We start from the raw sequence: 72,089 nt of genomic DNA on the forward strand, positions 1-72,089 counted from the left end.
ATTCTTCTCACATCCCACACTCATACACTTGAAAGTTAATTTCCTTTGTCTCTTCACCTCGTTATACATATTTACTATATGGAAGTTTTTCACATGATCAACTTCTCTCTTCATTGGATATAAATACCATACTGCAGCCGTTATATTTACATGGGTATTTAACTGAATTATCATTTATATTATTACATTTATCTGTCCCTTCCATACAGGATACTGCTTTCCGTCTACATTTTCTCTTACGATTTGAAACTTGTTTGATTGGTTTTGGTATTTCCTCTGCCTGTCCTACATGCTTGTACAAATACCTTTGAAAAGGGTCTCCCTTTTCATTTTCATCGTAAACCATGTCTTTGTTTATCATATCAAAATCATTCACAGCCTCATCATCAATATCACTTGCGAATTTTCTATTTTTCTTCTTTGGTATTTCAGGCAATTCCCATTGATCACTTTCCCTGTTATGAACAGATTTTTCTGCATCGGTCAAAGTATTAACAATACTTCTTTTCTTGGCAGATTGTGAACCATCACTCACTTCATCATTAGTTTGTTTGAAGTGCTTAATGTTATCAATTTTTTTAACGTGTTCATTTGAATCACCTTCATTCTTTTTTATTGTAGCAGTCTTTGCATGATCAACAATTTCATGAGACCTCAATGGACCTTTACTACTGAATACTCTATGGCAATCAGCTATGCTGCATACATACTTATGGTGTTTATGAACTTTAAGATCATGTTTAATCATATACGACGTATCAATAAATATATACTTGCAATCTTTACGACGACACATCTTTACTGTTCTTCCCAAGTCATGCCAAATTGCTTGTTCAAAATACCTTTTCAATTCTTCAAATTTACTGCGTAAAAATTCAGCTCTGTAAATTCTATTCATTCCATTAAGATGTTTCACTTGTACATGTTGTATATATGATATTTTGTCCTCGACTGGGAAAATCTTTTTACAATAAAAACAAGGTAATGTGAATTCCTCGACTTCAACTGTTTCTTCCCCTACAGAAGAGTTTTGAATAAGTAACTGAGGTAACGGTTGGCTGTATTGCATGCTGTTGCTAACGGCACTGTTGTTGCTAACTGCAATGTTGTTGCTAACGGCAGTAGGAGAATATGTTGTTGGCGACTGCAAACTATTGTTGCCTATCGCAACATTATTGTCATCATGCAGAGGCAAAATCTGAGTATATGCGATGTTATCTCTAATGTTATCAGGCTGCTCCATCCTCAAGATGTTGTCATCATCACCATCGACCTTAAAATGGAAGTGTAAATAATTTCATTGGAGAAATTTTAATAATTCATCAACAATCATTACCATGCCTACATGTAAAGACATTGTATTCAAATATATACATACTATATGTATCTTTAATGTCTACATTTCTTATAAACAAAAATATGAAAGAAAGTCTTTATCAAAGTGTAACAAGTATGTTGTATGCAAAGAACTGAACATTGTAATGTTAATGTTCATCGCATCTCAACAGTACTTTGCAGTCCTGATAATTTAATATGTTTTTTATGAAAAAAAAAACTCTATGTAATTCCTGATAATTAAATAAGTTTTATGAACCAACCTCTGTTTCAACAGTTGGTACTGTTTCATTTTTCATCTCAGTTTCATCAATATTGAAGTTTGAATAACAAGAAGTGTCACCTGTTTCATCCCTTTCTACCTTTACTTGTATATCTTGGTTCTTTCCTAGGAAACACAAAAGTCTGTGGTCTAAATATTGCAAATAATTGGTAAAAGTAAGTCCACAAATTTGACACTTTGAATTTTCCAGTTCATTACACCTCTCTAATACTTCTTCCTTTACAGATCCTAAGATTCCTGCAAGTTCCTCTTGCTTCATATAAGGTAGATCACTAGTTGGTTGAATGACATCGTCTTCAGTTTTAACAATCACCATTTTATCAGAGTCACTAACTTTGGACAGGCATAATTCAATCTGTTGTTTGTCACTTACAATACTTTTCTCAGTATTCACATGTGTAAGACATTCTGATTTGTCCACTTCTAATTTAACTTCATTGTGAGCTATAAATACTTGTTTAGAGAATGTTCCATCACTTACAACTACCTGGTCATTATCATTCAACTCATTATTACTGTTATCATCATCATTATCATCAGCCTTAACGACCATATATTCCTCAATGTCCTCTAGGTTTTCTTTAAATGAAAGATCTTGATTGTACTTTTTATAATAATATATATTTTTTGATTAATATACCCTTTGCTTGTTTAGTAGTTTTTTCTTCCACTTTTTAACTCCTTCCCCCGGGGTTTCAAGTCAAACATAAACATTGTCATCAGCCCCCATTTTTGTATACCCCCCTAAACATCTCTACATGTAGGTTTTCTTCAAATATATTACCTTTATTGTCCTTTTTATAATGAGATATATGTTTGTTTATCATATTCTCCATTTGTTCAGATTCTCCACTCAGTTCCATTTTCAGATTTTATTAATTCAGGAAATGCCTAAATAAAGGTTAATATGTGCTCATTGTTTTCCCCATTTTATAAGCAATACTTAAAAAATTGTTGTGTGTTTTTGCACAACAATTTTTGTATCCATTATCTTGAGTATATCATTCAAATGAAAACTGGTATTTTGCTGATCTTTGCGGCTGTTCACAATGTCTTGGTATACCGGTAATAGTTTGCAGGTCCTGCACACAGCTGTATCTTCATGATAAATTGTCATGTAACCTAAAAAGGTAAAAATAAATGATATTATTATTTGTGCTGACAAGATATGGAAACAAGGGGATCGCAAAGGCTGAGCAATATATGCCTGATTAAAAATTAGTTTGAGTAACTTAAAAATAAACTTTATATCAGGGCAGTGACCTGTTTACTTGTCTGAAAAATATGTCATCTTAGTTATCCTTCTGATGGTAAATGACCCTAGGGAGAGGGTATTATTATCCCTTAGTGCATGATTGATCAAATATTTGTAGAGGTCCACGAGGCAATGCTACATGCCATAAAGTATCTAAGCTATGGGCATTATAGTAACATAATAATAATTCATACATAATGACTAAGTGTGACCTTGACTTGAGCAAGGTAAAATCTACACCCTGCACCTCGTCTCCTACACTTCTGTCAAGTAGTTTCAATTTTCTTTCATCAGTTCAAAAGATACAGAAAGACACAAATTTGCTAACAGAAAGACTGCCCATAGAAATGGAATTAGAAGCTATTTATTTTGTTATTTGGGCTTTATCTATTTCAGTTGTGCAGACAGACCAGGTGCTTAACAATATATACCAAAATTTGTTAAGGCATAATGGCATATAAAAAAGTCTAAATTGGGAATTGGACTTGACCCACCTTGTTAACAGTTAACACTGTCAGTTAAATTCTTTTAACATTTTAACAAAAATAGGGCTTCTGTCATAGGTTTTGTTTAAACCATTTCCAGGTCCAACTAATTGGACTGTGCAACGAGATATTGTGGTATTGTGTGTTTGGGCAATATCTCGCCTCTAGAATCGAGATTCTGACCCATTACGACAATATCTCATAATCTAGCTTTGGTACCGTGTGGTTCGATTGGCACCTGTGGTTCAAGCAAAGGGATAGATTCTGACCCCCCCCCCCCCGCACCAAGTGTCTTGTGACTCGTAGGACAGTTTAAATGTTTGACAAAATTGACAGAGGTAAGGCCCTCTTATAAATTGGACTTAACAGTGCTAAAAGCACACAAAAAAAGTAGACTTCTACCTCTACATGGAAAAGAGTCAACTCGGCCCTATACCAACTTGGCACGGGTCAACTCGGCACGGGTCAACTCGGCCCACTTTACAAAAATATATAGGCCTATAACGTATTTACTTTGCTTTGCATGTTGTTAAGGTAAATGAATAATAAGAAATATCTTATATTATTATTATATAATCCCGTGATTGCAAGCCTACTGTAATACATACACAAAGTACTTCTTATTATTGTATATTTTGAATGTAGAATCTCTCAAAAAGTAAATAACTTTTAAATTAAATGTCTTTCATTATTATAATAGTTACATTAAATACCGGATTGCAAGAATTTAATGTAACTATTATAATAATGAAAGAAAAAGAAATACTTACAGTCACGTCATCTTGCTATGTAATTAGTTATTTACTTAAGCATACATGTTATTGTATATATTATGAATGCTTGTACATGACTCTTTTGAGAGTTAATTGGCAAAATAAAGATTCTTCTTCTTCTTCTATAATTATACATTGTACCTCTGATGAAATAAAGTATATTCAGAAAAAAAATTATTTATTTGTCTTGCAGATTCGATACAATTAATGTAGACACAGGCACGATTATCGAACCTGGGAAGAAAAAATATGAACAAATTGATAAAATAACTTCATATTTTTTTTCCCAGGTCCGTGAATATAGATATAATAAAAATGTGTTTCCTGAGATGCGTTTTGTTTGAAAAGAAATTTTCAAAAATACGAAACAAGACCGTGTTTACTTAATAGCATAAGCTTCTAATTAATTGCAGGTGGTCACTAATCAAATTTGAATGAATGAGTCAATCATAATTATCACCTAATTAATCGGTATCTTTAACATACACATTGACTGATAGTAATAGCCCGTGATAATAGGAGTCCCTTGATGTCCTTTACCCATTTTTAAAAGTGGGCCGAGTTGACCCGTGCCGAGTTGGAATAGGGCCGAGCTGACTCGGGGGCCGAGTATGTTTTAGGGCCGAGCTGACCCGGATTCCCTCTACATCATACTGCTTTAAATTCGTTTACGGTCACTCTTAGCACTGACTATGTCAGATCTCAGTGAAATTCAGTTCAATATTGAGCAAACTAAACGGGAAAACTTACCTAGGCTAATGTTTCGATTCAGGCCTACACATCTTGTGCAAATGGGGTCTTTAAATAAAAGGGAAATAACTCTAGAATAGAGAAATAGATTCACGAAAAAAACATTTTAAAACGAAACGAACGAACTGATACATTTTCGAACAGTACATAAATAAGATAAGATATGTCCTCATTTATTTGCTTATCATTGTGCTTTTTTGTTGTTGTTTTTTTGTTTTTGTTAGTATTTTTGCAAATAACTAATTTATTGAGACTTTTTGCAATCAGATATGCCTGTAGAATGATACTGGGATGATACAAGGGCTAAGCGCTTTCGATTATCCTCTTGAATTTTGAATTTGTTTTCTTGCAATCCGGTATTTAATGTAACTATAATAACTACATACATATTATGTACCAAGATTTAATTAATCTAATACAAATGTTCTCTTGTGATTTTTTTGTTTATGTTCCGAAGTCTAAGATATGTCCTATTTATGATAATACTACATAATATGAGCCGCGTCATGACAAAACCAGCATAATGGGTTTGCGACCAGCATAGATCCAGACCAGCCTGTGCATCCGCGCAGTCTGATCAGGATCCATGCTGTTCGCTTACCAACTCTATTACAAGTGGAGAAACTGACAGCGAACAGTATGGATCCTGATCAGACTGCGCTGATGCGCAGGCTGGTCTGGATCCATGCTGGTCGCAAACCCACTATGTTGGTTTTGTCGTGACGCGGCTCATATGGTGAAATCTATTGTAGTGATCGTTGTGTATATGGTTTCTGGCGTTCTGCGGAATTTAAATTTCATACAATTAAACCAAAAAAAGTATATACAAGTATATGTGCACGCCATTGTAATACTGTTTTCATTTTTGAAAACGCCAATTTGCAACATGATTTATTTAAAACCTATCTTAATATTTTTTATCAATGAGCCGTGTCACGACAAAACCAACATAATGGGTTTGCGACCAGCATGGATCCAGACCAGCCTGCGCATCCGCGCTTACGTAGAGAAACTGATAGCGAACAGCATGGATCCTGATCAGACTGCGCGGTTGCGCAGGCTGGTCTGGATCCATGCTGGTCGCAAACCCATTATGTTGGTTTTGTCATGACGCGGCTCAAATATTTTTAACCACTTTAACACTTTCATACAGTGCCAAATTTAATTTTCAGGTCTTATTCGTGGCCAAAATCATATCTATCTATGAAGAATGCTTCAAGTCTCAAAAGAGTATAGATCTACCTATAAGGGTTCGTGAAAAATATACTTAGTATATAAAATAGCTAACAGACTGGAAGGGTGTGGAAAAATAAAAGATCAAGGGCCTATACAAAGTAAAATATAAAGAAAAAAGTTAAAAAACTGCTGGGAACTAGGAAAGTTGTGCAACTGTTCGCTGAATGAGTTATTATAATAGCGCAGGTTATCGGCATGGGACCAAGCCCTACCATCCCCAAGGGACCCACCCTCAGGACCCTCTGTACTAGCAAAATGTCCTTCAGCCTCCAAAACACACATTATTTTGAATGAAAACCTGTGATCACTAGCAGACAAAGTTTCAACTTGTTCTAAAAAACTGTTCCAAAAGTTTGCGGTATATGGAAAAAAAGAATTAATGTATTTGAAGAAGTCTGATCTGTCATGAGGCTGATTTCTACATTAAGATAACCAGCGTGTTTCTTTTTTGTGTGTTTTTTTGTTGTTTTTTTTTTCACGGGAAATGTTTGATTATGTAGTTTGTATGGTAGTTATTCAGGATTTTAACGGCAACAGATATGGAGGATTTGGCGTATTTATAGCCCCCTCCCTTGGGTTTAAGTTCCTTACATAAAATCATATTAAAGAGTTTGACAACCACCGGCTGGACTAAAGTGACTGTAATGTACATAACAGTATATTCTGCAAAATAAATTGTATATTGGAAGTGGTTGATTTTGGGAAGTTATTACTGTAAAGATGTATAGGAGGAAAAGAAAAGAGCCAAGGACCGACCTATGCAGTGCCCTGATGTGACTAGAATTTGGTTTGAAGAATAGCAATTTGACACAACACATTGACCTTTGCCAATGAAGAAGGACCTGACTCAGGACACACCGTGCTCAGAGATGCAATGATTTTGGAATGTGCATTAGAGATAAATCCAAAACATTTGTCTTTGTTTAAATATCTACCCTGTGAGTAAGATTCATTACCTTTAACGGTACCATAGTGTATACTGAAACAATGGGCGGTACTATAATTAAATCGACATTCTAAATGAAAAAAAAATGTTTGTCACAACCTTTACCAGAGTTATCTTCCTTGCTTTGGGTTACTAAGTATCCAATGTTTAAGATAAAAAAAACTACCTAAAAGGGTAAGGATAAAAACAGAGATAAAAAAATAAGTTTACCGTAGTTGAAAATCGAAAAAGGGGACACAATTTTGTCACATTTCTTGACAGAGTTACATGCTACCAATATTTATAACGTTTACCAATTTATTTTCAGTGTGGAATTTGCTTAATCCGGTGCTAGACGACCTAGAAATTGAAATGAAATAAAAAATTCTAAGGGGAGCATTTTCCTTGTGACATAATTCAATGAGAACTGATACCACTGACTTTACCTTATTACTTCCCATCGGTTGTTAATTGTCTGCTTTATTCAATCATTAGAAGAGTATATTAGAATAATTATGTCAAGTCCTATAAATAGAATTCGAAGGCATGCCTTTATAAATCCTATATAAACTATAAACGTTTAACTCTTACTGTTATATTATTAGTTATAAAGATTTTTGACAGGTTATATGGCCCTTTAAAACGGCTGTTTGGAAATAAAACCCGAGTCGCTAAGCGAGGGTTATATTGCAAACAACCGTTTATATACGGTCAATATAACCTGTCAGGAATATGTCAGAGGGTGAGAAAAATGTGCAGTCTGACCGGACCATCGTAATACCGTACCGACTGAGCTATCCGGCCGCTTATACATTTTGTGAAATGAACAAATAGTGAACAGGTCTGAATCGTGACATACTCCCCCGCTGGATTGAAATTCGTCCTCGAATGTGAAATTGGACTCGGAGCTTATACCATCACGGTCCCCCGTTGGGCGCCAAATGTCACAGGGTGAGAAAAATGTGCTGCTTGACCGGGACTCAAACCCGGAACCCTCAGATTGAGCTATCCGTCCGCTTACACATTATCTCTCCCAAATAGTGAACAGTTTTGAACCGTGACAAATATTTACAACGAATTTATAATTCAGCAAACTTCCTTTTTTTTTAGAAAAAAAAAGAGATTTCTTAGAAAATTGACAGCAGTCGTACATATAACTTTATAATACTGCACGTTTGTAACGTCGCTTTTCATTGGATAATCGTGACACGTCTTCTGTCGATCCATGAAGAAATCTTACTTTTTTCTAAATAATGATGCTTGCTGTATTATAAATTCGTTATAAAGATTGTTGACCGGTTATTTTTCCCTTAGTATATAAACGTCTGTTTGCAATATAACCCTCGCCTAACGTCTCGGGTTATATTTACAAATAGCCGTTTATATAGGGCCATATAACCTGTCAACAATCTTTATAACTAATAATATAAACGTTACGATTGTCCAATGAAAATTTGCGTTTTAAAAGTGCAGTATTTTAAGAAAAACTATATAAACGTCACTATTATGCAATGAAAAGCGACGTTACAAATAGAAGTATTATTTAATTCGTATGCAGAGATCATTACTTTGACATAAATCTGAAGAAGCAGTTCTTTAACGAGTTCAGTCATAATGCGGCATGGATTTTATTGAACTGTTGAAAATGATTCAAGAAAGCTAGGCTAGCTATGTTTCATAATTTAAGCTTAGCCAAACTTGAGGACTAGCCCAACATCGTTTCAATAAACATTACTTTATGTCAAAGACTATTATTTTTTTAATTCAACTTCCTATGAAAATAAAATGGTAGGCCCTTTCTTTAATCCGCAATGTGTGAATGTTCATTTGTATTGCTTGACACTAAAAGAGTCATAACAAAGGAGTCATAAACTAAGCATTTTCTTTGCATTCCAAAATTGTGTCATTTTTTGAAAAACTGAATTCAGACTTAGGACTTTCTATGAAACGCAACCCTGCTTAATACCAGCCGAGTCCTAAATAAACCGTTAAACAAATAGAAAAAAACGGCTAGTAGATTTACCAGACTGCCTTTCAAAAAAAAAAAAAAAAAAAAAAAGACAAGAGCAAGAAATGTTATTTTTTATCTATTTTTATTTTTTTAATGAAACAGAAAATGGCAAGTATAATATTTTATAAAATACATAACAAAGTTGACATGTACATATATTGCAATTAGAAAAAAAGAGCAAGAATACACATTCTTCATAGATGGAATCGTAACTTGCACGTGCAATTAAAAAAAAATCAAGGGAAACAACCTATGTATCCACAAACATAATTTTATATGAGTTATCTCCCTGCGCATTAGTTTTAGGGTAGGGAGCAAATACCTCTAATGGCTTCCTACATCTATAGCTTAATAGAACTACGCTGAGCAGCACGGTGGTAAATTAACCCTTAAAGCTGCTGATTTTTTTGTAATGGATTTGCCCTGCTTTGAATTTGGATCAGTCCATTTTTAATAAGAAGAAAATATGCTACCAACAGTGTAAACACGAACGCACAAACTGGGCTTGCTCATTACTGATAGCAACGACTTCTCACTTCCGGTTCCATCTGTAGAGAATGTAGAGAAGGGATTTGTAATTGAGACTAAACCGGACGTCTACATTTTGCCCAATTTAAGAATTAAATAATAACCACCTTCAAAAACTTTGAAGTGATGTTATTATTATAATAAAATCTTACACACTATCACAGAAAAATATGAAAATTAAAGAAACAAAAACAAATTTGTACATAATGGTAATATTTCGTTTATGATTAACTTACAATATAAAATCTAGAAAAAAAAGTCAATGGATTTCTTGAACTGTATTAGCTAAACATATGTAGAAAAATTTAATGTCCACTTAATTTGCATTATGTATATATCTACTTCTTTTAGAAACACCTGATTGCTGTATGTTAAAGGCATATTGTCCCTCAGAAACAAATAATATTTTACTTCCTTTAGAAAAGGTAAAAACAATAGTTTTATAACATTTAAATAATGGTTTTATGTCTGTAAGATGCTTATCATCTGAAGAAAGTAGAGCTGAATGTAACAATATTTGTTATAAAAGTAGCAAAATGTAAACAAAGTAGTAGATCTCTATTTTGACTTCTATACAAAACACTTAATCTCATTGCTAGAAAGAAACAGACATTAAAGATGGTACAGGTATTTGGCCAATTAGTATCATTTTGGAATCTTTTACAGGATACAAAAAAAATAAAAAAAATATTTCGCACCATAAAAGCATTTCTAGGGCATAATGGGCCTTTAATTACCCCATGGCATGTTATGTATTATCCTATTATAATTTTTTTTGGAACGATTTTTATCATCGGACACTAAACAAATTGTATATATTTATCGAGAAGTAAAACTGTGTTCGTAATAAACAAGAATTCGCTTTAACAGTGTTCGAATTAACAAAGTTTGATACAGACAGTAGAATCTATAAATAGATTCACTGCATAGTTACGAACAGACGAGTATGACATCTACTGTGGTCATTTTAACAAGGCATACTTCATTTCTACTATTAACAGTTTAATACCTGAAAGACATAAGTGGATACAACTTTAAAAAAACTAGACACAGTTTAAGAAAACTATCTGAGTAGCTCGCCCAAATTCGTCAAACGATTTCACGAGATCCATGGATTTCAGAAAAGTGTTTAATTATGCACTGTTGTACATGTATATATATATATACATGCTAAATAAAAAATAGAATGATAATCTCCAACTTGTTATTTGAGTTGATTAATCATGTAGAAAATAACAAAATGAGCAATATTATAAAGTCATGATAAATGAGATTAAACAATCATAACGGCGTTCATCAAACATTTTTGTCTCCTCTGACGTCATTAGTTCAGCGCCATCAGCGTCAAACATAAAACATGAAAGAACATTTTTCATTAAATGAAAAAGCACTTCTTAATATCTACACTTCACTATCACAATCACTTTGACAGTACTAAACATCCGGCATTTTTCTTAACTTTGACCGGAAGTTAATTACGTCACATTTCTATAAATAGATCATTAAAATCCAACATGGCAGATCATGCCTTCTTTTTGTATAAAAAGATTCGGAGTTCAATCAATGCCGAGCCAGTCACAATATAACATAGAGATCTACAGATATCATGTTGATTTTATCAACATAATAAAAATATGAAGGCCTTTAGTGTAGTCACACAACATGATTTTGTTGTTGTTGTTTGACCAAAAGTTGTGTTCTCCCCTCTGTGGAGTCTAAATATAGTATCCGCGCGGCGTCCTCGCGCCCAATGTTACGTAAGCACTGTAAAAGATGGCTGACTATAGCAATATCTCTGCGCTCCCAGTCATGTAGCATGTGTTTAAAACTACTGTTTGTGTCATTTTTCTTTTTAGATTCAAACTGTTCCATTCTTTTGTTACTGTAACCTGAATGAAAGGAAAAATATATGAGGAAAATGTATTAAATTTACACAATCGATAGTAAATTCACCAATATATAACGAATATGTGTTGTCTTCTCTTAAGGACGATAGTTTTTAGCTGCAGCCATAAATATAAACATACCACGACTTTTAAAGACATACTATGCTCATTCTTAAGGAAAATATTTTAATCACAGTTATTTATTAAAATCTATGACATTCTTTCGCAATATGTCTAATCTAAATAAAAGAATGAATAAACTATGTATGGGAAGCTGCGTTCCCTATTACGGGACAAGTAAAGAGTTGGTCATTTCATTAAAAAAAGTGCCAGTATTGTTATCACATTGTGTGTAGTATTTTAAACATAACATATCTACTTTGTGTGAAGTCAAAACATGTTTATTTTATACTTACAAAGAGGCTGTGTAGCAATTATCAATAATTTTTAATATCAAATCTGAGCATAGTATATCTTTCAATTTTGAAAAAAAAACAATTCGGAAGTAGGATTAAAAAGTTAAGAAACTATCATTTTCTCTCATATACAAATGGTTCCACGAGATAAAAATATCAGTATATTGATGAAAAGGGCATTTGTGAAACGTTATAATATCAAAATACTAATGTAATTATACTGAGCAGACAACAATTTGGGCACAGTAGCGTTGGCTGGCTTGCCATTAGAAATCATGTGGAACAACTTGTACAGGAATAACGTAACGCAAGTACACGAATTATTTCCCTTCATATTAAATACCTCATGGAGCTTTATGGTTTCCTTTAAAATTTTATATGTTTATAATTTCTAACATTATCAGGAAATATGTCAAGATATTGGTCTATCAAACAAGTCATCTGCTACTATTTTCATTTTTATGTTAAATATAAAAAAATCTTGTGTTTCCAGGTTAAAGGGACTCCACTGAAGTTTAAAAGCCTAAAACATAACATTTGAATGTCTTACATAAATGAGATGGGGCACTTTAAACATAAATATATGCAAAGATAGTAAAGAAATAAACTTTGAAATAAATTAAAAATCGTATTTCTATGCTTTTCTTAGCCCGATTTGAGTGAAAAGCGTTTAAACGCTTTTCATTTTGGGTCATTTTTTACAATTTGAATAATTATTTTGGAAAAACGAAGTGCGCGAATGATATTTGAATTTGCACAAAGATAAGTGGTCTAAACCTTTATCAAAAATGGTACATTTATCTGGAAAACAATATTTTCAGTCCCAGCATGTCAAAAAACCCTCAGTAGAGTCCCTTTAATATTTTGCAGTATTTTGCAGTTCCTACATACACATATCTCTTAATCTTTACTTACCAAGTTCTTTAGCCAGCATTTTCCAACTATCTGACTGTGGTGAAGATAGAATCTTTTCAAGCTCTGTTCGTTTAGATATTGGAAGATCTCGGACACGTGATGTAAGGCAATCTGCAAAGAGAGGGAGAGGGAGCGTCAAAATTTATAATTATATTTTTTTTAAATATGAAAAATGATTTTTTTAAAAAGTTATTACTGATGTTATCGTATTTCTGTCTAGAGTTGTCTAGAGTTGTCTTCTTTTTCGTCCGGTTATAAACATACGACAGATTGCCCGTATCTGTTAGACGATAAAAACAATCAAGATTTCGGGATATATCGGCTGGGAATGGTGAAGCAGGTTGGAGATGTAAAGACGAAGGTTCCCGCATGGTGTTTCATTACCAAATAATTACTAGATATGATTGATCTGTGATCGATTAGGTATGAGATCAATTAAAACGATTGAGAAAAAGTAAATAAGCTGTATACTTTTCTCTACACAGATAGCAAGATTTAATGATAAATTCACTGACAAAAAATATATGTATTGATGGTTGGTCACCCATATATGAATCATATGTGAATCTTCACATTGTAAGTGGTTATCTTTTTAATGCGTTCGTCAATATACATTAAAATGATATATCTCACAATTACCGAGGCCATTTTAAAGATAAAACACTAATATAAAGTCTAATAATGTTAAATTGGTTGCCCGTCCCTTTTCACGATTTTGTGTCAGTTTTTTCATTTTCTTTCATTTTCTTTTTCCCTTTTAATTATCTTTGGGTCAGTGGTTTTAACTTTCGTACACCTTTTAGTGGTGGTGGCCTTTTTTCATCAAATTGATCTATAAAAAATGTTGTGTTTGTGGTCAAGGAGTATTTATGGTTGATGTTAAATGACTTTTATATTGGCGCCTACGTCGTAAATCTGACACAAAATGAAATGACTTTGGGCAAAAAGTCTAAAATCGTATAAACTAAATTTAAATTAAAAAAAGTGACTAGAAAGTTGACATAAAAGGCAACTGCATACAGATTTTTTTTTCACAATTTCATGTGTATATTTAATTATGTGAATAGAACACGGAAGGCTTAATTTTGAAAAAAAAGATGAAATTAAAATATATGCGCAAGGGCATTTAATGGCAAAAGCCTATAATCAAATGTCACTTCAATACTTCCCATATTCTGCTTAAAATACATTATCTCTTAAATAAACGGACTTTTGTGTCGGTTTTCTGCCCCATGCAGACCACAAAATGTCACATGATATAGGCACCTTGTTTATCTTCTTAAACAGAGAAGGAACTAAAAATTAAAGGGACTCGTCCGCAGTTTTTCATTTTAAATGCCGGGACTACAAATAATTTTTCGACATAAATGCGACGCTTTTCTCTCAAATCGGGCTAAGAATAACACAAAAATAGGTTTTCAATTCATTTCTGAATATTTTTATGAATTATCTGTTGCATATCTTTCTGTTTTAAGTGCCCAGGTTGAGCTATGTAAGAAATTCAAATTTTATGTTTTTAGACTTTTGGACCTCAACGGAGTCCCTTTAATTTATCAGTTGATTTGCGCATTATTTCAGCCTCACAACTTTCCTTCATCTTAAATTGCGATTTAATTTCGTGAATACAAAGAAATGAAAGACGGTGTATGTCTTTGAACATACGAGGACTTAATTAGGCAAACGAGTCTTCTTTTCCCGAAAAAATTACATTTATGAAATTATGGATGGATCGTTGCGTATATCTTTATTCAACCAGAAACTAGTAATAAAGTTTATGTTTTCCTTTAGTAAATGAGGCATTACTAACTTGTAAGTAAATACTTAAATTGTGTGGAGTCATGTTGAAAGAGAATTAATAAATGAAAATTCTCGTAAAGCGACTTAATTTGAAAAAATTAAGTTCGCTTAATATATCCTTTTATGTTTCAAACGCTCCTTCCCTTTTTTCAATTACCCTGCCCATTTATTTTAAATATTATAATTTTCGGTATTTACGACAATCTAAAATATCAGTTCAGTCCTTTGAACACAGTGAGAACATTGCAAAATCGAAAGGGAAAAAAATCAATTTTACAAAAAAAGATATTGTCATGGCTTACTTGGATATATATTACACATTACCCGAACGGAACCGGAAATGATAAACATTTGCCGCCAATATAGAGCCAGTCTATTCTGCACGTACAGTCTGACCGGGATTTATAAATATCATGGTTATAAACTGGAATTTGTATTTTTATATTGAAAGCCCTTAAAAATTAAAAAAAGACTGTTCCAACTTCAAAGCAGGGCAAATCAATTATACAAATTAAGCAGTTGCAAGGATCTAATTACGTATATATGTGGCTTGAGTTTAGTAAACGTTGCTCATGATACGTCTGCATCTTTTAATTTTGCTAGTGATTAGCAGTGAGATATATGCTATATTTCTCACTTCATTTTACTCACATCGCTTTCGATTCATTTGATATTTCCATTTCGCTATTGTCTCATTACAATTTCAATGAGATATATTGCGTATTTTCACTCTTAGTAAACAAATATCAATCGATATCACTTGCAAGCATATGGCGTTTTCATTGCTTTTAATTATATTTCTTTCAGAAATAGACCCATTCAACGAAAAAAAAAGTTTAACTTCCATGTGTTACTATGTATACGAATGATAAAAGGAAAAAAACTATTTCTATGAGTTTGAAATCACAAAAATATCTTGCATTATCTACTTTGTTTTTTTCTTCCTGAAATTACCGTTTAACTCAGATGAAAATTATCTATTCTTGTCCCAGATGGATATCATATATTTTGTCGGAATTTTCGGGCCGGATATTTTCGAGTACGCATTCTGTAAAAATAATTACTAGGTTCATTAAACAGTATTTTATGATAGTCATATTCCCTTACGTTTACACGAATATCGAAGACTTATCAGAAAGAGGCTACATGTATAATTCAAATAATCAATGTCAAAAGGAACAGCCTATTTTCGAACGTGAATCACATTCAATAGTATCACAGGGGTTTGAATCTAACCCCGTCCTCCTCCAACATCCCCCACACACGCATACACACAGTCCCTTGACTTTTTTTACGAGTTAACTTATTAACTTAAAATTTATTTTGTTTAATATATTAAAGGATTTATGTATAATTTCAATTAATTTGATCATTTTTTTATTTTGCTGACTCAACAATTTTAGTTTTTATAGAGCACTTAATGGTATTCTAATACTCATTTATGTACTAGTATTATTTACATATAAGAAATGCAACACTATGAGAGGTAAAAAGGTTGAAGCTTTCTTATTTTCTTCAACAATTTACTACCTGGCATGGTCAGTTAAAGCCGCATGCCTCCAAATGAACAAAATACTATAAAACATTCAGACTTAAGAAAAATGTAATAAGATTTTAAGAAAAGTAAAGATTCAGGTAATAATTAAGTGTTAATTTGCGATATATGACTGGTTATGCAGTATTTATCACAATATTTCTACCAGGCATGCTGCTTTAAATCCAGTTAGCTCACCGCCATACTCTATGTCAACCCTATTTAAAATTCGCATTATTTCAAGAAAATATAAGTAATTAATGAAATAATTTGTCATAAATCAAAGGATTGTACGTAAATAATAACATCACAATTAAAACGTCATTCAATTTCCTACTTGATTTACTAGTTACTACTTTTTAAATACATTGTACTTTTATTATGCAAATATTGAAAAAACATGTATTTCCTATACAGAAAAGTATAGAAATTCTGCAAAAGGATATTCTTTAATTTATTCTTAAAGACGCATTATGCCTCAGAAAGGAATTTATTTTTCGAAAGCCCTTTTTGGGGGTGGGGGTGTCCTATTATAGTTTTAAAAAAGTAACTCATTGGCAAATTACCCCAACCACCTTTTACTTCTATTGCTCTTTGGCAATATCAATTGACACACTTAAAGTGGTTTAGTATGGAAGTCAATATACAACTTCGTTTAACATTTTGTTACTTTTATAACAAATAATTTCACAATCCGCGCTACTTTTTTTTTTATAAGATAAACATCTAACATGCTCTTAAACTATTATTTTCTCGCTGTAAAACCCATGTTTGTCTTTTCTAAAGAATGAAAAATCATTCGTTTCTAAAACTTAATGTGCCTTTAATGGTATTACAGCTGGGCGACATGAAGACATCAATGTCCATTTAGCGACTCTTGCACGTTATTTGCGTGCAGTCGATATAAATCAGTCAGATTTTGTTGACCTATGGAAGTTATAAATACTATTTATACAAAGGATCGATTTCTTATCCATTAATTAATGTTCTTTTGGTTTGAAATTAAAGCTATGACTGGTAATACTTTTTTCACGGTTACATTTCTTTCAAACAAGCAAGCTCGTACGAATACAAAGAATTAGACCTCTTGTTGATTAAATGGATAATTATAAGGTAGACTATGATATAAGCTACTGTAATGTTATCTTATTTATTTTATTCACAAAGAATATCTCAAACAAGATCATAAACAATATTTTCAAAGAAAATTACTGTGCACTCTTTTCTTTTCGTGCGCATTAACGCAGGTGCACGTGCGGTAAGTGCACCGACTTTCGTCAATATTAACCCCTCAGATAAAAAGAAGCAATGCAACGAAGCAAAGAGCACGCGAATTATTGCAGGAATAAAAATCCTAATTAATTGCGTATATATGCATGTATAAATGCTTAAATAATTTACTACCTTTTTGCCATGTATATATGCATGTACAGTATAAAATTCTTTTTGTTGGCCTCCATAGAAAATTTATCAATCTAGAGTTGTTGCTTTTTGTTACTATCGAGAAAGAATAACAATTTTGGCATTCATACAGAGTTGTCGGTTCTTGTCGATTACAATCTAAGTTAATGTGTTTTATTGTTTTATTATATTAATATTCAGGTGCTAAAATTAATGTGAAACGGGCAGATTTATTCAGAGGATACTTGTTATTTCATTTATGCAACATTTTTTTACATTTATTTAGTGATTCTTTCACTCATGTAATAAAACCATTCTTTTCCGTTCGTTTACGTTTTTCCTTTTTGCTTTCGGCGTCCCCGTCCTCATACGGAAATACATTTATTCCTATAACGTACGTAGAACGCCGAAAACTGACCGGAAAATACCGAGTACACACTTGGAAGTCACCACTGCAGTTACTTCCCCTGTCTAGTTCAGTTAAAGAAACGTAATCGTGCAAGCAGACTATGCACGTGTAAATCAATTTATTAAAAGGGATATATTAAGCATTACTTGTGTCAAGTGTCTAAAGTGTACTTACACGAATAATTTTTTGGCGACTCGTTATCTACAAATATACCGCTGTCACCACCAGATGCCTTGGAGTATTCTACGTCCTCGTGACTGCACGGTGCTTTGTGGCGTCGTTTCGCACGCATTCTTCGCCAGTGTTTGATGACTACGTAACAAAGGAGACCAACCACGACTAAGCCAAGGACGGAACAATAAATTGGAATGACGTCACCATCGTCGTCATCGTCGTGCGTGTAAACAATCGGCGTGGAGCTGTTGTACCTTGGTTCAACTCCCCCTGCATGCATACCTGAAAATATTTTTAGAATTTACAAAAAAATATTCTTGACGTGGCCCTTGAATAAATTGTAAAATACGACTTAAATTCGAAACAGATTTATCCCCCTTGTGATTCTAGTGAGATTTTCAGCCGATAACCTATCTTTGAATAGTATTTTTATTTGATTTTATCGGAAATTTTACGAAAAGGATCGAAAAATTGCTATTTGAGGTACATTTATTGAACACGGACAAGTCTCTTGTCACCCAGCTCTAAAATTTATCGATTATTTTTAGCAGACACCTTAATTAAATGAAGGATTCAGACTGAACGTGTGCTGCTACCTTAAAACACCGAAACCGTGCCTCGGGACTATACGATAGTGTGTAACAGGCATACACCTGTCTCCTTGTATACGGGGAAAAATCAAGGTTTATAATTAATCTATTTTTCTGTCTATCAAGCGAGGAAAACATGTTTTGAATATTACAAAGTAAACTGCAAAAACCGACAATTAATTCATACATCAGCGCGATAATCTGTAAAACTCATCTGAAAATACGCGCTAATCATCCTTGTTGAAAGGTGAACATATCAGCGGCTAACGCGCTTCTCTGATCTATAGATGAACAATTATTTTCTCAAAATATTATATGATAAAAAAAGTTTTGAATATATCTCTCTCTCTCCGTAGTTACCAACAAATGAATCATCATAAATAAATTACCTACATGTATTGTATAACTTTTTTTTACTTTTTACATTCATTTACTAATATGTGAAAGTAACGTCGGAAGTAGTTTACCTTATGCCTATTTACATACATGTAGCTGTAATCAAAGTTGCTTTCACATATACAGTGAATATATGGGAACCAGGGAGGGGAATTTTAGCCCATTTATATTAAAACTTTACATTTACATGCGACGAAACGTTTTTTTAGCTTTACGTACAGGCTTTCATACGCAAATAAAGAACATTAATCACGTGACCCTCTTGAATTAAGACATCAATAACGTCATGTAATGGCTTCTAATATAAGCTAAAGGAACGCTCACGTGAAATCTATGACGTTTATTCTTAGTTGCCGGTTGAAAATTATTCCGAAACTGTTCATAATGCTAGTACAACTGGTTCAGAAAAGAAATATTCCATTCCCAACTGGTTTCTTTAAGCATGGAAGGAGTACAACAACGGTAAACGGGACCTCGGTTTGTTAATATAGGTCACTTCGTCAAAAAAACGTTTAGTTATTTAAGCTAGATTTGCGGGGATCGAACACGTAATTTTCGAAACGCTCACGTGTTCCATTAATAAATAAGTACGGATCAATTGACAAAATACACAGTTTGAAAAATAGTATCAATACACGGATTTGAAAAACATTATAACTACATAATAATCAGACTGGCTAATAAAATTGAAAATAAATGGTAATAATGTGAAATAAAAAAAAAGGTTTGATATGGCAAAACATTCGTGACGCACGAGCTTTTGAAGTTGTAGGAAACCCGTGCATACTTGTACAATATGTGACCAACAAGATTTTTTTACATCTCTATGCACGAGCTTTTGAAGTTGTAGGAAACACGTGCATATATTTATACAATATGTGACCAACAAGATTTTTTTACATCTCTATGCACGAGCTTTTGAAGTTGTAGGAAACCCGTGCATACTTGTACAATATGTGACCAACAAGATGTTTTACATCTCTATGCACGAGCTTTTGAAGTTGTAGGAAACCCGTGCATACTTGTACAATATGTGACCAACAAGATGTTTTACATCTCTATGCACGAGCTTTTGAAGTTGTAGGAAACCCGTGCATACTTGTACAATATGTGACCAACAAGATTTTTTACATCTCTATGCACGAGCTTTTAAAGTTTTAGGAAACCCGTGCATATATTTATACAATATGTGACCAACAAGATTTTTTTACATCTCTATGCACGAGCTTTTGAAGTTGTAGGAAACCCGTGCATACTTGTACAATATGTGACCAACAAGATTTTTTTACATCTCTATGATCCGCGCTTGTATTATTTCTGGGCGTAAGAAAAAAAAATAAAAAAAATTAATAATTCATATATTACACAGCAATAGCTTCTAACGGAATACATGATGAGGCCTCGCTTTGATTTGTAATGTGTTTTCCAGATCCAAGCGTCCTTTGAAGTCAAAATTTGCGCTGAAGGAATTTTTCAGGATATTAAGAAAACCTAGGTAACTGTGTAATCGAGGATGTGTTTTGATACAGTACACTTAGGTGTTAATTGGTTCAGGATTATATAACATATTAATCTGCCTCAGCTTAATTGTTGTTGTTGTTGTTGTTGTTGTTGCATGTTGCTGCTGCTGCTGTAAATGCTGCTGTTGTTTCCAAAGCCAAATATGTTGTTTTCGTTGTTGTTGTTATTTTTGTTGTTCTTGTTGTTGTTGTTATTTTTGTTGTTCTTGTTGTTGTTGTTAATAATAATAATATTATTGTTGTTTCCTCAGCTTAATTGTTGTTGCTGCTGCTTTTGTTGTTGTTAATTTTGTTGTGGTTGTTACTTCCGAATATTGTAGAAAATATTAAGAGAAGGTCTTTTCCGCTTTGCCACAAAAATACATGTAAAGTACTTATATGGATTATTTGGTCATTACATTCAATGTTTTATATAACCTTGCATGTGTTACATCTTAAAACAAAGACTATATCCTTTATTGTACATTAAAGGGGGGAAAATCGATCTCTATTTGATATATGTCTGTGTACTGAACAATATTAATTGCGCAGCTAAAATACGATTGATTGCATAGGCCCTTTGATCTGTAGCTGTTAATCAAACAAAATTAAATTCTAATACAGATTTCTTTCTTCTTTAAATTACAGGGGAAAAATACGCCAAGTTTCATTTTTTTCTGTGAATAACTACAATGAAGACACGCATCAATTGCATATAAAAATAATATGTTGTTGTTGTTGTTTTGTTGTTGTTGTTGTGATATTGTCATATTGTCGTAATGGCGGCCCTCTTATGGTTCGAAAATGGTAAGGACGACCATCCTTGCATGACATGTGCGGACCTCTTTGTATAACCAATGACCTTTCAAAAAACTAACATCACAGATGTCTTAAAGAATTCAAATACAACAAGCAAAGGTGAACTACTCTGAAGTTCTATAGGATCAGTATGTTTCCGAATAGACCGATTAAGGAATAGACTAATTATATTGTTGACGTCATCTTAAAAGTCTATCTTTTTAACCTTAAAATTTGAAGAAAATTACATTTTAAAAATATGGCAAGCAAAATTGAGACTCTATATCAGACAGCTTTAATACACATATAGCGGATTACTTTGGAAATTCCAAACACGGAGAATAAGTCATAGACGCAAATAATACGTTAATGACTTACAAGCTTAATTAAAATCGTAAAAGTCTATAAGCATGCTAAGTAAATGACATTCAAAATGAACACGAAAAGATAAGATTAAACGTTTGTTCCATATAGGAAACAGCGTTGTCACGTCTGCGACGGACTTCCGGTGAAATCACGTGACTTACGGAAAATGGCGGTTAAAACGCATCGAATGATAAATTTACTGTCGTGAATAATGTACGTCCATTTCTAATAAGCCAAAGGAATTGCTCAGATTGCGTCCGTGTCCGTGACATGCTATATATCTTTATATCAGAATGAAATCTCTGTTTACTTAATTCTCCTTTCTCTTCGGCGGCGACAGTAGTTCCTTTGATCTTCAATTTACATGTTCTTTGAATGCAGGAAAGCAATTAAGGCAGCTTTCATCAAAGAAAGTGCCGGCGTGGTTTTATCGATAGTCTTTCGCAATTGGAACTGTTAACTGGTCTCCTTTTCTATAAATTATACGGAATGGAGAACGAACCTTTAGAACTAAATATGTTTTTTCCTCGATATTTAAAGACAATAGAGAGGTATTTATAAAACGACGACACCATTTAACAGGTTGATTATATATAATAAATCAATACCGCAATGCACCGTATGTAAGGTCTCCGTAACAGTAACCTTTCGCACGTAGAAAGATCTATTTAAATTAAATAAAAAAAGTTGAAATGGTTTACAGATTTTCTCACACTTTACACATATCTTCAAGAAGCAATTATACCTGTATAGATTTTAAAAATGTATGATTGTCAGTTGCGCAACTGAGCATCAATATTCGAGCACTTATGGTTAAAACAAATCAATGGGTGATTAGAATGGATAAATATTGTTTCTTAAATTTGCTTTAATTAATATCAAACGTTTACCGCTTCCATATGACAGAGGGTAAGTGGACAGACCAGTATACGTACGTACAAACATACATAAAATTATTCATAGAAAAAAGACAATAGTTTTTCATGATTCAAACTAAATAGATGAAAATTGAAAAAAATGATGTAATGAGTATAAAAATGATGGGATGTACCCACCCCCCCCCCCCCATCCCCAAAGTATGTATACTAATTTCTTTATTCGTTTATAACTCATAATAAAATATAATAAATTCTGTTTATTTTTGTTCGTATCCTATATATTAAATGATATATTTCCTTTCTTATTTTTTTATCAATTTATTATCATCTAGTGGCGCGCCGCTCTAAAGAATATGGCCTTTATGTCGACGAAAAGCAAAGAACTGTTACATAATCTATAAAGAATAAAAACAGATGAAAAAAAAAGAAGAAAAAAGGAAACAAAAATAAACTTTACATGAATTTGTTCGAGACAGACACACTGTTTCATGTTATTTTTACGTCTTTTCATTCTTTCATGGTAAGAGAAGCACAGATGTTGAGTCTTGCAGAATATATTTACACAAAAGCTGCATTACTCTGAAACACGCGAGCGATTGCTTTCATTCCTTGCCTAACAAATAAATACAAAAGCCAGGTTGTTTAAAACGGTTACTTTGAAGCTGTTTTTGTGGCTTTTTCGACGAGGAATCAATATACAATACGGTTATTGTCTCAATTCCATGAGAGGATTTTATAGAAAGTAAATAAATCGATCCAGTGTGAAAACGAAAACCTAAGATAATTAGTTGCACGTTATTCAAAGCGGTTAGTTTCAAGTCGCGTAAATATAATGTATAAATATACATGTATAGTTTTAAGGAAAGTATCAATCTTCCCTATCAATGTGATATATTGAAATCTTCTGTAAAATGTTACATGATTCAATATCCCCCTCTCCCCCCACCCCCTCCAAGGTAACTAAAGGTGTTAGAGATTTTTTTATTTCTTTTTTACAAGCTAAAGGTCACCTCAGTGCCTTAGAATAAGTTAATAGAACAAACTGTTTGTACGCTTGACAACATTATTTTATATTTATTTTTAAGAAATTTATTTCATTTTTCATCAAAATTGGGACAGAATATAACCCAGATTAAAATTTACACAAATAAGGATGTATGGTCCTTTAAAACTTTCGTCACCAGCAAACTCTTATGGATAGAGGTTATAAAGAACGTTCTTCAATATTTGAGCCGCGTCACGACAAAACCAACATAATGGGTTTGCGACCAGCATGGATCCAGACCAGCCTGCGCATCCGCGCAGTCTGATCAGGATCCATGCCGTTCGCTTACAAACCCTATAACAAGTAGAGAAACTGATAGCGAACAACATGGATCCTGATCAGACTGCGCGGATGCCATAATGTTGGTTTTGTCATGACGCGGCTCATTTAGAGTTAAAGGCATATTTCACCTCAAACGCTAAAATATTCAAAATATTTTTCGTTCTTTATTAATTAAGGGCAAATATGAGTTTTAAAAACGTTTAAATAACGGTTTAAGAGCATGTTAGATGCTTATTACGTGAAGAAAATAGCACTGAATGTGAAATAAATTGTCATAAACAGAAGCAAAATGTAAATAATATAGTATTTTGACTTCCATAGACAAATAGATGGGAGATTTACAATTACTTGCTAATGAAGATTTCCCCCTCTATAAAGTCTATTCGGTAAACTTGAGTCTATAAGTGTTTAATTTATTTATAGATCTGAATTTTTTAAATATTAATTAATGAAGTACCGTGTAATAAGTAAATGATGAGACTTCAAAGCGATTTGATTCCATATTTATTTTTGTACTGAAACCCTGTGCAGTACAGTTATTTATTAATAGTTAAAACAGAATACAAAAATTAAAGCTACATGCCTCCAGATGAGTCAAAATATATCAAGGAAATCATCCTTGAGAAAAATGAGAAGAAATAATTTACATGTATTCATTATGCAATGAATGACTGATTTTGCAGTATTTATCACAATATTTCTACCACGTGACTAACGCATATGCAGTAATGGCTATTTTTGTATATTCTGACCTACGTTTGGTAATTTCGTAGATCTTCAGTGTCTTTTGCAATAGGTAACTTACTTTTTTTGTTCATTGACAATATGGTACTGTCTAATACATCTAAAACATTTGAGCCGCGTCACGACAAAACCAACATAATGGGTTTGCGACCAGCATGGATCCAGACCAGCCTGCGAATCAGCGCAGTCTGATCAGGATCCATGCTGTTCGCTTACAAACCCTATAGCAAGTAAAGGAACTGATAGCGAACAGCATGGATCCTGATCAGACTGCGCGGATGCGCAGGCTGGTCTGGATCCGTGCTGGTCGCAAACGCATTACGTTGGTTTTGTCGTGACGCGGCTCATTTCATGAAATTTAACATGAATCTGGAGGCACGCTGCTTTAAATGCGTCAGTTTGAACTATACATTATTGAATATAAAGCACCCAGACCTTAAAATGACTTGATTTAAACGTGTTTGTAACAGTTACTTAATATAGTTATTTATATGTAGCAGAAAATGCACGTTGTTCAGCCGTATGCAAGTGACTTTCAACACGTGTTGCGCGATTCGGGTCAATTCTATATAGAGACTGACCAATATTCTACATGTGTGATTATTTCTTGAGTAAATTTACCAATTTATGTCAAAGGTATCAACAAAATTATTACAAGCAGCCCAATTAAATACATTAAAAATCTGTGTCTCACTGTACTAGGGGAAACTTATGTAATTTTATTATAACCCCAGGTTACAAATATTTAATTTTCATATGACACCATAGCATTAAACCAATATTATTGAAATCGTGCAATAAAATTTGGGTGCGAATCGTTCAAAGCTGGAACTATTTTGTTCCTTTAATGCCCGGAGATCCTTCCGCGGTAATAAAATTCGTGTTATTCCTATTATGTGCGACCATTTTATTAGCCATTAATTCTTTAATACACGAAAATAAAAGCCTATTAAAATCCTTTGCGTGTTAAAAGGTTACCTAATACGTATTCATGCATACTTAAGGCAGAGTGGCAATTTTTGCGCATAAAAACCTTATGTTCATGAAACAAAGAGAAATACCAACAGTGAAGCAGTTTTAAAAGCGCGCTGACCTTTTTTATGTCCGATTTTAATGCAAGTTAATATGCCAGCCTTTGAAATGCCGGAGGTTGCGATTCAAATTTCATTGTTCAAAGGAATATCTTTTGACAAGTCATAGCGCATCGAGGTTTGGTATTTTACAATGGATATATCCGGAAATACCCGAAATTTAACGATAATATTTTTTTCGTGAAATAAAAGAAAAGATAAAAGGACGATATCTTATTAACATCTAACCTTACCCATCGTCTGATGTTAACTTTCAAAACGATTTTATTCGAAGATAAAAACTTAACATGCTCTTTGAGATACTGAACAGTTTCGATTCGGTAGACAAACAGACGATTTGCCAAATTTAAAACGTTCCTCCTTGTTTATTTTCATTTTAGCGTAAACACGCATATTATTTTAACTTTAAAAACATAAGAAGGATAAATAAATAAGCCCTTCAAAATATTTGGCTTTCCTTCTTACAGAGTTGCTTCAAACAATAGTGGATCGTCTTCACGTCCTTGCTCATTTTATTGATCTTTTAGGGTTTTGTTTTAAATGTAACTGTGGAGTCGAATATTTAAATTAGGTTGCGGATGTATTTTTTAAACTGCGTCAAATAGCAGCACTTATTACGTAGCAACTTACATTGAGACATTTTACTACGAATTATTGTATAAAATTGTACTTGCAATTAGATGTATGATGCAATACTTGGATCTGAACTTAAGTAAGCTGCTCGTTTGAGTCTAAGTGGACAATCTAAACCTGACGGCCACCGCTTATTGTCTTATATGTATAAAAAGTATCATAACGAAAAATGAAATAACCTGGATATAGGCTCATTTTGTGTACCCTAGAAATTATTTGATAGCATTTTTTATACTTACTAAAACATATTCTGTCTTCCGACGGAGTGCACTCTTTCAGAGCCACTTCGGTTTCCTTACATATGGTACACGGCGTGCATTTGGAAAACGAATCCAGCTTGTTTGAGTAAGTGCCATTACCGCATTCTCCGCAAACTGTGTTATTTGTAGAACCACATTTGGTCACAGCACCTCTTCCAGGATGACACAGGAAGCAATATTTACATTGGTCTGAGACAGGGTCATAATATGACCCGTCCGGACACACACATATTGTGTTTTGTGTTTCGTTGCATGGGTGAAGAATAAAATGAGAGTTGTTTCCACATGTTGAACACTGTTTACAAGGTTCTTCAAAAGAATTACTATCAGAATACGTTTTTCCTGGAATACATTTTTGGCATTGAGTATTTTCACTTGGTGAACATTGTACGCTAACACCGGTTCCGGTTTTGCACGTGTCGCAACATTTCGTGACGGTTTCGTTAAAACCAACCTCGATCTGATTGTCGGAGCACTGACTGTAACATACTGCCATCTGAAGAAAAAGTAAAGTACATTTAAATATCAGTAAGCATGTATAATGTGCAAATTCAAAATAAAATACCTTAGTAGCACTTGTTTTAGCTTTGTTTCACAATGTGTTTCCGGTGTATATCTTTTAATGGTCTAAGACTAGTTGCATAACAGTCAAACGTAACACAGAAGTACATTAGAAAAGCTGGCCGATTAAGTATTATGGCGGTTTCACTATACATGTATATTTTATCATTATGGTGAATTTACACGTGTATACGTGTAAATAAGCACTACATGTGGGAAAAGAACGTATATTTATATCCTGTGGAATTCCGATTAAAAAGAAATATTTAAATTAACAAAGAGCATGTCTAAGTCCAAAACAGAACAGGCCCACCGAGATGTAATTGGCTTATAAAACAATGTAATTTTGGTACCAGCATAATATCGTGCCCTAATTATTCATGCAAAATTCGTGGCAACTCCTATACTGCAATGATTGTGAATGGGCATGAATTTTTAAAGAAATCCCAAATCGATAAACAACAAAAAAATGGATACACATTTGCACATACATAAAAGTGAACATGTACTCGCCGCGGAATCATTAATAGGTTTTTAGGAATTCCAATTAATAAAGAATTTATACAAACCCAATCTGATTAATTAAGCGGTCTTGAAATTACATCTGATAGTTTAACAGACGACTGCACATTTAACAATATCAAAGGAAATAAAACACACAAGCGCGTACTAACGATGAACGTTGGAGGAAAATGAAAGGCAACGCTATTCAGCCTCCTTAATGTTTGCGTAGAATTGGTGTAAATACAGAAAAAAAAACACTGCCTTAGCAATTACCGATGAAAATTTAATAACGGCAACAAATAATTTGCAAAAACTTTATGAATGAAAAATAAATTATTACGTCATAAAGAAGCAATGTCATAGTTATAACGTAGATATATTGACGTGATGTGGTGCGTTAAATTTAATGTATAAAGTGTTTTAAGCGATGACTGATGAATGTACGTAGCGATGACCTTAAAGTGTGACTTAATGAACGTAACGTATAAAGTGTGAAGTAATGAATGTAACGTATAAAGTGTGAAGTAATGAATATAACGTATAATGTGTGAAGTGATGGTTCTAACGTATAAAGTGTGAAGTAATAAATATAACGTATTAAAGTGTGAAGTAATGACTGTAACGTACAACGTGTGATGTGAAGTAATGAATGTAACGTATAAAGTGTGAAGTAATTAATGTAACGTATAGAGTGTGAAGTGACAATTGTAACGTATAAAGTGTGAAGTAATTATTGTAATATATAAAGTGTGTATTTAATGTTGTAATTTAAATAATATGTGTACAGTAAAGTGATGGTGAGAAGAATAGTTGTCATGTATCAAGGGTAAATTGTAGTCCTAAAATGGCGGTTGTACTTTTTTTCCTTTTTAGTTGAAAAATACTAATAAATAAACAAATGTCTGTATCTGAGGCAACAGCCGCTACGCCATTGCAAATCCATAACAACATCCTAAGTAACGTTTTACATGCACAAAAATATAAATGTGGCCATTTCATCGCAGACCTGCCTTTCTAATTACTCGATTAATGAAACGGCGTTTGTGGAGAGGAAAAGAACTTTGTTCTGACATTACATTCCTAGTTTAGAGGCATTTTGATACAACTTCATTTAAAAATCTCTTTGAAACGTTGTCCCCAGAGACAGGCTGGTTCGATCCACGGGAAAACAAAAATACAAAGCGCTCAAGATAAAAGGGTTTACGTATCATTAGCTATTTCAATTCGAATGCATTTGATATTGTTTGTGAAGAAAATTAATGGAAGGAGAAAAAAACAGTAACACCGTTCGTTAGATCATCATGCGGATAGTCTCTAATGATTACGTAAATTAAAAACAGAGATCACTAAAAATGTATAATACGCATTACATCTTTATGTCGTGTTTACAGAATCTTAGTAATTGTCTTCTTCTTTTGAAATGTTAATGAAAATGAGGTTGTCAATATTTGCGCTAAGAATGACCCAGTAAAATTTAGAGACTATTCAAAAATGTTATGATTTTCCTTGCACTGCTGATTAAATACCCATCTATGAATTATTAAAGGCCGAGTCCCTTGTGTAAAAATAAGAACAACAAAAGTGGCATCTAGATGGAAGACAATTTCTGAAAGGTTTTTAACCTAATCGTATGTTATTGGGTATTTCCGACATATGTTGATATTGGACCGGAAATTGAAAATCGACGATGTTTTAAAATGGATACGGCCCGTTCTTATGTACATGTACTTCCATTTTGTCACTAGGACTGATTCGCTTCATGAAAACTTGATCACTTGGCTACAGGCATTCCTGGATTTGATAGTTTAGGTAGTTATTTATGTGGTAAAGGCGGAATATGTAAATATGAGTGTAAAATGAGTTATGCAAAGAAAACAGAGTTACAGACATAAAACTTAAACAATTGAGTGAATCTACATTCAAACTCGATATTTTACACAAATTAAGTAAATAAAATGACGTACAGACTCATAAAATGTTACATTTTCTCAAATGTGTTAACCAGTGAGTCATATAACTGTAGCCATAAAAGGGTTATTTCTATTCTTTTTATGCTGCTATTTCCCCGTTACAAGAAAATACTAAAAAGCAAAAAACAAACAAAAGCAGAACAAACACCAAAAAGAACAGATATGAAAGCAAAGGCAAGAAAAGCGGACTCTGAAAGTTCCATTTGTATACAGAGAGAAACGCCCCGGGCGTCTGCAATTAGAAATGCGTGATAACTATGCAGTAATCAATGAAAAATACTTCTTTATTTTTCCCAGTCATTTTATTGCTTACAATGAAAGCGATTCTTACTTTGAACTTCGACGAGAAACTAGTGTATTAGTAATCAAACAGACCCCGGCTCACGTGAGGAATAAAAAACACAAAGTAGTGGTGAGTATGGTAACCTCGCATTAACAACGTCGGCTTATGTAAGAGTCTTCAATCGGCGTTGCAATTAGTCTTTTAAAGGTACCAATATTGCTTTGAAAGTTACAGCTCTTTTTGTTGTTTCATTCAATCGCTTTTTTATTTGAATTAATTGAACCATAGGCAAAAAAACTCACATTTAATTGCCCGACTGTAATCTTATAATGATTCTAGTATACAGAACTCTAGTTGTGTTTGTTTGGTTTTGTTTTTGTTTATTTGTTTTTATCCTCCGCCATTCCAGACAGTAATACAGAACGAATGCCTGTCTTGTTACCGGTTATGCCCTTAGATATCAATAGTGAAATAGTTTTGTTATCTTAACCTACTTGTTTTAAAATGTCTTATATTTAATTTTGTGGCACTTTTGGTAAGTCATTGAGAAGACTGTTCAGTAGTAATATAATATTAAAGTGTATATTGCTTATAATAATTGTGACCATGTACTTTTTTTCTTTGGACAAATGTGTTGGGTTGTATAGCATGTAAGAATTAAAGTAAACATATTGCATACTGTTACACAAAATGTACAAGAATTGTGCTGTTTTGCCCCAAAGGCTCTTCACTAACTAACGAAGCTGCTTGCCAAATATACGAAAACTTGATCAACTTGTTAATAAATTGGCGCTCTTTTATTCTGCCCGTTTTTCACGTGCTCTATGTAATATAAGCGTTCGTGAGATGCTATATAGAACTGCGTTGCCTACAATAATTTCAAGTGCAAAAACACTATGAAGAGATATAACGTGTAACTTACAACCGATTCCATGTAATTAAAGGATCTTTTGATACCGGAGAACAAAGTTTCTTTTGTTTTTATACTGTTTGTGATCTACAAACACTGTGTTTATTTTATAGACAGAGCTAGCCTATCGGCTTCCCCTTTGAAAACCTCGTAAATAAAGAAGAAGAAAAAAAAAGGCTCGTGTTGTATGAATGTGCCCGAGAAAGCACGGAGTTGTTTGTTCAAAGTTTACATAGTCGGTTCAAAGACAGTTACATTTCCGCAGAATTTCTGGGCGGGGGTAGAAGCGGAGCCTTTAAATAGCGCTTTTTACTTTGCAGGTAACTGATCTTTAAAAAAAAAAAGAAGACGAAATAAAGTTGCAGCTTATGTAATTGACTTAGAATTAATTCATTCATTTTGACGTGCAGTCAGCAACAGGTGATTGCCGTGCAGCTTAAAACCCTTCCAAAAATCTGAAAACACTGGATTTGTGATTCATTTTTTGTTACAGATCAGCATCGTTTTGGTTTTTTTTATATTTTGAACGCCTCATAATTATCTTTTAGAACAGAACAGAACAGTACAGAAATTTTATTACTCGGTTTAAGCAAAACGAGCTCATCAACATTTACAACATATGATACATAAGTGGCACATGGCATGATCACCAATAACTAAGAAATAATGGATAATGAAATGTGAGAACGTTGCATGTTTGTCATATGTATAGGGAAAAAGTTTACGCTACATCCCCTGTCTATAACGACCAAACCGAGTATTTAGAAATTAAAAAAGAGTTTTAATATTTTTAATACTGGTATCTGTTAAGTAACTTACATTATAATTCAAGCCTTTTTGAAACGACTAAACATTAACAAAGGGCAATCGAATATAGTTTAAAACCTCTATTAACAAACCAATCCTTGGAAGTTTAAACGTCTTTATCTTTGATAAGACCTTATTTTGACGGTCATTTATTAGGAAAAATACAATGAGTTTTCAAAAACCGATTTTAAAACTTTCAACAGAAACAAATCGAGTTTAGTAAAATTCTTTAAATGTTGAATTATAATTTTAATGTAATATTTAAAACAAGGAATTCTTCATATATGATGGTTTTCTTATTAAAAACTCGCATCTAGATAGGTACTTTAGACATTTTCTAGCTAGCTTACGAAAGAGCGGTCAGTGTTTGTTCAGTTCTGTTCTGTTATGATCTACTGTGAGTACATGTATTACTAAGATATTTTAGATGTTCCCTGTATTTCAATTAATTTAAATATGAACCATTATCACTTAATTTTAAACTTTTTTGTTCATTTTGTACATTACATTGTTAAACATGTCAACTAGTGTTAAGTGATCACAAGTCGGAGAAATTACCCGTTTTTGAAAAAAAAGTTAACAGAGAGACCATAAATAAACACATAATCAAGAAAGATGGCTAAAATGGCGTGAAGAGCGTGTTTTTGGTAAAATTACTTCAAATTACCAAGTCATTGTAGATAATTTATATCATAAACCCTCAGAGCTATGTGTTCAAAAGAAAACTGACGAATTTAGTTGTGCGTAAAACAAACGCAGCCACCCGTATATAATAAGCGGAGTCCCCCGACTGCGATATCACTTTAAGGACATCCTCAAAAGGATTCCGAATTAATTATTTTCCAGCTTTGATCTCGCAATTTCGCGTTTTGTTTCGGCAACCGGAAAGAAATATTAAATTCTTTCCTGCCTATATCAAAGGAAATGCATCATTGTTTTGGTAAATTAGAAATCGTAAAATATGTTGTTGTTTTTTTTTATTTCGTATGTTGAAAGTATAGTAAGACACTTCACCTGAAGTCAGCCACTTTTGTGACAACAACAAAGAGAATTTCTAACCAATTACTTAAATTTATTGTGCAGAACTTTGACAGCTTTTTTAAAAAAAAATCTCTCGCTGAATGTAAAATTTAGTATGTACATGTTAACGAGTGGTGTACATTTTATATGTCGCATCACGAATGCATTTGTTATGGGACAAAACAGAACAGAGCAGAGCGGATACTTTGACATTAAAGTAGCAAAATGTAAAGATAGGTATTTTGACTTCCCCTACCAAATACTAAATCACTGTAACTGTACTAAGTGTCAAATATACAAAATAAGCAAAAGTTGGCTCTGTCAACAAGTACCAGATTGCAAACTGTAGCAGAACACCCTAAAAAAGTTTTTTTTTCAGAAATAATAAAATACCATTGTGGTGGCTAAATTGATAAGTTAAGCACGTACAAATTGAAATGAAATGATATTCGTCTTCTATATCACAAACAAACACTTACGTTCACTCCTAACAACTATATACGACTTTGAAAATTGTGATCCGATAAAACAAGAAGCAACAATATATAGATCTTAAATCATGTTAATGTGAATAATATACACATAAAATCATTATAAAATTTAGATTGTTGATGAATACAACATAAATTCTGGTAACAATAAAATGATGGTTAAATGTTAATATAAAAAGGGAACCAGACAAGTAGTTATCCTGATAAAGCCACATTTCATTTACAGAAGAAGAAAAAGATTCATGATGTTACCACTTTAAACAAATAATGTATATGTATGTTATTTTATGTTCACGTGCACCGTTTTGTTACTAACTGTGCATCATACTGTGATTTTATTTAGCACCCGCCGTGTCTACTTGACTATTACAAACAAGCCACTTCAAAGGTCTCCGTTTAGATCTTTAATAAATATATCTTGAGTGGACTCAATGAACCCCGTTTTATGTAGTTTTGTTGACATATAATATCATATGTGATAAAAATACTTCAATTAAATATGTTGCTATAACACACATAAAAATATCTATGCGAGTTCGGCTGCATGCTCGCGTTTAAGGTAGGCCGACAATTCATATGAAAAGAGTAGGTTTGAGAGAACTAGTGACTTAATAATGTATAGAGCTATTTTAAATAGTAACGTTTATAATGGTCCAAGTAAAATCGTTTACCGGACCGATAACTTTCCGATATATCGGCCTGTGAGGATGGTACACTGTATCATTACGGTACCAAACTGTTACCATTTTAAATCGAAGGGTTGTATCGATAAGTGATATTGTTTTATGTCATCGTACAAACATATCGAATCGATATACTTCGATACATCGGACACTATGCTCTTACTGTCAAAGCTGTTCAAACCGATATGGTTTTAAATAAAAACGTATGTATCGATATATTGATATTGATTGTATTATCGATTATCATTTTCGTCAATTCCGGTTTTATACTGGTCATTATAGGCCAAGGCTTTCTTATAACATGGATGTCATCACTAATATTTGCCATACTTTTGTATACAAATACGATGCTTATACCTTTATTTCACGTGCATACAGAACAAGATTCTCGTGCTTCACAACAATGTTTTAGTGTCGAGCCACATTTCTGCACTTGAGATGCGTTTTTTTCTCCAACGGTGTGCAATTACCTTAACACGATATGCTCTCTTTTCGCTGATTTATATCACAACTTTATATGATTGTTAACTGATAAAATGTAAGGCATCCAATACCTTCATACATTTGGGAATAAAGAGGCAGTTGTTGCAAGCAATCGAATAAAAAGCAAGTAAAAACCCTGTGATCTGTAAATTTCTTAAGGCCAGTCGTAAAATTAGGTGTGCATATTGCGAAAACATTTGCGTGTCTTGTGTGTGTGTGTATGTTTGTGTGTTATACAATTTGGGTTTTCATAAAGTATTCCTTTAATCTTTCAGAATTTCATTAACCCACCAGTAGCAATTACTTGTATTAGAATATAGGCCCGATATCGTTCTGTCTATGAGTATATGGATAAAAAATACCGGGATCTGCTAATAAGTAGCGATTTCTGCTTCATTGTACGAGTTCAATAAAAGAAATTCAAAGTAATTCATCTCGATGCAATATTTGCTCGAATTCCTCGTCACTATAGAATAAACAATTTACAGGATAATTGAGAATCAAAGTAAACTTCCATTCCAGGCACAAAATCAGCCCTTGGACCCACTACCTGGCCCATCCCTGCCAAGCCCGTCCCCATAACTTAATCAGTTGCAAGTTTAACATCTCCTCATCAACCTCTATTAACTCGCTCTAACTAGCGCACAATTTAATCGAAATATTTCTCTCCGTATTTAATTGAACCATTAAGTATTGCTGAGTCAATTATTTCATAATTTGTGACAGTCGAGATCTGAACATCTCAATTTTTTACATGCCATTTCGCACTCGGGCTTACAAATGTAAACGTTTTAAAGGTTTAATTTGAACAAGCTGTAAAGGAATGAGACATCAATATAAACATTATACTGCATGCTTCATAGTAAAGATATGAGCCGCGTCACGACAAAACCACCAACATAATGGGTTTGCGACCAGCATGGATCCAGACCAGCCTGCGCATCCGCGCAGTCTGATCAGGATCCATGCTGTTCGCTATCACTTTCTATACTTGTAATAGAGTTGGTAAGCGAACAGCATGGATCCTGATCAGACTGCGCGGATGCGCAGGCTGGTCTGGATCCATGCTGGTCGCACACGCACTATGTTGGTTTTGTCGTGACACGGCTCAAATAGTAAAGATATAACTTATTGAACGTTCCGCAGACGTCTACTCTCATTACATTTATATAAATCGCTTTATTGAATTATATTAAGTTTAGGCTAGATTGGGGCTTGATAAAAACAAAATTATTCGATTCGAGGGATCTATTTTCTTGCTTCAGCTATTGGCTGGGGTTCATTATAAAAGTAATGTATTGATGTAAAAAACATATAAATAACATTAAACTGGAAATGCATTCCAAGGGTAAAATTAATATATCGCTGTGTTGAGGTGTTAATAAAGATTCAAATGACAACGCTTTAACATTGTTAATCTGGAAAAAAACCCTGCTTTTTAATAACGTTACGAACGCTTTATGTTAAACCACGCAAGATTTGATTTATTGGCAGATTTTAACTGATGTAACAAAGTGATTAACTTCCGGTATCAGTCCTTTACGATTTAGTTTCAACGATAACTCTGTCTAAAAGTTCACCCGTAACCTGCTCAAAGCGACCACAATAGTTTTTGCAACACAAATTACCGGCCGGTCTCGCGAAAATCGAAAAAAAAAATTAAACAGCAAGCAGACGACAATATAGCAGACGACATTTTAGCAGACGACAATTATCACAGCATGCAAATGGTAAATATTGTTGAGAGCCGCACATATCAAAAAAGAAATTCCGTTTTATTGTATTAATAAAAATCAAAAGGAACCGTAGAAAATTTAATAATTTACACATTCAATAAACCACTAACGACTGGAGCATGTCAGCAAGGGCCACTGCAGGCACGTGCAGGCACGACATATTGTAATTAATGACACAGATAACGAAGAAAAAAACCTGACGAAATCTGCCACTGTTGTTTATCACCACGATATGATTTTGTAGAGAAAACACCATTAGATGATAGGAGACCGTGAGATGCAACCCGACACTAAATGGTAAAAGATCCACACTGGCGATTAAAATTTTAAAATTCACCTCCGTTTTTACTAGAGAACATGTGTTCGATATCATTTTTTGCTGATAGCGCAATGATATGTCCATGCAAAACAAAATAGTCCGATACGTTGATAAAACTAGTATCTATTCATCTACTTATACCAGTATATTAGTTCAAAAGTAGACTACTTAATTGCGAGCGCGCATATTTCCTGTATAATTATATGATGCTAATTTTCATGAAAAATTAGAAATTGTATTAAAAAATAATTCATAAAATAAACAAAGAAAGTAATTTACACATTGCAAACAACACGTTCATTTCACGTAGAAATACGGGGACAATACTGCAAAAGCAGTCATTCATTGCATATAATAATTATGTAAATGATCACTTGAATTTTTTTTTAAACTTTGTTCATTTTTTCTCAAAACTGAAAACGTATACATGTGTCACAGACACTACGGAAAGCGTCACTTGCAAAATCAGTAAGATAACTCATATACCAGTATATGAAGATGAATTGATACTAACATTAATTTGAGGCGAAAATGAGGAAGCATGCGCCTATTTCGTATATGATACCAAAAAGAACCAATAGCCCTTACCTAATGTCAGGCAAATAGGAACAGTACATATTTATGCCCGTTTTTTTGTTTGCGATTTTTCAACTGATATAGGACCGATATTGGGCTGGGTCCTAATAGTATTTGCGATTTCTAAGTCCTTATAACACCAATATTAGAATTGGCAATAAAATAATTGTACATTTGATGTATTGACGATTTTCATATCTAAACAGGGCTGATATTGACTGGAATATTATATATTTGCTATTTTTATATATTCACGTTTTTGTAATTTTGAAAACCCATATTGAACCAAAATTTACATCAACATTATACATGTCGATCAGTCAATGATACCAGCATGCTGGTGATTTATGGTGTTTGTGTGTACACGGTGGAGCATGAGCACAAGTTTACGCCATGTTCATCAAACCGATCGGCGACAAATTTTATTGCAGTTCAAATATTAATTAAATACTGTTGATAGTTGACAACTCTAAGTTGATCAGTGCTCGTAATTTGAGCCGCGCCACGACAAAACCAACATAATGGGTTTGCGACTAGCATGGATCCAGACGAGTCTGCGCATCCGCACAGTCTGATCAGGATCAATGCTGTTCGCTTACAAACCCTATAGAAACCCTATAGAAACTGATAGCGAACAGCATGGATCCTGATCTGGATCCATGGCTGGTCTGGATCCATGCTGGTCGCAAACTCATTATGTTGGTTTTGTCGTGACGCGGCTCAAGTTTTGTTTCATGCAGTCTCAACGTGTTACGTATGATGATATTTTAATATCCTGGGTTTATTATGAATAGACTAACTTGATAATTACCCAGCTTATTTATTTATATTAGCTGTGAATCAACCGTAATGCTGTACAATTAATCAAACATCCTTACTACATGTATATTAATATTATGTTGTTTTTGCTTCTGTTGTTGTTATTTTGTCCTGTTGTGTGTGCGTGTTGTTTGTTTTGTTATTATCTTTATAATTGTGTTGCTTTTTTGCAGTTTTGTTTGTTTGTTTGTGTGTTTGTTTGTTTGTTTATTCAATGTTACATTTGGGTGCCCAGGAAACACATTACTTTTAACCCTCTGCCACCCCCTCACTCCCTATATTGTTGAAAAAAATTGCATCGGATATAAGTTCTTATACATCGACTAGATGACCACTTTTATTCAGTAATGAATTTATAAAACAACGTAGTTTGTAGTGATATTTTTCGTCTGCTTAAAGGGTAATTGTTACTTCTCGGACCTTTCCGTTATGCTTAATGATAATTGTCGAGGTGTCCCAATTGACTAAACGCACTGAGGGGTTCCAAATGTTCATTCCAAATGTACATGCAGATTTATACCTCACGGTCGTATGAAAGTAATGTAAAATAGCTATAATAATGATATTTAATTGTGTTTTCTATAGATATAATAGTGAATTTTCTTCTACAATTGATACATCAGTCGAGAAATTTGAAAAAAAGAAGATTGTTTTTTTGTTGTTGTTGTTTTTTGGGGTTTCTGGTGGTGTTTTAGGCATGGGTTTAAAATACATGTATCTTTTTTTTGCTATTTGAAAATGATGTTAACTAATTTTGTTCCCTAGATGAGGCGGACAACTACAAGAGCTCGTATTATGATAGGCCTATTGTGGCTACTTTGTAACTATCGCTTACCTGACCAAGTAGGATAAGAAGTCCGAGATGAACGACATTGACACTTCTACCTAGTACATCTGTATGACGCATCTCCATCTTTAATTACTGAAATAGATAAATAATAACATAATTGCAAAAAGTGATCTTTTACTGCTAAATTTACTTGGCAAAAGGGCAAATCATCGATATTTTATTTAGCACAATCGTTTATCGAACAAACAGTATCATGATGTTGTTTTTGTTTCGTTTGTTTGTTGTAAACTTTGTTGTTTTATCAATATCATTTTTTGTGCAGATCACATAGAAGCAATATCACTTCCGGATCTACCATAAAATAACAAAAGTAATACAAAAGTGTTGTTGTTGTTGTCCCAGGGTATACGCTTTAAAAGAAAACCTCTTTGAAGTTGGAAACATTACCATACGCCTTTTAACTGTTTAAGTATTGCTTTACTTTTGATACCGATAAGCCTTTAATAGGCTTTTGTGTAACTGCGGATTAGCGTAATCCTAGTTGTTGAGAATGATTGATGAATATAGAACTATGATTTTTAAAAAAAATCAAACCTTTTCAACTTATTTTATAGTTTACCTGTAACTATTTTCGGAGAGCTTGCTGCTCTACAGAAACTTGCTTATGGAACCAGTATATTTTATTAAGTATGGCTATGGTAAGTATGTGCACCCGTGTAATTTGTCTTTGCGGCTACTCAAGTTTATTTTATACAAGTCATGTATATTTTTATACATGTACATTGTAATTATTATATATATCGACTTTCCAACAAGACCTCTAGTGCCACTTTGTGAATTATTTCATGAATCCTAACTTGAAAAACACGGGATTCGATCATTCGAACCATATAATGCCTCTAAAATAAAAGTGCCATTATGAACTGATTCAAATTAAAAGCAGGGAACGTCCTATTCACAAAATCAACAAAGAAAACATTTATTAAATGTTTTCAAATTTTATGCTTATTAAAAGATTTAGAAATCTCAGATATTGTTTCTGACCCTAAATGCTTCTTAAATATAGTTTACTTACTTAACTGGAATTCGTGGGAGGGGAAACAGAGGTATTATTCGGCTGAACTAAATGGGTTTGCTCTCGAAACTGTATGATATAATACAGGTTACTCAGTGGTTGTACTGGTGGATCAAAAAACATGTGACTTTTTAAAAATAAATTATTACACAAAGCGTACGAGTAGCTGAACTAAATGAGTCTCACTCACAAAAAGGACACACCACTTAATGAATTAAAGATTTTTATCACAGTATGTTTCTTTTCTTTTTTCCCCTTATAGCAACATTGAGTTATAAATAAATTAAAACATGACATTCGAGTACCATATATCGACCGCAATGTGCTCTTGCACTATACATTAAAGACAATCGGAAACTCGAATATAGCCTCTTACAAACCAACCGAAAATGCGAATATTTGGTCAAAATATCAGCCAGAAATAATAATATTTTGTATTCTATTATGTTCTGCCAGCACGTACTTTTAAGTTTTAACACTGAATTACAAATACAAATATGAGTTTTAATTATTTTTATAGTCAGGTAAAAGTACGTTTTTTGTGTTGTTCTTTAAATTATTAGTCAGTTTAGAATTACGAATACTCGCCGACTTTATGTATATACATGCATTACATCCCTGATAAAATTAATTAATAAAAAAAATCAGCACCATGATTGGTAAAATGACCGAAAAGAGCAAAACATGATAAATTTCTTGTCTAGACATATAAATAAATACTGAGTAAATGGTGGTTTTATTTGAAATACAAAACTGTTTACTCCTGCAAAAGATCGTGTTTGTGATTGATTGACTGTGCGAACATCTATTTATTAGATTATTATTAAAGCCATACAACATTTGTGTTTAATGGTACAACACCGAGTTGTTGTTGTTTTTGTTGTTGTTTTTACTTGCAGGACTGGAAATATTTTTCCAAGATGTGTATACCATTTCATGCAGGTCTGTGGAAATTTTCATTCGGAATTTATTCTGATTCTAGTACATCTCATCTTTTTTGTCAGTTTGCAGTTTGTTTTTCCATTAAAGTGCTTCACTTGAGCTAGGTTAGAATTTAAAATGATATATTTTAGGCTTTTTGGCCTAAGTGGATCTTCTATAACTTTCAAACCGTAACAAAAGATTATTAAACAGTTTTTTTAACATAGAAAGAAGTCTGTAAAGATTCAAACACATCTGATGGGAGGCTTGACATATATGAGAATCTGCAAGGTACCTTACCATATATAACAAGAAACTCACGTGACTTAAAGGCACATAATGCCTCAAACGAATAAATTGTTTCTTCTTTAAAAGGGCAAACACGAGTTCATAATGTTTAAATATGGTTATAAAGCATGTTAGATGCTTGTTACCTGAAAACAAGTAGCGCTTAATGTGAAATTTGTCATAAAAGTAACAAAATGTATGCGATGAAGTACCTTGACTTCCATAGAAAATACCAAATAACTGTACTAAATGCCAAACAAAGCAACAGAAGAAAAAGAAGGTTGAAATATTTGGCATATAAGTAAAATTTTTGAAACTTTAAAAGTACACCAACAATAAAAAGCTTTTTAGAAATTCAAATAAGAGCATTACTGGGACATAATGGGTCTTTAAATAATTTAGCTTTATATATGAAAATTTCAAAACAGTGACTAAAAGAGAACAAAAATGATGTTTGTATATGCGGAATGTTCTGAAAACAACGCGTACAATGAACATATGTAAAGGAGTGGACACTGGGCAATAAAAACCCATATTTTCATACAATGATATAGGTTTTATGACATCATTATTTCCCCGGTATATTACCCCTACTTAATACCTAAGTTATTGCCTACATAAACATGAGAAAAACGATTACTTCAGACAGAAAAAAACACATCTGAGCTGTAAATACATAAAATAAAAAATAGAGATGAAAAATAAACATCAAAAACCTATAATTAACGAACGGAATTTATATATTCTTAAAGCACTCACCTTTTTGTAGCGTTTTTCTTTCCCCTTCTTTCTTTAGCAAGCACTGATCTTTCAATCGTACACTCGAGTTTGTTTGCTCGATAGATTATCAGAATCTTAACTATCTAAAACAGTAATTAACATTTTTTATTTATTAACAAGAAATGTGGGATCAAACTTAGGTGTTCATCCCAACACAAAACGTTCTGGATAGCTTTCAAGAGGGTCTACTCTAAATATATATATTACCGATTTTCAGTGACAGAATTAAACTCTGTAAGAAAATCTAGTTCTATATTTAATTAATCACAGTTAGTTCCAAAGTATATGGTATCGTTTAAAAATCCGCGCAATAAACTTCTTTCAATACATTATCGTCTGCAACATATTTTTGATGTACATGAAGTTATATCGATATACAGAAGAAAAGCTATCTTAGTCCGATCTGTCGTACACTCAAGTGTTTATATAACAGTGTTATTTCACAAGGAAAAAAAATCCTACACTTTTCACTAAGTTAAAGTCATTTTTCCAACTGGTGACACATTCATAAATAGAAAACGTAAAATTATCCCTTCTGCTTCGGTAGATTTTATTAATACCCGAGCATCAGTCCCTCTCAAAATGCTCTCAGCGAATGAAATCAGGCGTTGTTTATAGCTTTGGTAAACGCGCAGTTTTATAACGTCACGACTCATTGGTTCGCTGCGGGGAAGCCGCTTTTGATGTTATGTTTTGCGAATAAAGTTCCTTTGAAGATGAAATAACGTATGAAACATATAAAATGCTGTAAAAAAATAAAGGAAAGAAATGTAAAATGCAATCATGTGTACGCGGTGCATACAATGCTCCAAAGTTTCCTGTCATCGCCCGATTTCTGTTTTCATATGGTGTTTTCTCTATTTTTTTTGTAATCCATCTTTTTGTAATTTCGATCAGAATATGTATAACAAATTGAAAATTCATTAAAATTCTGCTAAGCGCTTGAAAGGCATTTGCGAGTATAGGCATTTCATTACACGTAAGATAACTGTCTACCAGTTGGTAAAAAAGGCCACATTAAGCAATGGTCTAAATGTATTTATTTTCCCCAGTTGCAAAAATTAATTATCTTATATAAAAATAAAGTATTTATTCAGGATATTTAATATTTATAGAATGGAAGTTATTATGAATTAAAAAGTTAAATTAAAGACTGCCATACCATATTTGTTGTCTGGTTTTAATTGGAACGTCTTAATTCACCTTGCCGGTCTATTTCTGTACTCTTTTGTTTTTTCATTTTTAAATCATTTAACTTACTATTGCACTGTTCCAGCTGCAAAGTAATGCCAATCTGAAAATGTTTTTGGTTAAATGAAACGTATTAAAACTTAATACAGTTATTTGAAATTTCCATGAAATGTGTCTTTATAATATTATCTTTCAAAGTAACTTAAAGGCTGTCTATAATTCTTTTAGTTTTAGTTTAATAATATTTTATTGCTCTTTGAACACAACTTAAGAACATTATTTCCACAAAACAACATTTTTAACAAAGGGCAAAAGGGTTGACCAACAATTTCTAGAAACATTAGTAACTGTCCTTCCCTTAAGCATTAAAAGATATAGAAAAAACACTATACACATGAGCAATTACAAATATTAAGACGGAAACAAAAACAAAGTAGCAAATACAATTCGACATTAGATTTAAAAGAAAGAAAAATTGCTAATCAATTTCTTAAATATTAAAAAAAATAATTCCTGCACTTGCAGTATGTGATGGTTTGTATGGCTGTCAAAATATGTCATTTATAAAGGGAATTAGAATAATTAAAATTGGAACAATGATTGTTAATTTTACATGTACTTATTTGTTATTATTTAAATCTATGTGTATATTTTATATATAATTCTTTAATGATTACAGTCGAATTTGTAGCAAAAATACCACTGAAGGAATGGGTAAATATGACATTTGTTAACACGTGGAATTTATTCAGGGAATTATTGGTTACGAGTTGTTTTTTTAATTCCCTTTAAAGGCCGTTATTTATTTAAGTAAGAACCTTACTCTCCATGCTTAGTACTGCTTAGTTCAATGTGCGGTGTGTCTATAACCTTATAGCCTCCTATACAATATCGAACTAAAATTAATTTTGTATAAACTAAACATTTGATCAATAAAGTAAAAATCTAAAAGACGAGGAATTGCACGCGACGTGACGTAATCGCATTATCTCCGCAGCAGTACACGTATTTAGATAACGTTAATTTCGAGACTTGTACACAGTTAAAAACTTGAATTGAGCAGCGTCACGACAAAACAAACATAATGGGTTTGCGACCAGCATGGATCCAGACTAGCCTGCGCATCCGCGCAGTCTGATCAGGATCCATGCTGTTCGCTATCAGTTTCTCTACTTGTAATAGAGTTGGTAAGCGAACAGCATGGATCCTAATCAGACTGCGCGGATGCGCAGGCTGGTCTGGATCCATGCTGGTCGCAAACCCATTATGTTGGTTTTGTCGTGACGCGGCTCAGTTTTCACTGTAGTCCGATTCTAACTTTAATTCACTAAAACATTGCAACTAACGCGTGCATAAATTCATCAACACTTCTATTTTTTAAAGAAGTCCCCGCAAATTTCGAATAATTTTCTCGCGAGTAAGTTTTGTTATGATTTTATCAACAAATATTGTAGCTGTTTTTTGCAGATAAAACTTCCGCTGTATTACGTGTGAAAGGTTTTAATTGCTTAGAAGCATTCATTTGCTACATTTTATGCGATATTAATACACCCATTACAATTTGTTAAACACAAAAAATACATTTCTTAATTAAGATATTTCATTCTAAAAATCGCTTTGAACTTTTTGATTTTCAACACCGATACGTGGCCATTATCTTATTAGTAAAAAAACCACACGGCGAACAAATGATAAAAAAAGAAGTTATTCATCAATAAGTTATGAGAGAGAAATAAGTTTAAAAGAGTGACAAAATACCACACAAAGTCGCTTCACACACCGACGTGTCGCATTAAAGCGATGCTATGATTATGACGCCTTTAATCATAATTTACGCGACAATGGCCACGTGAATTCTTTACAATAACCCACCCTAATTGATTTCGTTTGAAGTGTCGACAAAACAGATGTTAAATATTCCATTTCAAATGAGGGAAAACCTGTGTACCTATTCATATTCAAATTATCACATATAATTTACTTCTCACTTTTGTAGATAATACCAAACGTACAAAGGCAGACTGAGACAAAAACACAAAAAGACATAAATAGTTTATATGTCTATTTATTTTCCTATAATCGTCCCTCTATTGTATATAAAAAATCTTGCAACATTTCGCTAATTATAGTTTAGTGAACTAATTTATTACTGCGACTCCCAATAACAAATGCAGTCATAAAATATACAAACTATACAATATAATTAAAATTGAGATCAATGGGAATAAAATAACATTTAAAATTAAAATACCTTTAGAAGATTATCGTTTGATGTTGTATTTTACCCAGTACGCTAAGTGCAATATAAGTCTCAAAATAATTTGAAAGACACTGAATAACGACTCCTATATTTTTTATGTTTCGGACAATTCCATTCGCAATTATTAAAGACAATTTCTAATAACCCGGGCAATCTCCCCGTCATTTTTTAATTTTTATAGGGCGAACAATTGCCCTTACGTTGATTTTTTTCTCTATGTTCTTTCATCATGGACAATTCTCCTCTCGTAATTTTGATAGGGCGGACAGTTCCCTTGTCGTAATTTTGATAGGGCGGACAATTCCTCTCCCGTAATTTTGATAGGGCGGACAATTCCTCTCCCGTAATTTTGATAGGATGGACATTTCCCCTCCCGTTCTTTTCTAATTGATGGGAGTGGAATTGTCTTGGAGGGTTTTTGTCTGGTCATGTTTCATGTCAAAGCTTGATTTAACTTGAAACTATAATTTCATAGCTTCGGCTAATTACTCTAATTATGTATTATTTACACCCATACCATTAATCATAATACATGTATTTTTTCCGTTTATCGGCTAAAATATTATGTATCTATGATTAATGCTTATATTAAGATAACATTACTTGATTTGCTTTAAAACTGCATGCCTCCAGATGAGCCAAAATATTTCAAGAAATTCAACTTTGAGAAAATGTAAAGTAATAATATTAACAATTTAATAAATAATCATCTTGTTATAATCATGGAGCTTTATATTAAAACTTTATCTGTAATATAAGTCCCTAGTAATATGCAATTTATGACTGATTTTGTTGCATTAATCATCATATTTTTACTGCGTGACTAACAGCTATTTTTGAATATTCAAGCCTATTTTTTGGTAATATCGTAGATATCAAAGGCCTTTATGGCAATATTTTAATTCTCAATACATTTATAAGATTGTCATGAAAATTAACATGAATCTGAAGGCATGCTACTTTTATTCTTATATAAAATACTAATGTGATGTACTTTAACACGTGCAGTCGCTTGAGAGGGGAGACAATCAATACACACATGTAGGATATCATTTTGAAGAAGATCGCAAGATTTACGTACCTTTAGTGGAGTACCGATATGCACAACAGTTACTATGAGCCAAAATATTTCAAGAAAATCAAACTTTGGAAAAAATGTAGTCAGATTTTATCAAAGTAAAAAGATTCAAGATTTAAATCTTTACGTATTTTGTGCAATTATTTTGTTGTATAGTATTAAAAAAGGTTTAAAAAAACACACACTAAAAATGTATTTTACCCTTAACCCATTACTTCATGAGCATTTTGTGAAAAATGGCTGTTTTCATTGAAAAGTCTCCCGTTACAAGTTCAAATTGCTATAATACTATAAAAACTGCTTCAACACTAATCAAACTTGGCACAAATGTTGACTGGACCATTGCCCTTGCAACAACATGCTCAGGCTTAAATTTTCTGTTACCATGGCAACGAGGGGACATCTCAAAATTGCCAAAAATCACTATTTTGCGTTGATTTTTTCCATCAAAATTGATTTCAAAGTGCTGCAACTTCTCAATGGATTGAGATAGAGTCAAATGCTTTTCAGCGTTGGTTACACTTTACCTTATGATCAATCTGGGGTCATTTACAGCCTCTCACAAGTCCAAAATTTTCTTGGCGATGAGGGGGACTCCGCCCCCCTTCAAACCCCCCCCAAACAGAAGGGGGCACAACCCCCTTCTGGCAACCCCCTGATGTATCTTTTGGCTGGGGGGCCGCGCCGAAAAAGAGGTCATTTTTTTTAACAACATTTCTCAAACAAAAACAAGTGTTTGGGGCCTAAATAAGGCATTTTTTCATCATTTGAGACAACAAAAGGGGGGGGGGGGGGTTGAAAAAGGCGTTAAAAGGCGTCTATATGAAGTAATGGGTTAAGCTAGTTCAAGGAAATATGTATGAATAAAAATAGGCATGTTACAGTTTCCTCCCAAGGCATGCAGTCAGGTCTGTATGAAAGTCTTCAAAATGGGCATTTATATATTCAGATCTGAAAAAAAGGTCATTTATGGGACTTTAATGGATTTGTCTACAACAGCTACTTTTCCTTTGAATCATACAAGCTAAAAATCACTTAGAACAACATGTGTCTTAATCTAGTTACAATGGTGACTCAAATGTTAAACATTACTTAATTCTAAAATTCATCTAAAATGTGAAAAAAATCCTGCTTTTCTTGTATAGACATACCAGGTAGTTAAATGTCAAAAAAAATCTCTAAAACTTCCTACCTCCAATTTTATTGGAACATATATAATTATGTTAGTAAAACACTTTATATCACAAGCATCAAAATTCAATACTTTCAATAAAGTTGTACCTATATGAATTTTCCCATTTGGTTCTAAATTTTAACTAAAAAGAACAAAATTTTAATGTTACTGCTAAAATATTTATAATAATGTGTTTTAAAATGACTGTTTCTAAGCTATAATATATGTTTATGAAATCCCAAGAGTTGAGTGAATATTTCAATGTTAAAACTTCCATAATATCAATGTTTCAATAAATAAATGCTTCCCCTGGTAGTGTTTCATTTTCAACAAAAAGGCAGGGGGCATCAATTAAAATACAAATAAAAAGTTAAATATTGTAATATACAATGAATGGTTACTGCTTTTCTGTTATTTTCCCCTGGAATGCACCAGATGAATTAATTTTTTTTGATAATTTCCTTGGATTTATCATCTAATGTATTGTATACCCAGTTTTCTTTTTCTATGTCAAAAAGGGGAAGGACAGAGTCATATTATAGAATATACGGTAATTAAAAATAATTATAAAATCTTGTTTGAAAAGCTAACACACTAACACACATATAACAAAATGTTATCTAAACTTCTATATCCTAAAACTAGAACTAAACTAATGTCTTCCAATATAGAAAAAAAACATCTTGTTTTAAAATTACTTAAATGAAAATATTGCTTATTACGCCTTTATGGCAAAGTATGCAAAGTACCTATATACCTAACATCTTAGATGCCAATTGATAAATGAAGAATCTATGACAAAAAAGAAGAAATTAATATACTAGAAATGTGTCCATAGGACACGGGTGCCCATACACTCTATTGTTTTGTCAATCTACTGGCTCTAGGTCAAATGTATTTGGGCTACCGTGACACAAATTGAAAACTAAAAATATTTTACTAATTAAGTCGATGACAAATACTGAATAAAACCACAAGCAAACACCAAGGTGCATAACAAAACATGTTGACCAACATTCTTGTATACTTTCAGGACTACAGGTCAAATACTTTATGAGCTATGCATGAACAAGTCAAGGGCAATAACTCTATAAATGCTTAATAAATCCACACGAGAAAACTAGGTGCAAAACTGCACATGCTGATCAACATTCCAGTAAAGTTTCATGACTCTAGGTCAAATACTTTTTGAGCTATGTGAGACACAAGTTGAAAATTGTAAATTTTTACTAAATCAAGGGCAATAACTCAGACAAAACGGAATAAATCCACAAGCAATACCCCAGATATACAACTTCACATGATGAGCAACATTACTGTAAAATTTCATGAGTGTCACCCTTACTTTACTTTTTGAGCTACATACGGCACAAAAGAAAACGGACAAAAGGATGAACGGACGGACAAGGGTAAATCTAAATGCCCCCCCTCCCATAGTGGGGGCACAATAAATATGTGGCCTTCACCAGGTTGAGTCTATATAACACACTGTTGGAAGTTGAATTTTTGTATTTTAAAGGGCATAAAGCTATGTCTTATGAAATATTTTTATCAAATTTATCAACAGTAAAGTTATATTGGTTCCATTATGTTATGGTCCATTCTCAAGAGTGTTTTAACATAGAATGTGTCTCTGTTATTTAACACACATGAATATTGTATGTAAACAGAATAAAATGTTCTGGAACAAAATATTATTGTGCTATGTCAAATAAGGTTTTATCTGTTTAGCAATGATTTCGTGCATGTGCCATTCTCTTTTAAGAAAATTTACTTCCAATATTTTTGTCAAACAATAATTCTAGAATTAGTATTCTTTTTTTAAAATTTAATCAAAAATTTTTGTAGCAGATATATAACTTTATGAACTCCCTTTCATTTCAAACGGACCGTTCCAAATTTAAAGCAAGGTGAATACATTACAGGTAAAGGGCTAATGAGATTATAGATCACATTACGTTATAGTGAATTATAAATGAAATAATGCCTCTACTACTGATAGCATGTCATATACTCTGAAAATAGCATGACATCAAAGAAATATAATTATCATAGGCAATTAACAAAACAGATTTATTTATATATGTTTGCTGGGCATGCAATGGTTCTATAATTTATACATGTGATGCTATAAATAGAGTATAAAACTTGCTTAATTAAAGGCCCATTATGCCTCAAAAATGCTATCATTTTATTTCTCAAAAACCGTATTTTATACCTTGTTACAGTTTCTAAAAATATACACAGTTGCTACATACATGAACAAGCTTTTGTATCTTTAGTTCTGTTGGTGATGGTATAATTATAGTGAACAAGAATGTGGAACGACACATATACCCCCCTTTCTAGCAATTGACTCACATAATTGGTAATTTTATTACAGAAACTTGCCAAAAATGGGTACATGGAAGTGTTCAATTATGGAAAAATCAACAGAAACCATTGTGACATTTAAGGCCCATGTGACATTGACCTTTGACCTAATGACCCCTAAATCGTTAGAGGTCATCTACTACTTATGACCAATAACTAGGTGAAATATGAAGACTTTGTGATGAATACTTTTCAAGATAATCAGCGGAAACCCTTTTGACATTTAAGGCCCTGTGACCTTGACCTTTGACCTAGTGACCCCAAAATAAATAGGTGTCATCTACTAGTTATGACCAATCACTATGTGAAATATGAAGACTTTGTGATAAATACTTTTCAAGATAATCAGCGGAAACCATTTTGACATTTTAAAGGTCCCAGTGACCTTGACCTTTGACCTAGTGACCCCAAAATCAATAGGGGTCATCTACTAGTGATGACCAATCACTATGTGAAACATGAAGACTTTGTGATACATACTTTTCAAGATAATCAGCGGAAACCCTTTTGACATTTAAGGCCCCTGTGACCTTGACCTTTGACCCCAAAATCAATAGGGGTCATCTACTAGTGATGACCAATCACTATGTGAAATATGAAGACTTGTGATACATACTTTTCAAGATAATCAGCGGAAACCATTTTGACATTTAAAGCCCCTGTGACCTTGACCTTTGACCTAGTGACCCCAAAATCCAATAGGGGTCATCTACTAGTTATGACCAATCACTGTGTGAAATATGAAGACTTTGTGATACATACTTTTCAAGATAATCAGCGGAAACCATTTTGACATTTAAGGTCCATGTGACCTTGTCCTTTGACCTAGTGACCCCAAAATCAATAGGGGTCATCTACTAGTGATGACCAATCACTATGTGAAATATAAAGACTTTGTGATAAATACTTTTCAAGATAATCAGCGGAAACCATGTGGTCTACCAACGGACAGACCGACGGACCGAAAGACAGACCGACATTAGCAAAACAATATACCCCCTCTTCTTCGAAGGGGGGCATAATTAGTATTTTATATGGAAGTTTAGTTAAAATACTACTTTACTTACATTTTGCAACCTCTATGGCACATAACTGCATGTTCAGCACTACATATTTTTCAGTTATTAAACATCTAACATGCTCTTAATTCATTATTTAAACATATTTAACCACATGTTTGACATTTCTACATGTTCTCAGGAATTAAATAGATATGGATTTGTGTGCCTTTAATGTATGAGAAGTATTATATCAAAGGCATGGTGTGGATAGGAAGTCATCTAGTTTATAAACTGATTGGAACAATTTGAATGTATGTTTACGAATAAGATATTTAAAGAAAAATCAACAAATCAAAAACTTAAATGCCCATGGCAGTAACAAATTTTCCAAACTTTTTACATTCACTCAGTGTTATGAAAGACATCTGCCATTAAATAAAGGCTCTATTAAGTGTAACAATCTATTTTTAGCATTGGTGGTCTTGACTCCACTGACCCCTAGCTCCATTTAAAATACACCTATCAATTAAAAGGGTTGTACCTGCAAAAGTGTAATAATTTACTTTTGGCATTGGTGATAATATCCTTGACCCTAATGACCCCTAATTACACCCAAAGGAAGAGGACCTGCCTGAGCATCAAACATGAAATACATCAGTTTATAAAGGCTGTATGAGGAATTAAATAATTTATTTTTAACAACTATCTTGACCTTAGCCCAATGACATCAAAATTAGAGGAGTATTTAAGGTATTAGTATCCATCTACCAAATATGGATCATTAAATAAATGAAGTTATAAAGAAGAAATTAATGATAAATTCAACTTGCCAGAATAGGTTAGCTATACCAGAAACTGTATTCAAAGTGATAAAAAGGGGAAAAAATGGGAAAACAATAATAGAACTTATAATGTTCTTTGTTTTGATAAACAATTGTGCCAATTAAAAAGCCACTAGTATAAATAGAACTTCAGATATTTCCAACTTGTTGGTTTAGGTTAACCTTGTACGGGCGGACATAATGACAAAGGGACTTCTAAAATGGGATAAGGGGTCATTTCTTATATTTTCTTTTGTTTAATATTTTATTCTATTGTTATGGATTGGAGTCTGCTGTTTTCTTTTGTTCTGTTTACAGTCAGATGGCCCCCTATCTTTTCAGTAATATGGACAGACAGACAGACTGGGACAGTACAATTACTTTATGCGATATATGTTCATAAAAAAAACAACAACAAACCATGCTATCAATCTTTCTTTTGAAAATGAAACTGTAAACTGTTGAAGGTTTAAATGAGGGATTTTGATATAAAAAAGCTCAAATTAAACAGTTATAACAGTAGTGTTTGATCAAACATGTATTGGATAGCCTGACTAAATACTAATTGCTCAAGCAAGACATTATTAACTACCTGTATTGATAGGGGTAAATAAACAAGGTAACCCAACTGGGGTCAATGTAAATCAAAACTGGAACTGAAATAACCTTTGTTAAAATATAAGAACCTTTTTTATTTTTCTTTTGTCAAATACCAGGCATAGTGTCTGAAATTATTTTACCCATTCTTCTGAAATAAACTCTGAAGTTAAATCTGTATATTGTTTCTTATGAAATCCAACATCAGGAGCAAGTTAAGTACTCAAAACAGTACACAAGAGAATTGAATCTTATATTTCCACTTGCCAACATCCATTCAAGTTTATGTATTAAACATGTTTTTTTTTTTTGTTTTTTTTTTTGGGGGGGGGGGGGGGGGGGGGCAAACATGACATGCATACATCTGTCTGTAAACACAGGCAAGAACCATGGAATGTATCTTAAATAACCTATATTCTTTAACATCATGCCAACTGCATAATATTCATCTTTTAATGGATGTTTTGAAGTCACTTGGTGACAAATTATATCTTATATTAGGATACCAGAATATATTGTCCAAGATAACCACAAAATTGCCTGTTCAAAAGCATATCTAATGTTTGTTGTTGCAATGGTAGTCTCATGTATTATGAGCATTGTAAAGTTATCTACTGACCAAATATGGGTTATAAGGTTCCATGGTAAATGATATGGTTTTCCACATAACTGTTTATTGTGTATTTTGTCTGTACCTAACCGGGACACTATTAATATGAAACTTTCCTTTGCATGTGAAACTATATATCCATATGATAGCTTAATACCCGAATACTGAAACCAAGAATCTATGTCAAGCCTGCATGCATACCTGTATGCACTTGCCTACATTTATATGGTTGGTATTGAAAACTGTTATTTTAACCCATTCCCTCAATTATACTAACCTTTTAACGTCTTTTTCACCTCCACCCTCTTGTTAAAGCCTCAAATGGTAAAAAAATGCCTCACTTAGCCTGCCAACACTTGTTTTTGTTTGAGAAATGTTGTTTAAAAAGGTGGCAGCTCTCTAACAAAAAGATACATCAAGGGGGTGCCAGAGGGTGATGTGCCCTCTTCTGATCAGGGTTTTGAAGGGGGCAGGAGCCCCCTCATCGCCAAGGAAAATTTAGAACTTGTGAGAGGATAAAAATGACCTCAGGTCCATCATAAGGTAAGGTGTAACCAACACTGAAAAGCCTTTGACTCTATCTCAATCCATTGAGAAGTTGCAGCACTTTGAAAATCAGTTTTGATGGAAAAAATCAATGCAAAATAGTGATTTTTGGCAATTTTGAGATGCCCCCTCATTGCCATGATAACAGAAAATTTAAGACTGAGCATGCCATTACAAAGGCAATAGTCCAGTCAACATGTGTGCCAAGTTTGATCAGTATTGAAACATTTTTTATAGTTTCATAGCAATTTGAACTTATTGGGAGGCTTTTCAATGAAAACAGCCATTTTTCATGCGATAATGGGTTAATAGGGGATTTGGATTATACACCAGTATTTTTGACACCTGTTATGAGGCATTTCTTTATCGACTTTTCCAAGAATTTTTATAAGCTGACCTATTTGTGCTACAAATTGAGATATTGAGCTATTTTATGTATTTAATCTCCAGAATGCAGAATAAAAATATCTCAGAATCTAGCTTGAGAAGTATTAGATTTTTAATTTTTATTGAGTGCAAACTTGTTCTCTGTAGTTATTTTGAATGTTAAGCTCATATGTTAAACTACATAAAGACAAACATTGGCGTAAAGTTTTATCAGAATTGATCATACCATTATCCAATTACAGCCTGGACAAACAATGCAATACTAAACAAGTTTTACCTTTGTTCCAGAAAACTGACTTTGACCTTGGAGTGACCAATCAGGTTATTTCATGGAATGTTGTTTCGCATTTAGAAAAAAAAAACAACAAAATATATCTGTGACAAGTTATAAAAGAATTTTATCATCACATCATACTTAAAACTTTTTGATAGGACAAGTGAATTTGATTTTTACATTATGACCTTGACCATTCAGAAACCAATTCGATTATGAGATACCTAGCTTGGTTGGTCCAAGCAAACATTTAATTTAGGTTGTATTGAAATAACTACACATTTTTTTAAAGTAAATACAGACCAGATAAGCAATTTTGACCTTTGACCCCAAACTATGACCTTGACTTCTAAGTGATCAATATGGTTCTTAATTTCCGCAGACATAATAAAGGGTTGTAAAGTGACCCCCATTAAACACACATGGCAAAAATAGGGCTGATTTTTTACTTTCTTTATAAAGCAGAACAAATTTAGGGATTTTATTATTTTACTTCAGATTAGTAGGGTTGTTTCTATTACCTTCATAACTCAAATACCAACGCTGTGTTTCCAACAACAATCTATAGCCCTCTTCTTTTGTAACGAAATTTTGTCCTTAATATCGAATAAACTCCTACATAATAATAACTATAAAATAATAAAGTAAATTTAAAAAAACAGCTTTCTGGTTAATTTCATATTCCTGTATTTTATTTATTTACAATTTCTTTTAAAATCCATTATCACTGAACAACAGTATACATTTATAATGTCATACTTGATAAAAACACTAAACACTGTAGATCTACATGACAAAAATATAAATATTTCTATAGAAATTTTTTCAAAAGTTTTGACAGTCTTGTGTTAAAGAACGCATCTGAATAAATACCATCGCATAAATAAAGAATCACTTGGACAAACCTTCAATGATAAAAATACATTAAACTCCGCATAAAGACCACTTGTCTATAAAGACCATGTATAATATGGGTGGCCTTTCACAGGTTTGATTGTACATAATTTGCTTGTAAAGTTTTGCAATTTTCCTGTTTAATTGTCACTTCCTGTAATCGATTAAATTTTGTTGATTTTTTTCTGAAGTCACATGTACACTCTTGTCTACATCACAACCCTATCATACAGTTTTCCATAATTGATTCATCATTCTTTAAATTGGCACATGGTCATTTTATTGGGTGGGAATATACATAACAACCAGGAACAAATGTAAAAGGAACTAGAACTGTGTCCAAAGGACACGGATGCCCCCACTGACAACAAATATATATGGTATATAGTGAAAAATCAACAAAGGGCCATAATTCTGTTAAATTTGGTCGCAGCAAAAATTCCTTCCTTTACTTCTATCTACACATTAAGGTTGTTCATCTCTGGAAGTTTAAGCAAAATCTGCCATCCTGTTTAAGAGGAGTTGCGTTCACAAAATTTCTATATGGTATATAGTGAAAAAATCAACAAAGGGCCATAATTCTGTTAAATTTGGTCATAGCAAAAATTCCTTCCTTTACTACCATCTACACATTAAGGTTGTTCATCTCTGGAAGTTTAAGCAAAATCTGCCATCCTGTTTAAGAGGAGTTGCGTTCACAAAATTTCTATATGGTAAATAGTGAAAAAATCAACAAAGGGCCATAATTCTGTTAAATTTGGTCGTAGCAAAAATTCCTTCCTTTACTACCATCTACACATTAAGGTTGTTCATCCCTGGAAGTTTAAGCAAAATCTGCCATCCGTTTTTAAGAGGAGTTGCGTTCACAAGATTTCGGGACGGACGTTCCGGACGTACAGACAGACGGACAAGTGCAACACTATATGCACCCCACTTCGTGGGGTCATAAAAATCAAAAGTGGATGGGTGGAGGTCATAATAAAAACCTTACGGTTATTTTGATATCCACTAAATCTATGAATATTGACGGCAATGGCAATGTCAGATAAGTGACTTAAATTAAAGCAGCCTTCAGCTTGTATTTTTTTGCTGGAAAAACAATTCTGTGTTGTATCAAACTGAGTAGTGCAGTAATATTAGTTCAGGAAAAATGCATCAAATCACTTAAGGCCTTCAAAACAGCGTTTTATAGCCCGCAGTGACTTTCGTTTCTAAAAATAAAAGAATGGGAAAGGAATTGTCCGCTTTACTAATTTACATAGAGAGCAGACCAGATGTTCCTTATTGCTTATGTATTTTATTAATGACTAATTTCATTATATACCTTAATTCTTTTGATTTGACAATAATATGTAAAAGTAGATCTTAAAATAACATATCTAACTTTTAGAAAAGCTGAAGGTCACTTTAATCAAGACAGTAACAATTCTCAAATGTGGTCCTAGCATCAGAGATCCTAATGGGTAATACATCACCGTAGAAACAATATTATATATTAACATGATTCCCAGTGCTAAAAAATAAAAAGAAATTCAAAATTAAAATTCTTCTACGCTGTCTTCTTTCACATACATGTCTTGATTTCTCCTTTTAAACTTTTTACTCGCTGGACTTTTTATACATTTTGGAGTATCCAGTCTTTTCTGTCCTGTTTTCTCTAAAGAGTCCTCTAAATATTTATTTTCCAAATTCACTATAGGACTTGAATGGTTTAGAGGTTTATCAAGCTCCGCATCGCCCGTTAATTCCGGTAGGCTTTCTAAAACCGCCTTGCCTTTTCTCTGTTCGGCCATTATTGCTTGAAATTCTACATCCTCAGTTTCAGCTGACATCTCCATTATTACACTTTCATTTTTCTTATTCGAACTTTGTGCCGACAACATTTCTTGCAATTCTGGATCATCATCACTGATTTCTAGTGACTTACAATCTAAACTAGACGAGCTATTTCTACTGTCAACTATTTCCGAGTCAGAGTCCGACTTTCCGGGAGAGAACATTCCGGTTCCCGTCTTCAATCGGTCTGATTTCTGAGCGGCTAATATATCCGCTAATTCTGCATCATCATTTACCTCGTCTTGTGAAGATGGACCCGTATCTGAACTACTCCCCGATTCACTTGGTGGGCACTGTTTCAACTTTTCTGATAAACTCATTCTTTTCTGAACTTTGAACAGTTTACCAGGAGAATCTACTCCTCCTCTATTTGAGTTTGTATTCACATCTAAGTTTTCAGCAGCCGCAACATTTTCCTCATCTTCATTAATTGAAATTTCGTCAGGATTACCAACGGAAATAAAACTTTCACTACCAGCTGAAAGTATACTATCATTTCCCGTGGACATAAAGCTTATACTTCGATCACTAAAACTCTTCTCACTTTCGGTCATTGAAATAAAACTTAGTTCACTGTCATCTTCATCATCAACATCATCATTGTCATCATCATCATCACCTGCCCCGTCAACTTTTTCACTTTCAGCATCATCTGGAAGGTCGTATTGGGAATCTTTTCCGAGAAACACGGCATTTGGGTCGGTAAGGTCTAGCATACTACACAGCAAAGTGGTCTGGGGATTAATCTCGGGCTGCGGTGCTGGCATTTTATTCTGTTGTTTGGACAGTTTCGGGTCATACGCTGGAACAGTGGGTTCAAATTTTTCAGGAAATGTAAGATTGCCACCGAAGCAGGAACAAACAGCATCCATCTCTGCCTTTGTTGGCGTAAACTTTGTCCTGAAATATTACAAATAATTTCATACAGCCGGGCATTACATAAGAACTACTGAACTAATTTTATGGGTTTTTTTCTTATTTTCTTTACAACAGCTTCTGATTGTGCAACAAAAAGACCATAATGGAAGCTTATCTATCCTCATAAAACTACTTTTGCTTTATTCAACCACTTCTAAAAATAATTTCAAATTTTACAAATACAGAAACCAAAGCAAGTACCCTTTTGTTACATTTCCTTGTTTTCAGACAGCATTTTAATCTAGACACTTCTTTAATTTTTCTGGTATTCCTGGTGCAAAAAAAAAGCCAATGATACTGTCCCCTCTTTTTTTTGTTATTAAGTCAGAGCAACACTTAAAAGAAGGGGAAAATATAGCGCGATAAATCAGAAAAGGGGTAAACCTGAAATTAAATTCCAACAACTGAAAATGGAATTTACCCACACATTTTACAGTTTTATGAAAAAAAATTAATATCAATTCAATTTTACATGCATGGTACATAGCAGAGGCTATCTAGAGAGATAGCTTTCTGTCTTCTAGCTTATTTAAGTCAGATGCTGTTAAGTCATGGTTCTGGTAAGGAAGGCACAAGGCATTTTAGGGGAAAATATTAGCATTTTTAGGGGAAAATATACCTATTTTGGGCTAGGGGAAACAGCCTTTATTCGGCTGTAGAATACAGAGAAAAAAATCACTGAATACTGGTGTGAAAAGACCACAACTGCTCTCAGTGCATTATTATATTAAAATTGCATTACATAATATAAGACACAAGCTAGCATCTGAGTGGAACCATTGAGATTCTGTATACTAACTGGATAGCTTTTTGACGGATGAAAAAAACCAAAGCCCATGTCCGAATTCAACCCTCACTTGTGGGGGGCAAGTGAAATCTTGGGTAAAACCACAATCAAACTCTGTACATTAGTTGGATAGAATTCAATGTCTCAGGGAAGATTCACACAAGTAATTCCAAGCAGTCGACTTCAACCATTTTCTTCATATAGTCAAGGAACTAAAATTTTTTAGAAAAACAAAGCTTATACCTTTTGTTGCAACCAGAAAACAATGGAAAAGATTTTTATGTTAGATTCATAGAAGTGAAAAGAGCCAAATGTGATTTTTAAACATATATTTACCTTTCTCCTGGCACCCCGCCAGGATAATGAGGCGCTTTGGTTAAACTCAACATATGATTGGTCAGTTTAAGAATGGCCAGCCATTCAACATCAAGCTGTAATTTGATTGGCTTAGAGCTGTCATGTGGTACATCAATCACCTGTAGCAACAATAAAAGATATGTAACCTGTTAAATTTCTCAATTAAAATTTCTACAAATTTTTGCAGCCAAAAAGAATCTTAATTATAACTTAATTTTAAGTTCAAAATAGAGTAGAAAGAAACTTTAAGTAATATTTTGTGCTAGAAAGGTGGCGACCAAATCTGAGACAATGTTCTGTTGTCTTTAAGTTAAGATAAAGGTCATGAACATATACTACAAGTTGTTAATAGCTGATGTTGTGGTAAAAAAACATTTAACAACACGACAAAGTAACAGTCTTAACACGAATGTTGTATTAGTGGGGATGCAAGAAGTAGATGTAGAGACAGGCAGACGGACGGCGCAATTATATTATATATGCTGCCCTTTGGGGGAATAAAACTGTACAGTGGTAATAAAGTTTAACCAACGCGTAAATGCTGTCACATATGCCTGATAAGGACAACTCTCCTTATTCTTCAGATAGTAGATCCATATACAAGTACCTCGAACTGCTTTGATTACAAACTTGAGAAATTAAAACATTGGACTGTAGAATGTTTTCCTACCTGTAAAAACTCCCTCCTTGGTAAACATTTATCTAATGCAAGAAATTTAGTAGTCTTTGAATTTATCTCTTCCTGAAAGAAAAAAAACACATTAAATTTGCTAAATGTCAGCTGCATTTTTTTCAGTTTGAATTAGGTCACAACTACACTGTTATGGTAATATGGAGACTTTTCGAGCTCAATTGGTGCAGGAAGACATACGGTGCCACCTTCCAACATTATATAACTATTCTCATTGACAGTAAAACAAGATCCTGGGTAATAAAGCATATAATTCTGTAAAAATCTATGTTTGAGTTATCAGTCTTTGAAATTGCCAACCATTGCTCCCAAATAAGTGTGTGAATTTTCAACCCATTCTCTTCAGTAGTTTTAGAGATACCAACTTGCTCGTTAAATCTTAACCAAAGTGGACACTGATGCCTGGGTGTGTACAATAGCTCTCCCTACTCTTCAAATAGTCAAGCTAAAAATCAAACAAGAACAATGAAGCTTAAAATTACTCACTGTATGTTGTACGACAGCCGGGAACTTGACATGCAGATGAGCCGAGAACCAGTATGTTGGCTGTAATAACTTTAGAAGGTCTGCAGCCATAGGATTTCCTAGGATATCTTTTTCAATTTCATCAGCAAGAAACCTCTTTTTCTTCACCAGTTTATTCACATTACCATACTTGTAAATTCCTCTTGGCCAATCATGAGACATGAAGATATCTATGTGATTTTTTACCTGTAAACAAATTTCATAGACATCTTTCAATATAGGAATTTGGGACAAATCTATTTCTTCTTACCATTTGTAAAACTTGTATTGAAAGATACCGCTTATAATGATATACATGTACCATGTATTAATTCAAATGTACAATTCTTTTGTCACTGTTCTAACTCTTGTTTTCAAATTGGTTGCCTCTCCATTTAAATAATATCCAGGGAAACTGAACGTGTTAGCCTCATTAAATAAAGTTGTTACTTACTTACTTACTAGTGATCACAATATAAATTCAGTGGTCCCCTGAATATCAGACAGACAGACGGACAGACAGATGACGGAGAAGTGATCCCTATATGTTGCCACTACTCCGTAGAGCCGACAGAAAAATGATATCCACAGGGCTACAGATAACATTTTGTGTATATTGGGTAATTACCCCTTGTTTTGTGATCTATTGGGTTTTTCTATTTTCTTTGAGTTATCTCTGTATTTTTTACCCTACCCCATCTAACCAATTTGGGTAATAAAGCACGAGTTCATGTATTTTACCCAAAATTTCTGACCTTCATTGTAGACTGTTGTAGGTTTTGTATGGTAATAAAAAAATACTTACTACTTTGCTTTATGGTTTATTGGCCTAGGAGATTTCCAAGCTGCCTGATATAATTTAAAGGTTAAAACAGTCTGAAACAGTATGATCTGCCTGATGTACTCGTTAAGTAATAATTTATGTCATTACGCACCAGTTCAAAAATTTATGTCATTACGCACCAGTTCAAATGTAGTTTGCATAAATAAGAATTCATCTACTTTTTCTTACCCTTAGTTATTATTTCTATAAGACATATAAGTCAACAACCGCTAACCACTCGCAAGGGAACTGATTCTATTTAGACATTTTAATTGGGTAATAATGCAAATACGCATGTTATCTGCAGCCCTGATCATGATAAAAATTCGGTGGTCCCCTGAATATCAGAGTTTACTGTATATTGTAATAAATTCTGAACATTTATTTACTTATGAGATAATACATACCTGTTTTAACCTGAAAACATCAAAGTTTCTCAAGTGATATGCTGATCGTTTTGAATCTTCACAATATGGTGGGTGCTCAAAATGTCCTGTAAATCATAACAGATAAAATACTCAGTTCAAAACTTCATATGAATGTTTCTGTATGAATTCCAAAAAATATTCCATGCAAACAACTAGCATAACAGTCATTTGGCTATTTCCCAGCTAGCAGCCTATATTTTATAATCCCTTGACAACCAGAAACACCAGTGGAACTGTATGCAAGAGCTGTCAGTAAGACAGTGTGCTCAACTATTCTCAGAGCTTGATAGTTAAACAAGAGCCTGAATAATGTGGAATTTTCCAAGTTAAAAAAAAGGGCCATAATTCTGTCAAAACCCACATCAGTGCTATAGGTTTATTATGCTCTCAAATAGTGTGGAGTTTTAACCCATTCTCTTCAGAAGTTTTGTAGTTAACTTCATAATATTTCAAATTGTCCTGTCTGAAATTAGTCAGTCTCTGGCAATAAAGCAATAGATGACACGAATGCAATATAAAGGTTACCTTTCATATAGTCTTTGCCTTTGTAGATACCTGACATACCACCAATTCTGACACCACCAACCTGCACCACTCCAGCATAACCTGTTATAATAATAAAACATTCAGTCATCTGTCACCTTTGAGTGCAAACATATTATAACTAGTACAAATAGAGTTCTTGAAAAGTCTGTCAGGAAAATATCTTCTTTTATTTAGTTTTATGTCACACAAAGATGTTGTATGGTAATTTTTCAGCTTAACTAGTGGAGGAAGACCTCATAATACCATCCTTGCATTATTTCAGGCACCAGAGGTTACCTGAGTAGAACCACCAACCACTGAAGCTGGATAGTGCTCTCACATGAAAGAATCAAGTCTCTTTAGAGATTTGAAACTGTAGCAGTAAAAGGCAAGTGGTGTTTGAAGTCAACAACCGCTAACTACTCGCAAGGGAACTGATTCTATGTATCAATGTGAGCATTATGTTAATTTATGTTTGATGGTGTAAGTTTGATTCCCACACAGAGCAGATACCGTAGGTATGCTGTGCACTGAATCAATGGAAGCTCTGGTTAAGGTTTAATATCCAACGACACCTATCATATCAATACAAGGAAAAACTCAAAGTAGCTCTTACCCATGTAGTATATTTTTGGGGCCACCCAACCACCATAGGGTAGTTCCTGTAGATAGTTTGATGCTTCATGATTCCCTCCAATAAATATTGTAAGTATTGGTGCAACTTTCTCTCCAGAGTAATACCTGTAATGTAAAATACAATATAGCATTCAATCATACAACTTGAATAACTCGATTTAGTACAGTATCTGAGGGGATTTCCTGTGTGCATGAAAGTTCTCATAATATTTTATGCAAAATCTGTTAGAGGAATATCTGAGTTGTAAGAATATCAGATCATGGTGTGGTTTGAGAAATCCAAGATGGTGTCCAAGATGGCCACCAACAATATGAAAATTACCATTATCTCTCAATTAATTGATTTTTGGCAGTTAAAACTTCTGCATGTATTCCTCTTATGCATCTTTGTATCAAATATATTATCAATTGTTTTACGCAGTCAACAAAAATTAGAGAGATGGCTGAACAGTGAAAAGGTTTCTGTTGCAGAACGTAAGAATTATTGGTTCAACCCTTACTTTTCATGAGTACTCAAATACATACAATTATTTGGTGTATCTAATTTTTACCCTCTTAGCCAGTAATGGTCTTGTAGCAAAGGTGACTTCTGCTCAACCTTAGGATTGCCTGGACACTTTAAGGCTTACTGGACACCAACAGTGCAATAATCAATAACTTTACTTTTCTTTTCATAAATGATTTTTCTCACCAAATAAAGAGCTCAGATCAATTGACTTTACACTTATGTTCAGATGTGTTTACTGTTAGTTTCTTATTGAAATTTGGTTAAAATGAACCTGTGTACCAACACTTATACCTTAGTTGGCCTAAATTTGAATCTAGCTATGAGATTCTAAAGACCTGCTGTAAGCAACTGATTGTTAAATCAAGCTACTTGTATTCTGAAGATTTGCATGCTTCACTCAATTCAAGTAATGTATAATTTAAAAAGTTGGTAGTTATTTGTAGTCAAACAATCAACCAATATAATGTTACAAGTATAAGATAAGGAAATATGTATCTTCCAAGTTTTCTTTTCTTTGAAAAAAGCAAATGAAAAAATACATTGAAAAGCAAATGAAAATTATACAGAGATTTTATCATAGTTCTTCTCAGGTGACCCCTAAAACTCAAAATTATGAGTACAGAAGGGTAAATAAGGTTCTCCTTTCGTAACAACCATTACAAGTTATCATATGACATTTTAAGTGTCGGGTTCAATGAGATTTAAAAGACTTTAGCTGGAAAAAAATAACACAAAAACTAAAACGCCCCAAAAATAGAAGGAAATCTGAAGTTCAATTTACTTATAAAAGGTATTCATTTTCTTGTGTTTCTGTGGCACAGCCATACAGTCCATGTCGGCCATGTTTCGTACAGATTGGAAGTCTCCGCATATTAAAAGTAGGTCAACCTTAAAATTGTTCTTTTTCTCGAGATATTCTATTGTTTGATATATGTTGTCCAGCTCACCATGGCAACAGCCTTCTACTGCAATCTTCATTCTTTAAACTGTCTAAAATTCTCTCCTGTAAATGTAGAAACATAAAACAAATTTTAAAGATAATTAATGTTCAAATTTGATATTTGAAAATACAAAAAAATGCTATACAGTCACTATTAAAAAGTTATTTACCAAAATAAACATCTTTTATAGTTCACATAGAGAAGATTATGTTACCTTTGAACTGTACCTAATTAATGACATAATGTGGTTTCACTAAAAAGCTAGAAATGTGTTGTCATGCCCAAATCATTTGAAATGCCCCCACATGCAGACAAAATTTAAATGTTAGAATATTTAATTTCAAATTTGTTTGCACAAACTATTTCTTTCATTCTAAGTTCAAAGGCCTTAAACTTTTCAATGTTAACAAAAATGATTTTTATACAACTTTCAAGGCCCTGAAACTATTCAGTGTTAACCTAGTCACTTTGCAAATTGCAAATTTGAGATGAATCTGTTAGAGAGATAATGAATAAAAACTAAAAATTCAAACTTGACCAGCATATTCCTAGGATATATACATATATAAATTTAAGTCCAAAATGGCAACTGTTTGGGAGAATAATGAATGAAAACTGAAAATTTCTCCTTTTCTTGTTTTCAAAGTTAAATGGAGTAACTCTACCAAAAATCATCGAATCATGACCAAATTCAAACTTGACCTGTGCATTTCTATATCATATCCATATTTTAAATTTGAGTGAATGTATGCAACTTTTTGGGAGATAATGAACGGAAACTGAAAATTATTTCTTTTATTTCAAAGTAAACAAAAAGGGCAAAAATCATGAAACAATTACCAAATTCAAACTTCATCTGCACATTCCTTTAAAATATCCATATATTATATATGAGTTGAATGTGTCCAACTACTGGGGAGATAATGAACAGAAACTGCAAAATTACTTCAAGGGGGATTTATAAGTGACATTTTCGAAAACCTAGCTAAACACCGTTTTCCGGTACGTTACGGATTTAGCTCTGGGGAATTACGCCAAATGAAGTACATAACACAACTACATGATATTTCTATTTTTCTATCATTATTTTACCGTTTAAGGTGAGAAAAAATGATGTATTTGAAAATTATCAATATTCCTTAAATATCTATTGCAAATTTTTCAAAAAAAATAAATTGTTTATAATGAAAATCAATAAAATTAAAACAGACGTAGTGGAATCTTCCATAATAAATAAGGTTATTTTCTGCGTAAACTTGTGTATTTACTTTATTTTTTGTATGGAATTATTCATACAATGATATTTAATTATTTTCTTATAAAGAAATAACTATTTTATTTCAATTTAATTTTAAAAAGGCTGAAAACATCGAGTTCGCTATTACACTCCATTAGGTGAATTCCCCAGAGCTATGTACAGAAAGTACCGGAAAACGGCGTTTAGCTAAGTTTCCGAATTTGTGAAGTCTTTCAATAATCATCCAACCGTGACCAAATTCTGACTTGACCTGCATTTTCTTATGATATATTCATATGTCAAATATGGACATGTGTTACTCTGGTAAGGTTTCGTAACAGGTCTGATCCAGAACTTTATGCCACATGAGATGAAATACAAAAATGTTTAACAGTTACATAAAGCCGCTTATAATATAAAGTTTTGGAAGCAAGAACTATATATGCTTCTCTTTACTCTATGGCATGGTACATTTTACATGAAGAAACACGAGCATGCCAAATACCATAAGCTAGTTAAATCGCAGTGAGATGAGTTTACCTGTTTACATAGCGCATTGCCAAACCATTCTATATTTTAAACAGTTGTAAGACTCTGCCTCTGGTTCAATCTAAATCTTATGGTAAACTAACAGCAAATAATTGCAACCTGCATGCCAGCAATTCGTAATGCTTATGTTTTTGTTACTGAATCTATATTGATTCAGACGTATGGTCATTTGTAACCACAGCAAAGAAATTTTCAAGTGTCAAATTTATAGATTTGAAATTAAGTAGTCGCGGAAACTAGTGAAAGTCAATAAATGTAGACTTATTAACTGCACAATTTGTTTGGATTATAAATAGTTATAAATGCATGGAAATGTTATAATCTGGTCAATCTAAAATTTATACTTACGTTAAAATTTGCTAATTACACATTTTAATATTATTTATTCTTTTTTTAAAAATCATCAACCCAATGATATAAATACACCGAAAAGTTACTGCCATTTCAGTCAATATTGAAATAAACCACATCGACAGAGGTATCTGAAATCTTCTCCAAATCCCTCCAGAGGCGTGCACGTCGCGGAGAAGGCACACGGCAGGTCAAGGTCAAGTCATCTTAAGTACCAGAGGTGACTGGTTGACCTGTCGTGACTAACTCTGGAGGGTGGCGCTAACAAGAGCCGTTTTATGTCAACCGCCTGTTTGCAGCCGTCACGGAACTTGATGCTTTTCCGGTATTGTCTTTCCTCCACCGAACGAAGAACAGGACTTAGGAAGATCGGCATGAAAAAGACGTCCCCGATGAGACTACTAGAGTGGACCGGCATGGACGCTGAGATCTCGGACATATGGAATTTCCGGCGCCGAGCTAAAATAAACTTAAAAACACACACAGGTATCTGAAGTCTGGACTGGTCTTCAACAGTCACACTCAAAATTATAAATTCTGTCCTATTAAGATCTGCCAGTTGGACCAAATTTGACCTTGAGTGTACATCCAGTGTTACCATGCAGATGCTGCAATCACTTAAATTGCGCCGATAGACTTTCCTAGTATTTACTGTATGCTCCCCATGAGTGCTAATTTAGACGATTCGTTGTAAAAATAACACTTTCCTGAGTCCAGGTGACCGTTCACCTAACTCTTGTTTTCAATGAATTTATTGATTGCACTAAATGTACTATACTAGTACTATCAAGATCCTAAGTCATACTATCAATATTGAGGGCCTTAGTTCCTCCTTAACAGTCCTAAGGCTTGATGCCGTCTCAGTAACCGTTTTCTGATAGAAAATATTATTCTCTAAATTTATATTTTTACTACATTTATTTTAGAGCACCACAAATACTATATCAATACCTTCAATCAAGGGTCCTTTGTGTTCCTTAGATCTTCACATTGTGTTTTCTGCGCCTTTTATTTAAATCATATCAACCATTTACATGTCAGGTAGTAGCTAATTCAACATTATTTCGTTTATTTGTACTTTTAACAAGCACCACGCACAAACGGTAAAAAGCCCAGCGCCAGAAACCGCAAGGTCAACATTAAGACAACAAGTCTACCAAAATAAGCCAAAATCAAAGAATAAATACTTTACTTTGCAGCAACTCGTAGACCCCAACCCCCCCAAAAAAAAAAAAAAAAAAAATCAAAACAAATATATATTTTAGAAAAGATTGACAGGGAAACTTATAGTTATTTATAAGAGGAAAGTAACAAAACAATTATAAAATCCATCTTCTAGTGGTAGAATGTATGCAAAGTATATTATTGCTGTAGATGAAAACGTATATTATAATGTAAAAGATGTATTGACTCTATTATTGTTGTTGAAAAAAAATATGACAAGATAGATATTGAATTTGACAAAAATCAAAGAAAATAAACAGAAATGTACAGTATATTTATTACAATGTTACTTAAAAAAAGGGGAAAAAAGAAAAGAAAAAAAGATGGGCCATGAAGAGAGCGCCTCCCCGTGGTGTGGCCTGGGTGCACTGAACAGGTAATGCATGCTATATCTATTCAGTTGCAACTGAAAGCTCTCATCAATGCAGTCGGTTTTTCTTTAATTTCAAAAACATAAATTATCTTAAACACTATATATGTATTATATATACATAATTTAAACTTCACAGCTGATTTCGGTAATGCTTAACACATAACGGGGTGTTAAGAACAAAGGGAAGTAATTCAATAATTACATTTTTGTTAATAACACCATTAAAATAAAAAAAAGTCACCACATTTTTTAAATGAAAGTCAATTTTACTAATTTTCATCAAATAACAAAGAAATAATAGCAATATTCAAGGCTAGTTTTTACGAGTTGATTTCGGTAGTGAAAATTTGATTTCGGTAACTCTACCACTTTTATGTGGTTTATTTTCTTTTTGGCAGTTTGATAAAAGTTTATCGGGATGCAGGTTTTAATTGGTTCATCATTTTCAGCGTAAACCAATCAATGACTCCCTTTCATTTTCATGAGTAATGAAATAGACAAGATGGCCGATAAAAGAAACTGAGTCCTAATTTGGGACTATAGTTGCAATTATTTTAACGTGTGATGCTTTCAAACTATATCTCTCAGTCCAAAATAATAAAACATGTTAAAACGAAAAGCTAAGCAATGTTTTAATAATTATGTTTGCACTTAAAAAGCAATTTTTAATTTTTTCTTTGTAAAAAAGGTTAAATTTGTGATTTTAAAGAAAGAATTTAAATAATTGAGGTAATCAAATAATTAATTACTTTGTTTATATTTGAAATGAATGCAATCTTCTATCACAATTTGTAATCTGGGGGTTTCCCATTCAACATTATTCTTAACGATTTTCATGATTTGATGACTGGGTGCATGATTAAAAAAGGAAGTGGCTATTTAACTTGTTCCTTTTATTTCATTCAAAAAATTTCACATTTTTATTTTATGAGATGCCAAAAGGGGAAAAAATTTTGGCCCCACGGGGATCGAACCCGGGTACCCCGAAAACCTTTTGTGACTTTGACTAGCATCTGGGCTTAACACCCTTTTCCCCATTAAATAACGTTCCCAACTGATACTTTCCCCTTTTGAAATTTTCCCGGGTTACAAGTTACAGAGCAATGTAAATTAACTTGAGCTTACCCGTCTTTGGGCCCGGGGTTTGTGCCAAAAGTACGGGGGTTGTAAAAAGCAGCCCGACCGGAAATTGAACCCGGCCCCGGAAAACGTTTACGGCTCTACTGGGGCCCGTAAGATAGCCCAAAATTTAGCTGTCCGAGTAAGTATATTGCCCGGAAAAACTGTATTGTCTTTTGCGTACAGCACACTTTCTAAAAAAAATTTATGGAAAAAAGCATATGCTTTTTATTCTTTAAAAAAGGATTTTTAAAAAAAAAACCGAATTTTCAAGGTCCCTCCCAAAGACATAATGGACAATATTTTGTAAAACAATCCCAAATCAAACCCGCCCCGGTTAATTTCTTCAAGATGGTGGTGCAGTTTTTCTTTGTTTCCGCTGTTGTTTTTTAAACCCTTTGATCTTTTTGTAAACTTTTATTTTTAAAACTCAGCAACCGTTTTTTGGGGAAAGACTCCAAGAAATGGTCAAAATTGTTTTAAAGAAAATTTTAGTTGAACTTCACTTTGCCCAAATCAGAAAAATTCTTATGGCAGGATGAAAAAAAAAAGGGGTAGAGAAACTGCCTCCTAATCTAGAGTTTTAAAATCTCATAAAAATTGGGGTCAGTTCATTGCAGGTCCATAATCCACTAAGTAAGGGAGCAAAAGTTAATCAAGGAATTGTCACTTACATGTTTAAAAAGTTTAAATTTTTGGGCCCCAAAAAAGTATTTGGGTTTTTTTTATAAAATGGGAAAAACAAAATTAATATTTGCGTTTTGTCTACCAAACAGGGTCTGCTATGATTGCCAAAATGTGATGAAATTTTTTCACAAAAAAAAAAACATCAGCTTTAAACTTGTCTTTTAAAAAAAAAAATCTGAGAGTTTTTAAAAATTATAATTATTTTAAGTTTACAGCATTGCAAGATATTCATATTTATGTTGAATAACGTCATGAAAAACTTAATTGGATCAAAGGTTTTGAGGTTTAAAGGTTCAAGCAATAAAAGATGATTTCCCCTTTTGGTGTATTAGGAAATTTCATTTTTACATTTTAAATTAAACTGCAGACTTCCCGAAAATTGAAAAAACTCAACATTCGGTTTTGACAAACCATTTAAAATCTGTCGGACCCAACGGACCAAAAAAAATTGATCAAAATCAAAGAAAACTTGGTTTTGTATTTTAAAAACATTTTTTTTTTAATTTTTTTTGACGTAAAAAGGGCCCCTTTTTTTCCCCGGCATTTTCAAACTTCCCCCCTTTATCCACCAAAGTTCACTGTTTTTGTTCCTTTTTTTATTAAATTTTTTTCTAGGGCTATTCTTTTTATCCTTTTTTCTGCTTTGTTTCCCGCCCGATTTCTGACGGAAAATTTTTTATTTTTTTCCCAATTTGGCCCCTTTCCCATGGCCCCTTTTGATACATGCGGCGGATAAAAACCGGGCAGTTAAAGATCCGGAAATTTAAAAAATCGTCTGACCTTTTAAACAAAATTTATCGGGAAAAGTCCCTGGGAAAGACCCTTTTTGGGGGAAATTTTTGGTAATTGTTTGGGTCTTTTTCATTTGATGGGCTTTATTGTCATGAATATGTGAAGAAAGAGTATAATTTTTGCTAAAAAACCCTTTTTTTTTCTTCTTTTTTCGATTTTGTGTAAAATTTTTCCCAAAATATCAATTACTTATTTTAATAAAAAAAGTAGTTTATGTGTACTAATTGCTAAATTTAATTGCATGGGTATGTCTTTTTTGCCGGGTGTTGTAATGAGCAAAATACAGTGTTTAAAACTGGACGGGCATGTGATATTGCCTTTCTCCCTGATGATGTAACAAATAAATTTTCTAGCATGAAAAGGCCACCCCCTGTAAATAAGTGGGGTTTAAAGGGGGGAAACTAAATAAAATTTTCCCCCGAAAGGTTTGTCGGTTTTTTCTATTTCTCTATTTTTTATCATTGTTAAAAAAATTTTCCTTTCTTTTACTTTTCCGGTGTGACGTTAAAACCAATCAAAAAAAAAGGAAAAAAGGAAAAAATATCTTACTTTGGTGATGTAAAATTTTTTTATAAATAAAGTTGCACCCATTGATGAAGAAAATTTAAAGATAAATCAAATTTTAAAAATGGATATTTTAAATGAAAATGAATAAATTTTTTCCGGTTAAAAAGGTAAATTTAAAATTTTTTTTCAAAATCAAAACTTTTTTCACAGGTTTGGGGGAAACAGGGCCTGCCCCTTAAATTTTTTGGAAAAAAAATTATCGGAAATATTTGCAAAAGGAGGAGAAACTTTTTTGGGGGAAAATGTGTGTTTTAAAAAAATTTTTTCTTTGGGGAATCCTTCCTTTTGGCCCCCTGGAAGGGGAAAAAAACCCTTTCAAAAATTTAAATTTTTTTTGTTTGAAAGTTTGTTCTAAAAAAATGTCCCTGGGTTCTTTTCAAAACCCTTTCCCAAACCCTTTTGCAAAATCCGATTTCCCCCGGAAATTGAAAATCTTTTAAAGTTCTTATAGAAAAAAACCCGATCCCCAGTAAACGCCCTTTGGGGGATAAAAATTAAAAGATTTTTACCCGGGGTAAGGGAATCAGGATTGGATTTCAAAATCCGGTTTTTTCCCCAGTGACGTGCCATTAAACACAAAAGGTAAAGAAATTTGAATCTTCCCGTGAGTTTTCTATTTTTTAAAATTTGAAAAATGTATTATAATTGGGGAAATTAACTTTCATGTTTATTTTTGGGAAATTTGGCGTGAATTCAAAGGATTGCACGAAAATTTTAAATTTAATTTTTATGAGAGCATAAAAAAGGGGTTTTTCGTGCCCTTTTTAGAACCTTGAAAATTTCACCATTTAAAAGAAAAAAAGGTAAAAAATAATAAAATTCTCTCAAAAATTTACCATTAAGGTTGTTTTTTTTTTTTATAAAATTTTACATTCCCTTTAAAAAAAAATAAAAAAAAAATTTTCCCCCAAAAATTTTAAAACCTTTGCCCCCCAAAAAAGATTTCCCCCCTTTAATTTGAAATTTTTTTGTGTTTTGCTTTTATAATTTTTAAGCATATAAAATTTTTTAAAAATTTTTGCCTTGAGTATAAAGAACATGCCCAAACATTTTAAATCAAAATATTGCAAAAATTTTTGTTTTTTTAAAAAGGACTTTAAACTTTCCCAAAAATTTAAGGGGGAATGCAATTTGGTTCCAAAAAGTTAAAACCCAAAATACATGATTTTCAAAGGGCCGTAAACCTTAAAGCCCTAACTGGGAACTCCTGTTAAAATTTAAGACTTAAATGATACTGCACTTAGGTTTAAAAAGTAGAGTTGGCCCAATTTTTAGGAATCCTGGGTTTAAAAATCTAAAAGTGTAAAATTTTCCAAAGG

At 33.0% G+C, this 72,089-nt stretch overlaps 3 protein-coding genes across 4 annotated transcripts; all 3 read right to left on the reverse strand.

Moving 5' to 3' along the window:
* Window positions 1–8: 8 nt before the first annotated feature.
* Window positions 9–2,240, reverse strand: LOC132714399 (uncharacterized). The gene is made up of 2 exons (XM_060697279.1): window positions 1,599–2,240; window positions 9–1,273 (listed from the first exon to the last, which is right to left on the reverse strand). The coding sequence occupies exons 1-2, from the start codon at window positions 2,169–2,171 to the stop codon at window positions 98–100; spliced, it is 1,749 nt and encodes a 582-aa protein (XP_060553262.1). The 5' UTR covers window positions 2,172–2,240; the 3' UTR covers window positions 9–97.
* Window positions 2,241–9,118: 6,878 nt separating this feature from the next.
* On the reverse strand, window positions 9,119–42,362 carry LOC132714391 (tumor necrosis factor receptor superfamily member 16-like). Its single transcript, XM_060697254.1, has 6 exons — window positions 41,691–42,362; window positions 38,693–38,779; window positions 26,675–27,191; window positions 18,114–18,395; window positions 12,799–12,909; window positions 9,119–11,470 (listed from the first exon to the last, which is right to left on the reverse strand). The coding sequence occupies exons 2-6, from the start codon at window positions 38,768–38,770 to the stop codon at window positions 11,235–11,237; spliced, it is 1,224 nt and encodes a 407-aa protein (XP_060553237.1). The 5' UTR covers window positions 38,771–38,779; window positions 41,691–42,362; the 3' UTR covers window positions 9,119–11,234.
* Window positions 42,363–54,686: 12,324 nt separating this feature from the next.
* Window positions 54,687–66,092, reverse strand: LOC132714392 (lariat debranching enzyme-like). Of its 2 annotated transcripts, none has more exons than XM_060697256.1 (9): window positions 66,006–66,092; window positions 63,712–63,933; window positions 62,403–62,527; window positions 61,787–61,867; window positions 61,241–61,326; window positions 59,993–60,217; window positions 59,486–59,557; window positions 58,795–58,934; window positions 54,687–57,653 (listed from the first exon to the last, which is right to left on the reverse strand). In XM_060697256.1, exons 2-9 carry the CDS (start codon window positions 63,906–63,908, stop codon window positions 56,456–56,458), a joined length of 2,124 nt encoding a protein of 707 aa, XP_060553239.1. In that variant the 5' UTR covers window positions 63,909–63,933; window positions 66,006–66,092; the 3' UTR covers window positions 54,687–56,455. The 2 variants fall into 2 exon arrangements, with proteins under 2 accessions (XP_060553239.1, XP_060553240.1); XM_060697257.1 differs by having other exon boundaries at window positions 63,878–63,933; window positions 66,006–66,062.
* Between the last annotated feature and the right edge of the window lie 5,997 nt (window positions 66,093–72,089).

The sequence above is a fragment of the Ruditapes philippinarum genome, unplaced genomic scaffold (assembly GCF_026571515.1).
Source record: "Ruditapes philippinarum isolate M1 unplaced genomic scaffold, ASM2657151v2 ctg2486_1_1_1_1, whole genome shotgun sequence".
Taxonomy (NCBI): Eukaryota; Metazoa; Mollusca; class Bivalvia; order Venerida; family Veneridae; genus Ruditapes; species Ruditapes philippinarum.

Excerpts from the sequence above, each read along its gene's own strand:
- LOC132714391 (XM_060697254.1), bottom strand. The coding sequence starts at position 38,770 with ATGGAGATGCGTCATACAGATGTACTAGGTAGAAGTGTCAATGTCGTT. Across the intron at positions 12,910-18,113 it reads GTCGCCAAAAAATTATTCGT|ATTGCCTTACATCACGTGTC; the intron begins GTAAGTACACTT and ends CTCTCTTTGCAG. Across the intron at positions 11,471-12,798 it reads AATGCTGGCTAAAGAACTTG|GTTACAGTAACAAAAGAATG; the intron begins GTAAGTAAAGAT and ends CCTTTCATTCAG.
- LOC132714392 (XM_060697256.1), bottom strand. The coding sequence starts at position 63,908 with ATGAAGATTGCAGTAGAAGGCTGTTGCCATGGTGAGCTGGACAACATA. Across the intron at positions 61,327-61,786 it reads AGGCAAAGACTATATGAAAG|GACATTTTGAGCACCCACCA; the intron begins GTAACCTTTATA and ends TATGATTTACAG. Across the intron at positions 57,654-58,794 it reads GGCGGGGTGCCAGGAGAAAG|GACAAAGTTTACGCCAACAA; the intron begins GTAAATATATGT and ends GTAATATTTCAG.
- LOC132714399 (XM_060697279.1), bottom strand. The coding sequence starts at position 2,171 with ATGGTCGTTAAGGCTGATGATAATGATGATGATAACAGTAATAATGAG. Across the intron at positions 1,274-1,598 it reads TACCAACTGTTGAAACAGAG|GTCGATGGTGATGATGACAA; the intron begins GTTGGTTCATAA and ends TTCCATTTTAAG.